Source organism: Lissotriton helveticus, chromosome 6 (assembly GCF_964261635.1).
Source record: "Lissotriton helveticus chromosome 6, aLisHel1.1, whole genome shotgun sequence".
Taxonomy (NCBI): Eukaryota; Metazoa; Chordata; class Amphibia; order Caudata; family Salamandridae; genus Lissotriton; species Lissotriton helveticus.
This window is the reverse complement of record NC_136067.1, coordinates 1,509,622,742-1,509,694,830: the sequence shown is the minus strand read 5'-3', so window position 1 is coordinate 1,509,694,830 and position 72,089 is coordinate 1,509,622,742.

Here is a 72,089-nt window from a genome sequence, read left to right as displayed (position 1 = left end):
GGGTGGTAATTCTGTGGATACTTTCTATAAACGGGTCTTACAGGACCTGGATGAATGGGATTTTAAAACTACAAATAAACATAAAGGACAACCTTTTGGCGATAATCTCACCAAAGGAGAAAGATTGGCTTTAAAGAACCTCAGTGAGGATCAAACCATTCTGATAAGAGAGGCAGATAAGGGAGGAAATGTTGTTATAATGAATAAAATTGATTATACAAATGAAATCCTTACACAACTTTCAGACATTAACTGTTATGAACTAATGAGCCTTAACCCTACTGGACAATTGGGATTAATGATCAATAAACATTTGGTTGAGTGGCACTCCCAAAGTTTATTGGATGACGACGAATTAGCTTACTTAAAGGTATTTAGACCCACCTTTCCGTATTTATACACTTTACCTAAAGTGCATAAAAACCAGGACTTTCCGCCAGGTAGACCGATTATATCGGGTATCGGAGGTCCTACTGAAAAATTGTCGGAATACGTGGACTTTTTCTTGGGCCCTCTTGTACGCAATCTACCCAGCTTTATACAGGACTCGAAACATATCTTAAGTATTCTTGCGGATGTGGATTGGCATACTGGTATGATTATGGCGACCATGGATGTGGTCGCACTTTATACGAATATTAGCACTAATTTGGGCTTGGAGGCAGTAACACGAATGTTGAATATTCGGCCAGCCACGGAGTGGTTACACAACCAAATGCTAATAAGAATGATGCAAATTATCCTCAATAACAACTTTTTTTTATTTGAGGGGAAATGGTATAAACAGACCAAGGGGGTTGCTATGGGGTCTAAATTTTCGCCTAGCTTCGCCTGTCTCTTTATGGGTTGCCTTGAACAAGATTGGATATGGGGGACAAGTGGCGCCAAATGGATTGATAAGATCATCTATTGGGGGAGATACATAGATGACTGTCTCCTTCTATGGGCAGGTACACAGGTTGAACTTTTGGAGTTTTTTACACACATGAATAGCAACTTATAGGGGATGCAATTCACTTTGGAATTTAGCAGTACATGTATCTCTTTCTTAGATATAGAACTGTACACTGAAGATAATAAACTAAAGACTCGTCTCTTCAGGAAAAATACTGCTTGCAATTCCATCTTACACGCAGACAGCTCTCACCCCATACACCAGATTAGTGCTATACCTTATGGTGAGTTTGTCAGGGCCAGACGCAATTGTAGTGATGAACCTGAATTTCATGAATGCCTTGAGGATATGAACCAACGCTTCGTAGAAAGAGGATATTCCCCTAGCATTATCCACAAGGCCAAAAAAAGAATTAAGCGAGTCAAGAGGGAAGAAACTCTTAAACCGAAATCTACTCCTAATGGGGACAAAAGAGACAACATTCGTATGGTTACTGACTTTAATGAATTGAGCCATGTCCTACGTAGGAGTCTTAAAAGACATTGGAGTATCCTTACTGCCGACAAGACACTGTCCAATTACGTGACCAGACAACCGCAGATCACATTCAGGAGGGGTAGGACTTTGCGCAATAGACTTAGTCCTACAGTTCCCAGAACAATAAAACCCAACTCATGGCTTAACTCTCCCAATAAAGGTTTTTTCAAATGTGGATTCTGTGGAATTTGTAGGTGGGCTAAACATAAAACCAAAAACTTCAAGGGTTGTGATAACAAAACCTATGAGATTCGTATGAATATTAATTGCTTAACCAAATTCGTGGTATACATTATTGAATGTAAATGTGGACTCCAGTATGTGGGTAGTACCATTAGGAGTTTGAAAGAGAGAATTGGGGAACATGTCCGAGCTCTTCTACAACAAGATGCTCGATACCCGGTGGCAATTCACGCAAGTATTTGCCAGGCACAAGGCCCCAAAAAAGAATTCGCCTTCTTTGGAATTGATCACATTCCTATGGACACGAGAGGGGGCAATAGAGAGCTCCGCCTAAGACGTGCGGAGGCTGTCTGGATTATGAGACTTCATACAGTAGGGCGGGGTCTTAATTGTGACCCGGAGATGCAATTCTTTCTGGGGGACTGATGGACCTTGATTATACTCCTGAATATAGACATTCTAGTGACACAATATACTTCAACAGTGTCATCCTCTCTTTTTTTGTGTCGCACATGTAATATCATTATTCTGTATTAAGAGTGTATGAAGAGTGGCTGTTGTAACACTCTGATATGATATATTTTTTAATTTTTTAATTTTTTTTATATTGTTTATATCATAGTTATCACTTTGTCACCTTTATATATATATTGCTTTAAGCTATGTAAATTACTCGTGGACGCATTCGAATTGATTATGTTCCTTTGGACTTGCCTGGGTAACATAATGGCATTTTCTATTATCCCTTATGTTTTGATTTTGACCCTCCTCCTGTTCATATTATCAGGAAACTCTTAAATATCTTCAAATATCTTTCCTTTTTTTCCTCTCTTATTTGCCTTTCTTAAATGTTGATTGGAACGTGCTGGTGATGTCTTATAGCATGTGCTGTCGATACATGAGCAAACTTGTAATTAATATCCTAATTTTGGAAGAACAGTGAGCTGGTATGACTTCAAATTATTATTTGGACTATCTGCAGTTGGGTTACATCATCGGAACTTGAGCTTTCCTCGCGATGACATAGTCTTTTCTCTAATTGTATGAACCATAATGGAGGTTCGCATTCTAGCCTTTTCATACTTACGGAAGCTATAAAGTTTACCTTCCGGGTCCCGCTTTTGGTTACTTCCGGGTCGAGGACGCCAATTGCGACGAGGGTGATTCTACCCAGGTAAATGCTGCTCCGGTCTAATTGCGGAATCGAATAATTGAATCCGCCAGATCCTTTTTGGATTATTATGGATTATCTTCTGTTACTGGGAACTATCGACTAATCGATTCCCTTGTACTTATTTGTTTTTACTTTTAGAACTTGGACACCACACGTACCCATGTGGTTTAGTCAGGACTTACTTACCTAATTCACTATTGGGATCATTGAACCCTGTGCTTTTGGATGGCACATATTTGCTGAATACTGGCGTCTTCCTTCTAAATGGTGTTTTTGAAACTTACGGGTAAGAGTACTGCCATCATGGGTGAGGATGTGAATGTATAGGACTTTTGGTTTGCACTTAATCATAGGCGATCTCAGCATTAATATTTTGTGCTTGGCTAGTCATTTTGTAATGGATTTACTTACATGCGGTCTGCCTACAGTTGAATTGTTGTGATTATCTCCTAGAAGATAGAGTTGAGATTTTCTTGCTGTGTGGGTGCATTTGTATGAATTCTAGGTTTCAGATAAATTGTTGCCTTTTCCATCAGGGTTTAGAAAGAAAATTCACAAATCTTGTTTAATCCCTAAAATAGAGCACTCAATTATCTTTACAGAATCGATATAGCGTCATCGTCCTACTAATAGGTTACCCTTCCGGGTTGGAATTATCACCGGATTAGGGGTAAGAGTCTTTTTTGATATGATATCCCACCTTGTTTTGGAGGGGGGAACTTTGCTTTCGAGATCTTGTTACCAACCTAATTTCTGCTCTTTCTGTTTTTCTCTTTCCCGTTCTCACTAATTTCTGTACAACCAGCCCTAACAGATAAATTTGCAGCCATTGAGTTAGCTTTGACATATAATTTATGACGCATTGCACTGATGGGGTTGCATGCGGTTGAGTCACCACGTCTTTGCTCACTGATAATTGTCCTGAGCACATTGCTGGCTATATACTCGGATTATGCTCATGTATGAATTAAAAAAAAAAAATTTAAAAAATTTTTTTGTTGTAAATATTGTTGTTTTTTGATGCGCCGTCATTTGGAATAATTGACCTTTGTTCATAGATTTCACGGGTGTCTTTCCACCTTTGTCTTAGATTACATCTATATTTATAATTATTTATGCTATTTTAATTACAATACATTTATCAATGAATTACTGATGAGAAGGTATTATAATTTTCTCTGTTTCAGTTTGCTTATTGAGTCACTTTTGGGTTCCTTATAACGTAATTTTGGAATGAGGAGAATGTCACAATTAATTTGGCACATTGATGACATACCACATGTGTAGCAGACTTATTATAGGTCATTCGTTTTTTGTATTTTTCCAGCCCTGAAGAGTTATAGTGTCTGTGATTGTACTGACCTATAACGAAACACGTGTCGGCTGGCTGTCAAATCTCCATTGGTGTGACCGTCTAATAAAAGGAGTTACACATCAAAATTCAAAGAATCTACGTTGGACTTTTGTTGCTGTGTATAACATATAGTAGCACTCTACTTGCTGATATTTATGCTGTGTGCGCGGGATTTGTTTCTATATCCTTAGATGTGAATTCTCACATTTTTGATTGAGGGGTTGTTGGGGTCTCCCCTCCCTGCTTGCACCAGCTACTGCTGTTTTTTCATTTCATATACACGCAAATTTTGTCTGAGCGCCAATACTTCCCATACACTTAATACCCTTTTTTTGCCACTATCTCTACTTTAGTCTTCTTCCTCTCTCTTCCCTTCTTTCGCTCCTTTAGTGATTTTACTTTTCTCACTTTCACCCTATTACACCTTTTCTATTTTAAATATGTAATAAACAATCTCTCTGTGTTTCTCCCTCTAGCTCTCTTTCTCTTAACATTACTCTCTTTGTGTTTGTTCCCTCAAGCTAACTCCTTCATTAATTTTTTTTTCTTTTTTTTGGTGCGCTCCCCGGTGCGCGCCCCGGTGCACGTACCGGTACGCGTACCCTGCAGAAAAAAGGTTGATACAGATTGTTTTAAAATATAGGTTTATTTTTTATAAAGTCAAGGTAGTTCTAAAAAGAACTGTTTTTTTTCTTCTTTTTGTTGTTTTCTATTTTTTTTGTTTTTATGAACATTATGTACTTTTTTTGGCTTTTCTGAACACTTTTATATTTTTTTTGTATTTTTTATGGGGAGAAACAAAAAACAGGGAATTGTAAATGGCTCAACTGGAGCATAAAAAAACAGGAAAAATTAGGTTTTTTTTGGACACTTATGGTTATCACCAGCAACCATTATAAGTTCGATGCTTTGCTCACCATAGCAAAGTGTCTTGTTACAAAATTTGCACAAGATTTTGTAATCGGCAAACATAGGTTGAATAGTAGCCAATGTGTCTCTTGCCCCCAAACCCGATAGAGTGGGTTGTTTTGATGTTGAGCGTCTAGACGTTGATGGGGGTAGTTTACTGCAGATGTCCCTTAACTCTGCATTAGAGTAGTTGTTTGGATGCGCACGCATCATGTGGCGAATCATCGTGTGATTCCCGAAGGAATACTTTTTGTTAGGGTTTCCCCTGGATAGCTGAGTACCACAAATTAAACAAGTCACCTTTGCTGCGTTGACTTTTTTAAAACCCCTTGGGAGTTTGTAGAACTGCCATATAAAGTGCTCTTTGTGTTTGTAGGGCTGTTTATCTTCAGGCAGGAACTCCCTTCTCTGTGCCTCCTCTTCCTCTTCACCACCAACGTAATCTTGTGGTGGTCTTTTAGATGGTGGTGGTGGTGGGCCAGATGCTCCAGCTGCTGATACTACTGTAGCCATTTTCTGAGATAGAACTCGAAACAGGTCTTCCTCAGTCAAAGGACAAAGTAAGAATAAGCAAAAAAAGGAGGGGGCTTTCATCATTTGGAAAACAAAAGTGTTCTGGACCAATGAAAAGTATTATTTTCAAGTCACATGATCCAGGCTTTCATCATTTGGAAACCAAAACTGATCTGCACCAATGAAACGTGTTATTTTCAGGTCACATGACCCGACGCGCTTACGCTACGCGCCCGGGGTGCGTCGCATAAGCGCGTCGAGACGTTGCGCGATCGTATGCGATCGCATGCTTCCGGGTGCGCTTACGCAGTGCGTCATATGACGCATCATGCGACTACGCGAAACGTCACGATGTTGTTTTCGTACGCGGCAGATGCGCTCACGGGACGCTCCCCGGTACGCGCCCCGGGGCGCTTCGTAACATTGCGTTTACCCGTACGTTCACCGGTACGCGCCCCGGGAGCGTCCCGGGGCAAACAATAAAAAAAAAAAAAAAATACATATTTACACAATATAAAATTCGTTATTAAAATAATTACTTTTCATACCTATAGAGATTTGCTATTAAAAAAACTATGAAATTCACTGAAAAAAACCATAGGTTTCACACCAGTTATAGTTAGGAATTAGCATTTAAAAAACCTATTAAATTCACCGAAAAAACCATAGGTTTCACACCAGTTATAGTTAGCTGGAATTTTTACTCGCATAAAACCATTGAAATTCCCACGTTATAGTTAGTTGGACTCACTATAACTTGCGCGTGCAATGCACTGCTGATGACGTCACATATTACATCACTCATGACATGGTCAGTGACATCACTCATGACATCACTGATGACACCATCCTTGTGACAGAGTGACAGACCTCCTTTCACTGTAATGTAACCTTTGAAACAGATATTCAAAAATAGAAACTAAAATTTTCAAAAAAATGGAGATACCCATACCAGTTACAACAACCAATTCAGTAATTCCACTATCTATATACACATCCACTCATTCACCAACAGTTCTGTGTAGTCACTCATACATATACTCAGTCATCATATATAGTGATTACCTATATATCCTGTTACACAACGACAGTCATCCAAAAGTTACTCACACACATACTCACACATGCAAATAAACTATTGAACATCCATTTATTTGCATATACAGCTATACACACACTTCCACCTTACTTCTAAGGAACCTTATACATACTTACTCTCTTAAACAATCACTTATAGAAACACATACTTATTTAAACAGGAACTCTTACAATCCCTTACTCTCACATATACTCACTTATATACATCAATATTCACATATACTACATTAAAACATATGTAGTTACTGATAAAGACACTAGTGAGACAGCCATTCAGTCAGTAACACACACATATACACACTCATCCACCCATACAGTCCTGCACATATGCTGTCTTCAAAACACATACAAACAGAGAGTCAGTCACTCATGCATCTATGTTCTAAGTAATAACCCCACCAAACATATAGACACTCATATTGATATTAAAAAAAACATCTAATAACCCATATACATACACATGTATCTACTCACCAACCCATGCAGCCACTTATACACAAAGTGAAACACTAATCCTTATATTTAAATATTTAAACATTACTCACTAATATATGTATTCACTAAGATACACTTAATAAGCCACGTAACCAATCATTTTTTTATAAAAAAAACATCCATTTAGACACTTATTTACCCATTTATTCTTCCATCAACTTTTACATATACATATATAAAACATAATTATTTTTCAGAAAGACACACATTCACTGGATGGTGTCATCAGTAATGTCATGAGTGATGTCACTGACCATGTCATGAGTGATGTAATATGTGACGTCATCAGCAGTGCATTGCACGCGCAAGTTATAGTGAGTCCAACTAACTATAACGTGGGAATTTCAATGGTTTTATGCGAGTAAAAATTCCAGCTAACTATAACTGGTGTGAAACCTATGGTTTTTTCAGTGTATATATATATATATATATATATATATATATATATATATATAATTTTTGACAAGGCCGCAAGGCTGAAACGTGTTGGTGTGCAGACTGGGCTCTGTTTAAATACATCATGAAAAAATTCTAAGTTCCTGAGTGCGCCGTTTTCTTGATGAAAAAAAAAAAATATATATATATATATGCTCCAACTCGTTAGGCACTCCCACTTCACCTCCAGGAAAAAACAAGCGAGGACCTGTATACTGTGCCAGTATTTTTACTTTATTGCCAGTCTGCCATGACGTGTTTCAGGCGATCATGCCCTTAATCACATGACACAGCTTAGACATTCACCTCGCTTTTTAAAGTGCAAGTGCAAGTGACATCACAATGGACATAAAGAACATATTCATTTTAGATAAAGTTATCCCACTTAATATGCACATAAATGTTACATCGTTGTCCCCATATATTTTGTTATAGAAATATAAAAAAAGGTTCTTTAGATGTAAAGTTGTCACAACAAATTATTATTGGATAACTGTCATCATAAATATATAAATATATTCATTATGATGGTTGTATGTCATTACAACGCGGGCTTTTACCCCGCATGCCATTAAACGCGGGGATTACAACGAAAGTCGTTACAACGACTTTCGCTGGAGGGCGCTGGATAGTGGAATAGTTTAATTTTCTATTCCAACTCCAGCCCACGTTGACAGTAGGGAAGGTGTTGGATAGAAAATTAAACTATTCCCTATCCAATAGCGCCCTCCAGCGAAAGTTGTTGTAACGACTTTCGTTGTAATCCCCGCGTTGTAATGGCAGTGTGGGGTAATCCCCGCGTTGTGATGGCTGTTCTCCATTATGATAATAATGGCGTAAATGCCTTTAAATTATCCTAAAAACATTCCAATCGAATTATGAAGCTAAAATTATAAAAGTGCCATACCAAAACCTATTAAATGTGTGAAAAACTAAAGATTAAATATATATCCAAATGTCTGGTTCCAGCATTAAGATACTGACTCTACCACTAGTAGTGGATACTGCTGTGGTCATATTGTCTTATATCATTATTCTATCTACCCTGGTTGAGACATTCCTGTAAAATACTCATAATCCCATCCAATGGCAGGTACTAATGTGCAAAGGTGAAACATGAGGAGCAGCAGTGCTTAGGACTTTATATTTTTGTCACAACTTCATATATATTATATAATTTATAGTTGATCCCCAATAGATACATAAATACTTAATAGCAAGTATAAAAGATACTATCCTTACAAATATGATATCTAAAATTCAACTATAACAAGCATTGGCATAGCCAACAGGTCCCGCTTTTGGGACCTTATAAGTGTTTAGTTATGCAGCACAATATCATTGGTGCAACAATATCAACTTGTGCTTGGCTAAACACTTATAACGGCCCAAAGGCGAGACCTATTGGCTATGCCAATGCTTGTATTTTTAACTATGCTTATGAACTTTATGCACATTTACAGAGAGGGAAACACTGTGAAAACGTGAATAACCTTTAAAGGAGTGAGTTTTCAGTTGTTCTGTGCATTTTAATTAATCCTAGATAAACACAGTACAGCATATAGTCCATTGGTAAGGCAGATTTTTCGCATTAGTAAGTTACATCTGCAGGTGTAAATGACTTTTTCGCTCTCCCAAGTGTTATGTTGCAATGTTAGCAGGGGCCATAAACTGCTATCAGATTCTCAGTATAGCTTTTGCACAAAATGACTACAGTTGGCTCCTAAGCTCTCAAGAGCCTGGGGGTTCCTGGGCCTCGGGGGCGGACAGTCAGTCAGGTTTGTCTGGGAACTGTAAGTGCGGGAGAAAGCGACGAGTGGGCATAGTGAAAGAGGTGGGGGATGAGACAACGAAAGAGAGAAGGGGGCAAGAGGAGGAGGAAGGGATATAAAGACGAGAGATGGAGAGAGGGGAAAAGATAGTGAGAGAAATAGAAGAAAGACGAGGGAGAAACAGAGGAAACAAAGCAGAAGCTCACAGATGGAAAAACAGAACGAGAGGATAGATAGAGAGAGAAATAAAAAAGACTGAGAAAACAAGGTAAAGGTGACAAAAGAAAGATAAATGCGATAAATTAGGGTAAAATGCAAGATAAAATACAGAGCGTAACAGAACAAGCTGGCAAGAGAAGGAGATGGAGAGAGCGGGAGACCGTGAGGCAAATGGAGGAGAGCTAAATAGAGTGGTGGTATGAAAGAGAGGGCAGAGGGAAGATACGAGTGGGGGAAGGAAGGTGGAAATAATGGAGATAGAACCAAGATAAAGTAAGACATAATTTAAAAACACACGGAATTTCCTGCTCGCCGGACATGAGGCAAATGGAGGAGAGTTAAATAGAGTGGTGGTATGAAAGAGAGGGCAGAGGGAAGATACGAGTGGGGAAAGGAAGGCGGAAATAATGGAGATAGAACCGAGATAAAGTAAGTGTTATGTATACGATGTACAATTGAGCGTTGCTTTCACGAGCACTCTCATTCTTGTGCTGGTGGAAGTCACGCTCCATGTCTGTTTTTGTTTGTTTGTGGAGATTCTGATGGGCGGTTACAGAACTGTGGTTGGGCATTATGTACTTGGCTACGGACTTATGAAGACTTCATTATACAATCTCCTACTTCCAACGCTTCTTTCTTTTTATTGAATGGATGATTTGACTTTCCTACATTTGCGACGATGGGAATAACCCTCGCATACTTACTTCAGAAAAAAAATATTTGAAGAAGTTAAGAATTTAATTGGAAATGGTATATATATTTTCTTTTTTTTCTCTTCAAAAAGACTTTGATACTTCTTCGTTTACACTTCCACTTGCTGTTTTTATGGACTCCAGCGCACTATTTTTAGGGAATACACAGTGAGTAAATCTCATTTTCCTGTACTTAAATTAAGCCCTAATTGATTTCTCGCTGACTTCAAAATATTTGCGTTTCTCCGAAATAACTCTACCTAGCGTTAAACATATATTTTTTTTTACTAACGCTGAAGGTTCAGTTACTGTTCAACGACGGATCAGTTGCACTTGTATGTGAAGTTCAAAGTGGTGCGTTGACTCAACGTGAATAAACAGTGGATTTGTATTTTCCGTGTGCTGCATAAACTTGGAAACAAATAATAATTATAAATCTTCTTCAAACCTTGGAACATCATCTTAATAATCTTTTAATAGTTTATTTTCTTTGCGGTATTACTTTGAGAGATTATTCTGCAATTCAACATTATTGGATTCATTTCAAAAGTGGAGGAACACTAAATATAGGGAAATTACTTCAAATGTAAGGTACAGTTTAATTGCATATAACCAAATTTGTGCCACTTTGTATTTACATATTGTTTTTTTTTGTTTTATTGCACCATTATCTTCACTCATTAAACATGTCAGGTATTGTTCCAGCTCCTTCCTTTCTCACATCTTCAGGTGAGCATCCCATGCCATGGGAAGTTTGGGAACCAGTTTTTCTCGCATATGTAGAAGTTTTGGAGGGCGATGATTGTGAACCTGAAAGAAAGTTATCACTACTAAAGCATTGTTTAGGAGGTTTTGGTTTAAAAGAGTTTAAAACTTTACCTGCATTAAGCAATCCTGGGAGAATTAATGTGTACCAATAGGCATCTTCACAACTAAATCTGCGTTTTGGAAAAAAGAAAAATGTTGTCATGGAAAGATTTATATTTTACTCAGGCAAGCAAAATCCGGATGAGTCTATGGAAGACTGTGTCTCAGCATTAAGGTCTTTGGCTGCTTCTTGTGCTCTTGAACACATTTCTTACGACCAAGTACTGAGAGATCACATTTTTATGCACACTAATAGTACAAAAGTCCAGGAAAAATTGTGGTCCACTTCTGATTTGTTATTAAGTGCCGCAATCGATATCGCCAAATCCATTGAACACTCAGAAAATTTGTGAAAAAGATCAGAGGAAATTAAAAGTCTGATGTTTTTTCGATAAACAAAGATTCCAACCTGTCGGATAAGCACAAGGAAAGCTTTAACCAAAAAAACAACATTACAGAAAAGACTGAGAACAAATACAAAACCTCAAACACAAAATTTAAAAGACGGAATCCAACTCTTCTTTGTTTTAGATGTGGTGGTAACAGCCATTTTGCACATTTTAAAGGGTGTCCTGCTTCAGATAAACATCTGTTCTAAGTGTAACAAGAAGGGTCATTTTAGCAAATTTTGTAAAACCTATCCTAGGAAAGCCAACTACACACAATGTATAAATGATGATGATATTCCATGTGACAATGATGAAAATAAAATTAATACTGTAATTAATGTTTGCAGTGATGATGCAATTTAAAAATTTCCTTTGTGTGCCATCAATGTTGATGGAATTTACCTAAATTTTTTTGTTGATTCTTGTGCATGGTATTCTATTATTTCATCAAATGTTTTTCATGAAAACTGGCCTAATAGATCTCTTACTCAACCTGATGTGTCTCCTGGGGGATATACTGGGCACAGAATTGACTTATTATGTTTTTTCTCTGCCAATCTTAAATTTTCTGACCGTCAAACTTTTAGCAAATTTTATGTTGCTAGATCAGGGAAATCTCTTCTTGGGTGGCCACACCAACATGCATTAGGTATCAAACTTGATCCCAGAGCCAATCCACCTGTTTTTGCTGTTGATACTTTTAATCAGATTGATTCTTTCTCTGTTTAAAAATTGGGAAAAAAAATCCAGAAGTTTTCAGTGGCAAACTCGGGAAATATCGAGGATCTGAGCATGTTATCAAATTGCAATATAATTCAACACCCATCTGGCACCAAGTAAGGAATGCCCCTTTTTCTTACAGAGAGAAATTCAAGGACATGCTCAAAAATCTTTGCAATGAAGGTATCATTGAACCTATAGAATCCTCACCATGGGTTTCTCCCATAGTTATTTCAGTAAAATCTTCTGGCGAACTCAGGTTATGTTTGGACTTGCGAAGTTTAAATCGTGCAATTTGGGTTGATTGACATCTCCTTCCAAACTTACATGAAATGATTTCCACCTTGCATGATGCAAAAGTTTTTTCCTGTATCGATTTGGCAAGTGCATACCACCAAGTAGTACTATCTGATGATTCAAAAAACTTTATAGCATTTATTACACCTGAAGGACTCTTTAGATATTGTCGTATGCCTTTTGGTTTGGCAAGTGCTGCTTCTGTTTTCCAGAGATTAATGAAAGAAACCTTGGAGGGGTTGTCAGGTGCTATCGCTTTACAGGATGACATTTTGGTATATGGTAATAATGATAATGATCATGACAACAATCTGTACAATGTCTTAGCTGCTTTATCTAAGAAGGGTCTTACTCTTCGTTTAGACAAGTGCAAAATTAAAGGCAAGGAAGTAGAACATTTGGGACACACGATTAGTGGGGAGGGCATCAAACCCAAACAAAAACACATTGAAAGCATCATCAATGCACCGTTACCCATTTCAAAAGAACAATTAATTGCTTTCCTTGGGTTGGTTGAATTTTCTGCAAAGTTTATTCCCAATTACTCTGCAAAAGTTGATCCTTTCAGGTGTTTGCTTAAAACAAATTGCCAAATGTATGTGCTCTAATGAGATGTCTGAAGCCATAAAAAAATGTAAGGAATTTATTGTTAATGCGCAATGTTTAAAATCTTTCATTCCAGGAAAAAAATGTATAATTATGGTAGATGCCAGCAATTTAGGACTTGGTGGTGTGTTACTACAAAAAGATCATTGCAATGAATGGATTGTAGCTTACGCTTCTAGGGCTTTAAGGGATGCAGAAAAAAATTACTCTGTTATTTTGAGAGAACTACTTGCTTGTGTGTCGGGTGCAGAACATTTTAGAAGTTTTGTTTGGGGCACTGAGTTCATTATCAAAACTGACCATAAGCCGCTGGTATTCTTAATGTCTCCTGGTGGTGGTAGATCCATGTCTGCCCGGTTAGCCAGATTATCTTCAAGGTTACAGTCTTTCCGTTTTAGTATTGAATATGTTCAAGGGAAGGCAAATATGCCTGCTGACTGCATGTCCAGATAACCTATTCCTAATGAAGGAATTCATCAAGATGATGATTACGAAGTAGCTTTTACGGCACATGATGTGAATTTAAAACATGACGGGAAGTCTACGCTAAGCAAAGACATTTGGATTTCAGAAATGGAAAAAGACCTTGAATTGAATATGGTTAAGAAATACATTGTGAATGGTTGGCAAGAATTGAGGAAAGTTTCAGGTGAAATTATGAGTTTTTTAAAGATCCAGGAGGAGTTAGCTATTGAGAATGGTTTGGTATTGAGAGAAGACGAAATAATTCCACCGTTTACTTTGAGGAATACCATTATGGAAATAGGCCATGAGGGACATCTTGGGCTTTCTTTTACTAGGAGACGTATCAAGGAAGCGTTTTGGTGGCCTGGAATAGATTCCTCAGTGGAACATTTTGTTAGTAAATGTACTAAGTGTTCCATTAGTGATAAATCAGCTGTGCCTTTACGCGTTGCATCTCACCCTGTCAATTTTCCAATTGGATCGTGGAGGAAACTGGGATTAGATATTATTGGTCCTTTCCATGTCGACCTAAAGAAAATTATTTTGGTATTGTTTTGATTTTTCGAAGTGGCCTGAGGTTAAAATGGTCAGAGAAGTAAATTCACAAAATGTGATTGAGTTCTTGGATAGTATATTTTGTAGGGAGGGGATCCCAGAAGAAATAGTTACGGATAATGGACCACAATTCATTAGTAGAGTGATTGAGTCATTCTTTAAAAATTTGGCATAATTCATAGAAGGATAGCTGTGTTCCATCCAGAGGCCAATGGTCAAGTAGAACGGTTTAACCGGGTTGTAAAGGAAGCCATTCAATTATCTATAAAAGGTGGTCTTAATTGGCACAATGCCCTGGAATCTACATTACTAGCAAATAGGACATCTCCTAATTCAGTTACTTTGGTGAGTCCTTTTGAACTTTTGAGAGGACGCAAACCAAGCACATGTTTAGTCTCATGGTGGCTAAAAAATTGTCTGAGTGATGATAAATTAGTTGCTATTGATTTTAATGCGGCAAAACAAAGAGTTAAAACATATAAGGAAAAAATGAAACAAACTATGGATAAAAAAGAGGTCCAAGAAGTAAACACAAAATTGCTATTGGTGATCTTGTTTGCATAAATAAAAAAGAAAATGTTCTCAAAGGTTCTCAGTGCTGGTCAGATCCTAAGAGAATTATTGAAGTGTTCAGAAATGCAGTGAGAATAGAAGGAGAAAGTGTTTGGAACCTGAACAGGATTTCCTTGTTCAAGGGGAATTTTCCCTCAGTTGAGAATACTAACAAGGAATCGTGTTCACATTCAAGACACATTAAGTTTTCCTCCTAACAATTTCCGGGTTGTTCACATTAGAATAGCAATTCATCTAGGAAGAAACGTGAACGTCGTCATCCTGAGAAATTCAAAGATTTGGTCATGGTTTAAAAAAAACAATAATAAACAAGGGGGAGGATGTGTTATGTATACGATGTACAATTGAGCGTTGCTTTCAAAAGCACTCTCATTCTTGTGCTCATGGAAGTCACGCTCCATGTTTGTTTTTGTTTTTTATGTTGAATGCATTCTCATGCTCCCTGTGTTTGTTTTTCAATTGTGGAGATTCTGATGGACGGTTACAGAACTGTGGTTGGGCAATATGTACTTGGTTACGGACTTATGAAGACTGGATTAAACAATCTCCTACTTCCAACGCTTCTTTCTTTTTATTGAATGGATGATTTGACTTTCCTACAGTAAGACATAATTTTAAAACACACAGAATTCCCTGCTCGCCGGATATGAAAGGGTGAACCGGAGAGAGACGCTTAATTACCCATGACAACAAAGGAAAGGTAGGAAAGGCAGATGGCCGCGTGGGCACGCGCTCATGCACTCAAGCTTGTAGCCAGCCAGCAAACGCCTGGGTAGTACTTTCGAGATCCCCTTTACTAAAAGTCGAGCAACAGTGCATGCGTTGTTCTAGGCTCGACCTAAAAATTGTATATACATATAAATATATAAAAACTGTGTACAAATATCATGAAAGTCCTAATAAAATCTTCCAATTAATGTATTCAAATCATTTCAAGAGGAAATATCAATTCATTTGGGCCAGGACTGAGTTCCATCTTGTATTTTATATAAATATTTATGTATGTCTCTTATTGTTTATATCTCATACAATCAATAATTAAGGGTATTCATAAAAATGTGTACAGGTCTTAACTCGTGTTCAGGCCTCCAGGTTGTTTGGAATTGTAAAATGAAGGTGGTTTCTAAACGTATTAGTTTTGATTCCCTTTCTCCACCTCTTTTCTGTGGTAGTACGGCCTCTATAACATAATACTTGAGATGCTTTGGATTGCTATTGTGGCAGATTTTAAAGTGTCTCGCCACTGGATAGCTGTCATCATTGTTATAAATGGCACGGATATGTTGAAGGATATGTTGAAGGATCCTTTTGTGTACAGCTAATTTTGTGCTGCCTATATTTATATATATTTGAGGTTACAGCTGCAAAACAGAACATATACAGCAAATTATGTCTTGTAGGTAGGATGTTGTCCTATATTTTGTAACTTGGCATTGCAGGCCTTGTATGTAACACATTTAAAGAATCCTTCTCGAGATACGAGCCTCATATTTTTGCCCTGATCCTCAAATGTACTCCTTACCAGCATACTACCCATGATGTTGGTTTTTCTGAATGTAACAGCTGGATTTAGTGGTAAGAGTTTACCAATCACTGGGTTGTCCCTCACAATGGGCTAATTGCGTCTAACAATCGCCCCAATTTGGTTTTCTTATCGTAAAAAGGACAAAATCTGTCTGGTGGATTGTTGAACCTCATCTTCACAGCTAGTTTGCTTTCTGTATCGCAATAAATAATCTCGTGCCTGTTCTTTAGATTTCGCTATGGCTGCTTCCACTATCTCTGTTCTATATCCCCTAGCTAGCAACCTAACCTGGCTTTCTGCTTGCTTGTTTCTGCTGTCTTTATCGTTGCTGCATATGTGTCTAATGCGCAACATTTCCCCATAGGGGATAGTTTTAATAAGATGAGGTGGATGTGCACTGGATGCATGCCACATATATTGCCTGCAGTAGGTTTCCTAAATAGTGTAATTGACAATTATTATTCAATACTTGGACTTGTACATCTAAAAATGTAACTGTATCTCTGCTGATATCAGATGTAAATTGTAGTTTGATTGCATTATCACCGAGTAGAGCAATACATTTCGGTAGCACTTTGTACAAAGCATCCCACAATATAAATAAATCATCAAAATAACGCAACCAGGTTACAACATTTGTTTTTTGTACGTCTGTTCATATAGTTGCATGAGGACCAGCTCTTCCCACCAACCCATACATAAACAGGCATAGCTGGCCCCCATGGCAACACCTTGAATTTGTTGGTACATCTTACCATTGAACAAAAATAAATTGTTTTCCAAACAAAATAATACAATTTTAAGCAGCATATTACTGTTGGACATATATAATGGATCTGTTCATCAGAAACTATTCTACAGCCCTCATACCATCCTTATTGTTGATGCATGTATGTAAGGAGGATAAAAAAAGTATATATATATATATTGGTTTTTAAACAACCAGTCTGTGATCGGTGCGCTTTGAATTCCGCGGGTGCAGGTGTCGAGGTCAGACCATACCTCGCAATAATTTCTTCAATCAAAAAAGGCCACCGCACTCCAGAAGTCGTGTTGAATAAGGAAAGCTTTTAATGAAGCATAAATCCCGCCACCATTACCACCACCCACCAACGTTTTGACCAAGATTTGGTCTTTGTCACGGTTACATGCGTCCTTTGCCAGTTTCACCCTTATATAGTGTTAATTTACATTGCCAGTTCTAATGCATTCTGGTCTTTGTATTTCCAAAGGAGTCACATTTAATGATTACCCATTATATACATGTTTTTCTATATTGGCTCTGTTGGAGTTCGTTTATACTTTGTTATGCAAGTTTTATTTAACAGACTTTATTTATATGTCTGTTTAATTGTAGGTTTAGTACCAGAGTTCGAGAATGGTTCGTGTGATTGTATCCTAAGTGGTGTTTTTTTACAATTAATTGTCAAGCTGTGTCTATTTCAGTTGTATTTGCCTATTCATTATACATTTGGTTCAGTACCAATTTGCGAATGTTTTTTGCGATTTTCTCAAACATTCGTATTTCCTTCAAATTTGAACAAACTTTATTTTTGTGTTCCTTGTTCATAGGCTAAGTGCCTCTTTTTGAAGATGTCTCGCATATTGTTGGAATTTTTTGACTCCTAAATTTTCGGGTTTAGGACCCAATTGTAAGAAAGTGCCAGTTTTGATGTTCAAGCAATTATAAATGTACATGTAATTCTTCATCTCCGTTTAATCCAAACTTGAATTTTATGATGAGGCGCGATTCCAATCTTCTTAGTTTAAGAGTGCGATTGTCACCTCTTTAATAGATTGGAACAGTAGCGATTGCAAAATATCGAATGTTCTCCCAGTTTGTCTTGTGTTGTGTGTAAAGATGTTTCAATATCGCATAGTTCATGTCTTTGTTGTGAATGGCTCTAAGATGTTCTAATATTTGCTTCTGGAGGGGACAAATGGTGCTACCAATGTAGCGTAGTCCACATGTACATTCAATCATACAAACAGAATATGATGTCTCACATGTGATTTTTCAGTTATGTTGAATGTTTTTACTTTGAAGTCCTTAATGCTGGTCATTGGTTTGCCAATTTTGCATGCTTTGCATTTATTGCAGCAAAAAACACAGTTGATGGACAGAATGCAGAACAATGTCATACATTCACCCCAGTACAAGGATCTGGGCCTAAATCCATCGTTTTTTTGCACTCCACACCACCCTGGGTTAGACACTGGCTATATGCAAATCAACTCTGACCCTGTGCCTCATGGGAACAGTCCAGTCCGAACTACCAAGCCATGTCTTTCCCAGACCGGAATCAAGCATCCAAAGACCGGTTTCTGGCTATCAGCCTTCATTCAGCCTGGATAGCTTGACTCCAGTGGTGTGGAGAGCCTGGGACTCACGTCTGAGCATCCCCAGCCCACTCGGGATGAAAATTGCAAAAAACACAGTTGATGGACAGAATGTAGAACAATGTCATACATTCACCCCAGTACAAGGATCTGGGCCTTAATCCATCGTTTTTTTGCACTCCACACCACCCTGGGTTAGACACTGGCTATATGCAAATCAGCTCTGACCCTGTGCCTCATGGGAACAGTCCAGTCCGAACTACCAAGCCATGTCTTTCCCAGACCGGAATCAAGCATCCAATGACCGGTTTCTGGCTATCAGCCTTCATTCAGCCTGGATAGCTTGACTCCAGTGGTGTGGAGAGCCTGGGACTCACGTCTTATTGCAGTGCACACACCCTTTTTGTTTACTGCCAGCCAAATTGTTGGTTTTTGTGGTGCGAAGTGGAAAATTTGTGGCATGGTAAGAGGAAAATGAAGGATACACAGCCAATATAGAATTATGGCTGAGATACATCGACAATCTCTTTCTGATCTGTAATGGCAGCCCAAATGAATTCAAAGAATACTTCGAAATTTTAAACACCAATGATGTTGGTTTGAAATTTACCTACAACATCAGTTCGTAATCAATCCAATATCTAGATGTCCAAATATCCATAGATAACAATCAAATACAAACAAAAGTCTATCGCAAACTTACTGAGAGAGAGAGTGAGACTGACAGAGAGAGAGAGACTGACTGACAGAGAAGAGAGAATGACAGAGAGAGAGAGTGAGAGAGTGAGAGAGAGAGAGAGACTGACTGAGAGAGAGAGAGCCTGACAGAGAGATTGACTGAGAGAGAGAGAGAGAGACTGACTGACTGACTGACTGAGAGAGAGTCTGACTGACTGCGAGAGAGACTGACCGAGAGAGAGAGTGACTGACTGATTGGCGACAGAGGGAGACTGACTTACTAAGAAAGACTGACTGACTGACAGAGAGAGAGTGAGAGAGACTGACTTAGATAGAGAGCGACTGACTTAGAGAGAGAGAGAGAGAGACTGACTGAGAGAGACTGGCTGACTGAGAGAGAGAGAGAGAGAGAGAGAGAGAGAGAGAGAGAAACTGGCAGAGAGAGAGACTGACTGAGAGAGAGACTGACTGACAGGCAGAGACTAACTGACAGAGAGAGATGACTGACTTAGAGAGAGACTGACTGACTGAGAGAGAGACTGACTAACTATGTGAGAGACTGACAGAGATATACTGACTGACTGACAGAGAGAGACTGGCTGACTGACTGACATAGAGAGACTGACTGACAGAGAGAGAGTGAGACTGACAGAGAGAGAGAGACTGACTGACAGAGAAGAGAGAATGACAGAGAGAGAGAGAGTGAGAGAGAGAGACTGACTGAGAGAGAGAGAGCCTGACAGAGAGATTGACTGAGAGAGAGAGAGAGACTGACTGACTGACTGACTGAGAGAGAGTCTGACTGACTGCGAGAGAGACTGACCGAGAGATAGTGACTGACTGATTGGCGACAGAGGGAGACTGACTTACTAAGAAAGACTGACTGACTGACAGAGAGAGAGTGAGAGAGACTGACTTAGATAGAGAGAGACTGACTTAGAGAGAGAGAGAGAGAGACTGACTGAGAGAGACTGGCTGACTGAGAGAGAGAGAGAGAGAGAGAGAGAGAGAGAGAGAGAGAGAGAGAGAGAGAGAGAAACTGGCAGAGAGAGAGACTGACTGACAGAGAGACTAACTGACAGGCAGAGACTAACTGACAGAGAGAGATGACTGACTTAGAGAGAGACTGACTGACTGAGAGAGAGACTGACTAACTATGTGAGAGACTGACAGAGAGAGATATACTGACTGACTGACAGAGAGAGACTGACTGACTGACAGAGAGAGACTGAGTGACTAAGAGAGAGAGAGAAACTGACTGACAGAGAGAGAGAGAAATTATGATGGAATTGGGGTCAAATTGTGTATGAAGCTATGCAATGCCTCTTAAGATTGCTATTGTCTGTTAATAAATATGTATTGTCAAAATGTGCTCTTTGTAGTTACATCTGCTTTTGAAATACAGCATTGTCGCATTGTCTAATATTTTGAAACAGGTTTGATTTTTTTAAATCTAACCCCACCCCCACTGACCCCACCCCCCACTGAGCCCACCCCTACCGGTGCGGCCCTCGGCCACAAACCACACTGTCATTTTGGCCCCAACAGAAAGTTTGTGAGTATCCATGCTATAGATGTATGAACATATTGGCTTGATAATGAAAATATAAATTTGCACTATTTTGTCACCTAAAAACTATTGCAGCAGTGTTGGCTTGTGACTCGTCATTAGGAACAATACCTTTCATTCCTCCAACAGCCCTTTGCCCTTTCACATTTTCATTCTGCTATTGTCTTCCCTTGCTTGCTACGGAACATACAACACTAGCTTTGTCTGCACCCTTAGGAAATGGTTCTTGCTGGTTCCTAAATCATAAACGTTTGGAGAATCCATTTTTTAATAATGAGAACATCTCCAAAGAGTCGTATTATGCAAATATTATGAAATAGTAACAATGTAGAGGGCCAAAGCTGGAAGGAAGCAGAAGGAACCAGCTACTAGTTATGTCTGCTACTGGTGGTTTTCAAGCTTTCAACTTCTGAACTAGGCTGACAGTGGTGCTTGTACTGCGCAAGTACTGGGGCAACTTCAGATAACAATAAAGAGTACAGCAAGACAGCAGGCATAAATATGTCCTGTTGAGGTGTTTCATTTTTTACATGATTACATTGTGGTCACAGAAAACCAAATATGAGCAGGTCAAGGGAATTATTTAAGTTTTTTTGTATTAACCTTTTGTGGTTGAAAAGCAAGGCCTTTCGTAAATTGCTGGTCCACGAGCTGATAAAAGGATGAAGGTTCACCAAATGTGTAATAATGCACGTTTCTTGTGTCATATTATTATCAAACCTCTTTCACTATGTATTTTCTGCTAAAACTAGTCCTCTGCAGTAAACATTGAACACAATTTCATGCTGGCATGATTTCTGGCCTTTTGCGTAGTATGTGTAACACACAATTCTGCAAATTATTATCATTTGCGAGTTTAGCTGAAAATTCTGCATAGATCTTATAGCAAGCTCACCGTAACTCTCTAGAAAATTGTTACTCTGATTTCAGAACAATCCAGTTGCAACGAAACTGTTCGGTATTTAAGTGATTGGATAATTTTACCCATCAATGTCACTCCAATTCAATTCTGCCTTATATTTCTTTATCCAATTGAAAAAGCACTAGTCAGTGGTTCTTGGTGATCCCCTATTTTATTTACCGTTACAGGAGAGGGCATTTTAACTGCTGAGGATACTATAAACCCAATGGCTGTGTTTGATCAAAATGCCTTGGTTAGAGGAAGTAATATCATCCTTTGAACAAACCCGCCCCACTGATCCTTCGCCCATACTTCAGTGCCTCATTAGCCTCCAATTGCTGCTTATGGTTCATCATGAGAAGGCATTGAGAAGTCTGAGTTGGCCATCCTATAATATCTTCTTCCAATAGCTGAGGTATACAGAAGGGGAAAGTAACAAAGCTAAACCAATACGCTGGATAAGCATCAGGCCTTTCAAATGTAGAAGAGAAAGGTCAACACATATATCATTCATTCTGGGATTGTCATTTGTTGAAAGTTTTGTGTCAGAGCTCAGCTCTGATTTGATATCTAGGCCATTCCAAAGTTTAGAACTCATAATTAATTAGTGTGTGTACTATGTTTCTGTTGCTTAAGGACATTTAAAGTACGATCAAAAGTGCCTAGAAGGGATGTAGTGAATGGCTAGCATTTGTAAAAACACTGGTACTTTGATCGAGTTTTTAGCATGGTCAAACTACTACAAATTCGGGCTAATTTTGGCAGCATGATTTGGTAGTTTTTAAAGATTGTCTATTAGGGTTTTTGTTGTGTGGCCTGAAAAAGCTAACTCTGTAATAATGCTGACACCCCATTACATAGCATCTTGGTATTTCACTCCAGTGGGAGTTTTCTAGATAAGGGGTTGTTTTTCAGAATGCAGTGAATTACGGGCCCGATTCACAAAGGTAAACTGAGACAAAAGTCTAACTTTAAGACTTTCAGTATTTACAAAGGGTATTTACGAGTAGTAAAGTTAAACATTTGTCTCCTTTAAACTTAAATTTAGGTCTTACGTTTAACGGAGACCAAAACTGAGAGAACAGTCTAACTTTACAAATCCTAAATGCCCTTTGTGAATACCGAAAGTCGTAAAGTTAGACCTTTGTCTCAGTTTGCCTTTGTGAATTGGGCCCTACATGTTAACACCCTACAGAGTTGATTTGAAAGGGAAATAAGAAATTTGAACGGTAGTTGGTTTCCAGTATTTTTGCTTTAGGAGTATCAGAAGGCCTGGATCATTGCTTTGAGACAGATAATTTCACTTACCCCCCTCCCCCGACTAGAGTCTCATGGCTTGTCCCATTTAAGATTTAAGCAGAAGATACTTTGTCTAAATCAGTGTTATATATTTTACAGGGAGTAGGTGATATTAGATTGACGTGCAGGGCTATTTTGTGATGACTGTAGATTTTGTAATCTCATTGTACTTTTAGAGGTGTCTCCAGTTGCTGAGAAATGGAAGGCATATATCATATTTAGTAATGAAGCATGTATGCTGTCATCTCGACCTCCCCCTATATTAAAATCACCAATTAGCATAATATTTTATGTTATCATTGGCAGAAGATAGAGCGCATCGAGAATTTCATTCAGGATTTTAAATTTATATACCTGAGGTCCATAAATTGTTGCAATGTTTAAGGAGACCATTACGTTAATTGTGTATCATGAATAACCCTGGGTGTAGTTCGCAAAGTAGCGCTACGTGTAGCTACGCGAAGTGCACTTCGCACTAAGCGAGCTACGCGTAGCACTACGCGAACTGCGTAGTACCCTGTTCGCGATGATTGCACAGTGCTGGATGCTTGTCCACACTGTGCAATCATTGAAAACGGCATCTTGCACAGTGCGAGCTGTCTTTTACTGCCACTTGAGTAGATTTTTACTCGAGCAGAAGCTTTCTCAACACGGACTGGTAGTTTCTCATCACCAGCATACGCGACCACTCACAATGAGAAACCTGACCTCCCCGCGTTGAGAATCTTGCCGGGAGGTTTATGTTCCACGATCGCGATCGGCAACTTGATGTTGCTGATCGCGAACGAGGAAAAAGTCTCGCCGAGATGTCATTTTACTTGCTCGCGGTCACCAACTTGTTGTTGAGGACCGCGAGCAAGCAAAAAATGACCGCTGCACTATGCTATGCTACGCTACGCGTGTTTGCACTATGCTATGTGCAGTTTGCTGCGTGCGAAGTAGCGCAAACTTCACAAACTTCGCAAAATACGTGAGCGTAGCGTAGTTCTTTGCCCAGGGTTAATCATGAAACTACACATTAAATTAAAGAGTGGGTGAGGGTGGATTTTTCTGTGGGAGCTAAAGCATTTAAGCAGATTAGAGAAATTCCACCTCCTTGTTTGCTTTTTTATATTTATGGATAGTTTTGAATCCAAAAGTGATGAAGTTGTTCAAACTTGTGGGTGATTCATCATCAAACCATGCTTATGTACGTACTAGAAGGTGAGAAATGAGGTTGTGGATGTCAATAGTAGGGAATGAAAGTAAATTGTGGTTTTTAGACTTAATTTTACTTTATCTTCCTGAAGTAGCCTTCATGAAGCATAAGGTATAACAAGGGCAGTGGCAGGGGCAACAATGGGGCACATTTACAATTCTCAGCGCCACAGGGAGGATCCCTTTTTCTAATGCTCCGGTGGTGCAGCGCCATTTTCCATATTTAGAAGGTAGTGCTAAGCCACTTTGCATGGCTTAGCGCCATCTTGTAAATATGTCCCTTTCCGCCACAGTCCTGTGCGGAAAAAGGGGCATGCAGTGGGTGTTGCTGTGGGCATTCCACAACAACTCCCATTGCTTTTATGCTGCCACAGATTTACAAGGCTGAGGTAGCCCCAAAATCTAATGCCATACCAGGCGTTAGAATGGTGCAACAATGAGAAATGTTGTATTTCTCCTTGCTGTTCGCTCTCTCCATGAGTGCTGTATTCAGCAGCATACATAGAAGGTGCAAATCACCATTAATAATTGTTGATGTCTGCACATAAACAATCGTCCCTGCAGTGCAGGCACCCTTGCACCATGGCGGCAGGGTGCCTGCCTTGGCGATAGGCAGCTATTTTTGTGCCAGCACTAGGGAAAACACAGGGTTGGGCCGTATTTTTGTATATACTGTGTATTCCTGCATTTTGAAAATGTTGGAGTGCTGCACTACCAAATTTAGTGCCGCACCGTGCTGTAACATTTTCTTGTGATAATGCCCCAAAGTGTATGGGAATTATTGCAGATGCCACCGACGACTGCCTTTAATAGACCTCCATGCTAAATACTGGAATTTGTTCTTAAAATCACACAATACAACCTCATCCAGTGCATTAGGAGCTTTTCTGGGCAACATATGTAGAGACTGTTGTGTGGTAGAGTGTGCTTTGTACATGTAGCTAGTGCATGCTGTTATTAAATGAACCTTTGCTCTTGACGAAGAAAACTTTCCAAACTCCAAATGGCTATCTGGATTAAAAATCTGGGTCCAGCTCTAATTTGGTTTGGTTTGCATGTCCCATGAGCTTTTGTCCCGTCAAACGCTCAAATTTGTTATATTTCAGATGTGTGTAATACAACTTCATGAATCAAATAATTTTGTGTGTGTGGAGTAACTGAAGTGATGATAGTTTGCACTTGGTTTGTTGTGATTTTATTTAATTAGGGGTCCTTCCTGCAAGAAAACTCGTTGGCTCTGGTCACTGAATCTGATCAACATATTGTATGAACAATATATAATGATATAAAAAAACACGCACAGACAATCCTTTGATCAACTTAGTCTGATTACAGTAGGCCGAAGAAAGCCAATGATAATCTGGTCCGAGTGACGAAAGCCTGAATAAGAAAGCGTTGTTTTCTGAAATGTGTATTGACCCCCGAGGCGAACCCCCTCTCTATCAGTGATTATTACTTAAATAATGCAGTACAAGACTTGGCAGCAAACCATGTGGCGTCAGGTTTGTCGAATTCCCTTTACCAGCTGCTCTTCAGATCGAAGTCATTTAAGAGATGCGAAAAAAAATAATTTTCCCCCTGTTGTATGGGAACATAAAATAGTCATTTGCATTTGTGGCACTTTGCACTTCCTTAGGCTTGTCTTGCCTGGCAGTTTTTAACTTGATTTACTGGTAGCATGCAGTTGGCAGAAAATAGAAATTCCCAACGCTGCATGTTTACAGCAGTCTCGATCACCATCAGTACAGTTGTTGGGCAGTCACGATTCCCGACAGACATCTAATTTCTAAAGTTAGTTAAAACCTGGTCTTGTTGAAAGTTATCACATTGAAAAAGTTTGATCCTAACTCATTTATTTCAGAAAAAAAATAATTTGGGGAATTAATCCGGCAAACAATATTTTAAATGCACGCGCAAGCAGTACATTATATCTTCACGTGTTTGTTATTGTGATTTGCTTTGATGAGGTTGACTCGTTAAACTTGGCCTGGCCGAGATCAAGGTCTAGATTTCTTTAGAGGCAGGCCAGGGAATGGAACTTAAAAATGTTCTATGTTACATTTTTACAATACTATAATCAGCCATTGGAATAATATGTGATTTTGCAGATGCAGCCGTTTTTCGCATAGTTATGCATTTGCCGCATGTGTCACACAATTCATCATCTGCTGCATAATCTGCAGATTTTAACAAGAAAAATATTTCTAACGCAAATGCTTCCAAAGTTTCTAAAAACGGGGTGACGCGTGTTGATGCACAGTGTAAAGCCATTTACAAAGGTTGATTGGTAATTTCCCCGTACTTTATTGCTATATTTAGGTGTTGTACCTTTGAGCTGCAACCTATCCCCAGACAGTGTGTTAAGTGCAAAATGACAAAATGTGTAAATAATACTGTCACAAAATGTGCCACAGTAAGCCTCACAATTAGCCTATTCATGCCGCATGAATTAGTCAACCCTGCCACATAATTGGGCACTTCCCTGTTGCATAATTTCACGTTTGAATTGCAGCATGCCTAATACATATTGCTCATCCATGCAGGCAAGCTCGCACAAACGGTTATAGCGCTTGCACAAAGACTGTTATATACAATATAAAAAAAAACACCAGCAGACAGCAACCAGTACTTGTGGAAGTGATCCTGCTCACAGGAGAACAGGAAAGTGACCAGTAGAAAACGCAATACACAGTCTGGAAGCCAGAAGAGTCAGAACCAGCCTGAAGGCCAAGAAACTCATTGCAGTGATGGGAGGAAAAGGAAACCGCAGTTCAGAAATGAGAAGGTGGAAATCCTCATAACTGAGGTGGAAAAACACAAGAACAAACTCGTTGTAGATTCTAAAATTGCATAAGGGAAAAAAGTTGCATTGCCGTATGAAATCCTACAAAAAAATCAGTGCTGTTGCACAGTCCAAGTGAACATCGACAAAATGAAGAGATAATGGAATGACATAAAGTATGGAAGGAAACATGGCACAGAGCAGGGAAGTATGACAGACAACACAAAAAGGACAAACACCCTAGAAATCATTTCTGCAAGCGAAGAACAGGTGGCAGCCACAAGTGTTTCACAAATAGCTATTGGAAAGGAAGTCACAGGCACAGCTGCACTAACACCAGGTAAGAAAATCTAACAAATATACATTAATCAATATTCATGAGTACAGATGTAGGTGGCTTTTCTAGTCCCACTTTAACTCCATATTTCGCCACATTTAGAGCTAATCTCCTGTAAGCATAACATTCACAAGACAGCCAGTAAAGAGAAGCCTCTGTATCCCATTCATCATATCTATGTCCGATCTTTTAACATCAATTATAGACTCCAATGATCTAATAACATTGTCTAGGAATTACTCAGCCTATCTCTAAATCAATGTCTTTATGTTGTGGCCCTGCATTTTTCTGCTCTATCTGCCTAAACCTCCTTGTTAGAAATGGGGGTCTCTAGTTGGCAGAGGTAGGTACCTTTGTCCAAATAGGGACCCTTGCTTCTAGTCAGGGTAAGGGTGATACACTTCTAAAATAACCCTTGCTTACCCCCTTGGTAGCTTGGTACGAGCACACAGGTTTATGTCAGAAGCAGTGTGTTAAGCATTTGTGTACACATAGAGTTATACAGTGAAAACACTACAAATGGACACCACTTCAGTTTAGAAAAATAGGTAATCTTTATCTAAACCAAAACACGACCAAATGATAAAAATCCACAATGCACTTATCAAAATATCCTTAAAAATAGGTTATTCACTGAAAGTTTGTAGCAACAAATAACTCCACCTGGAGTTATTACGACGTCATGTTAGAGGAAAACCCCAAAGTGCGGCACCGAGCGCGAGGTCAGGCACTGAGTCAACCAGACCCCCCCCAGAGAACAGTACCTTGGAAATTATTAAATTAAAGATGGTGCACGGCGTCGGGGAGGTGATGCTTCGTTGGTGCCGGGCAGCATCGGTTCCTTACGACCCCAGGGGAGGTGAAGCCTTGGTTCCAAACTGCAATGCAGGGAAGGTGAGACATCGGTTCCTTACTGTGTTGGGGAGTTGACCTCACGGTGGTGGCTAGGCATTGGTTCCTTACGACTGTGCTGTGTCGATGGATTTGGGAGTCACCCACATCGAGTATCAGCCCCACATTGATGAAGCACCGGTGTTAGTGAAGTCAGGACTGCGGTGCAAGTCGGGACGGTGCATCGTGGACGCACGAGTGGCGCCCTTGCCTCCGGTGCAGGCAACAACCTCGGTGACGGCTTCGGAGTCAATGCTGCACAGCATCAGCAGGCACCGGGCCTACGGTGCAAGTCGAGCGGTGCATTGTGTTCTTCTCAAGTGGTGCCCACGGTTTCAGTGCAGGTTATGGCATTGCTCGCTGGCATCTGTGTTGACATTTTCTTCTGTGGCAGCTGAAACAGCAGTTCCAGATGCAGAAAGACAGAAGAAATTAAAAGTCTTTGTGTCCCTTAGACTTCAGAATAGGAGTCAAGCTCTATTTCAAGCCCTGGAGATCTATCATGAGCAGGGGAACGAGCAAACAGGAAAGTCCTTTTCTTTTCCTTGGCAGCAAGTAGCCACTGCAGGCCAGCCCCACACAGCATACACCACAGGGGCAGTATTCCTCCTCAGCTTCTCTGGCTCTTCTTCTTGGAAAAGGTTCCTCTTGATTCCCAGAAGTGATCTAAAAGTCTGGGGCCTGGGCCTCAATGTTTATGCAACAAAATCCTTTGTTCTCTGGTGGCAGAGAAGCCCTGAGGTCAGTCAAAACCAGTTCTGACCTCTCTGGTGCAGCTTCCTGGTAGGAGGTGTAAACAGCATTGTCCTTAGCAGACCATGCCCATTTAGGTGAAAGGAAATCTCCTACCCCTACTCTAAAGGCAGCCCAGGTCGTTTGCACAGCCCTGGCTCATCCAGACTATCTGGAGCAACTGCACATCCCCAGCCCTTGCCACTCCGAAGCCAGACAGTCAATACACATCCCAGCAGAGGCACACTGGATGGCTAAGCAAGAAAATACCTACTTCTTAAAAGTGGTCTTTTCAAATGCAGAATGTAAAAATCACCCTCACCAAAAGTTGCAGTTTAACATTCTGAGCTCAGGCATATCAAACTGTATTTTGTTCCCATGGGTAGTTATGCTCAGAAGATGTTATAAGCAAGCCCCCTATTATATCCTATGTAGTAGTTCACTATCAGGACATGCCACACACATCAGGGCATGTCCTACCTTTCACATACACTCCACCCTGCCCACAGGGGTACCTTTGGCCTACCTTAGGGGTGGCTGGCATATAAGAAAAGGGAAGGTTAGGGCCTAGCAAGTTGGTGCACTCACCAAGTCGACATGGCAGTACTAGACTGCACAGAGGCACTGCAATGGCAGTCCTGAGTTACATTTACAGGCTGCTTATCTGGGTGGCACATTCAGTGCTGCAGGCCCACTAGCAGCATTCAATTTACAGGCCCTGGGCATACACAATGCACTGTACTATGAGCTGACTAGTGAATAAAAACAGCCAATTATGGAAACACCAATCCTTAACAACAATTTACATGGAGAGCACATGCACTGTAGCACTGATCATCAGTGGTAAAGGGTTCAGAGTCATAAAACCAACAAACACTGGTCAGAAACAGAAGACCAGAAAGCAAAAAAACTGTGGATAAACCCCACTGTAAAAGTCAGGTCTAACACCCCCTATTCCTACAGTTGTGCTAAAATACCTCTGTGTACCTTCTAGCTTTGTATCTCAATCAATCCATTTATAAAGCATGCTACACACCCGCGAGGGTCTCAAGGTGCTGGGGGGGAGGAGGGGGCCGCTACTGATCGAAGAGCCAGGTCTGAGGAGTCTCCTGAAGGCCGGCAGGTCCTGAGTCTGTCGTAGGCTGGTTGGGAGAGCGTTCCAGGTCTTGGTGGCAAGGTAGGAGAAGGATCTGTCGCCGGCGGTGGTTTTCCGGATACGAGGAACTGTGGCAAGGGCGAGGTTGGCTGAGCGGAGGTTTCGGGTGGGGGTGTGGAAGCTGAGTCAGTTGTTGAGGTATGTAGGTCCGGTGTTGTGTAGGGCTTTGTGTGCCTGGATGAGGAGTTTGAAGGTGATCCTCTTGTTGACAGGGAGCCAGTGCAGGCCTCTTAGGTGGGGTGTGATGTGGCTGCGTCGGGGGACATTGAGGATCAGTCGCGCCGAGGTGTTCTGGATTCGTTGTAGTCGTCTCAGGAGCTTAGTTGTTGTTCCTGAGTAGAGGGCGTTCCCGTAGTCGAGTCTGCTGGTGATGAGGGCCTGGGTGACGGCCCTTCTCGTGTCAGGAGGGATCCATTTGAAGATCCTGCGAAGCATGTGGAGGGTGTTGAAGCAGGACGCGGAGACGGCGTTGACTTGCCTGGTGATGGAGAGGGTGGAGTCGAGGATGACCCCCAGTTTGCGGGTGTGATCTGTGGGTTCCGGGGCTGTGCCTAGCGATGTAGGCCACCAGGAGTCGTCCCAGGCTGATATGGTGGGTCCGAGAATGAGGACCTCCGTCTTGTCTGAGTTCAGCTTCAGTCAGCTGTCCTTCATCCAATCTGCTATAGCCTTCATTCCTCTGTGGAGGTTGGCTTTGGTGGTGTGGGGGTCTTCGGTGAGGGATATGATCAGCTGGGTGTCGTCGGCGTAGGAGATGATGTTGAGTTATGTTGTCGTGCGACGTGGGATAGCGGTGCCATGTAGATATTGAACAGCGTCGGATTGAGGGAGGATCCCTGTGGGACGCCGTAGATGATCTCGGTGGATTTCAAGCGGAAGGGTGGGAGGCGGACGCTCTGGGTTCTGCCGGAGAGGAAGGATGTGGTCCAGGCCAGGGCCTTCTCTTGAATTCCAGCATCGTGGAGGCGTGCTGATAGGGTGCGGTGGCAGACTGTGTCAAAGGCTGCTGATAGATCCCGGAGGATGAGAGCGGCTGTTTCTCCTTTGTCCATCAGGATCCTGATGTCATCAGTGGCGGCGATGAGGGCGGTCTCGGTGCTGTGGTTGCTGTGAAAACCGGATTGGGAGGAGTCCAGGATGTTGTTGTCTTCGAGGTAGCGGGTTAGCTGTTTGTTGACAATCTTCTCTGTCACTTTTGCCGGGAACGGGAGCAGGGAGATGGGCCGGAAGTTTTTGAGGTCCTTGGGGTTTGCCTTAGGCTTCTTCAGAAGGGCGTTGATCTCGGCGTGCTTCCAGCTTTCCGGGAAGGTTGCTGTCTCGAAGGAACTGTTGATTGTTTTTCGGAGGTAGGGCGCGATGGTTGTGCTGGCTTTGTTGAAGATGTGGTGAGGGCAGGGGTCGGATGGGGATCCGGAGTGGATGGAGTTCATGATATTGATGGTGTCTTTGTCACTGACGTTGGACCAGGTGGTCAGGTGGCTGGTGCGGGTGGTGGTAGCAGGGGTGGTGGACTTGGTGGTGGGTGCAGGGCTGTCGGAGTTGAAGCTGTCGGTGATCTTGCGGTGAAAGAAGGTGGTCAGGGAGTCGCACAGGTCTTGTGATGGTGGGATGTCGTTGGTGTTGGAGCTGGGGTTGGAGAGTTCTTTCACGATGCTGTAGAGCTCTTTTGTGTTGTGTGCGTTGTCTAAGCGGTCCTTGAAGGCGGTCCTCTTGGCGTCCCTGATGAGTTGGTGGTCTTTGCGGGTGGCGCTCTTGTGGGCTGTATGGCTTTCAGGTGTTCGGTCGTGGAGCCATTTCTTCTCCAGCTACCGACAGGTGCGTTTGGAGATCCGGAGGTCTTCGGTGAACCAGGCGGCTTTCTTGTTGGTGTGGTTGGATGTGGAGGTTTTGAGCGGGGCGAGGGTGTCGGCTCAGTCATTGATCCACTGTTTGAGGTTGGTCGCGGCGGTGTCTCGGTCGGTGGGGTCAGTGGGTGGTCTCAGGGCAAGGGTGGTAGTCAGTTGGTCCTTGGTGACCTTGCCTCAGCAGCGGCGTGTTAGCTGTTGGGTGCGGTGGTGTGTGGTGGGTTTCCTGAAGGTGAAGTGGACGCATTTGTGGTCGGTTCAGTGGGGTTCGGTGGTGTGGTTGAAGGAGATGTGGGGGCTTGTGGAGAAGATGGGGTCCAGCGTGTGTCCAGCGGCATGGGTGGGTGTCGTCACGAGCTGTTTGAGTCCGAGGTTGGCGAGGTTGGCGATCAGGGCGGTGGAGTTGGCGTCGTTGTTGTTCTCGAGGTGGAAGTTCAGGTCCCCGAGGAGGATGTAGTCCATGGAGGCGAGGGCGTGGGTGCTGACGAGGTCGGCGATGGTGCCGCAGAACTGAGATCGTGGTCCGGGAGGTCTGTAGACGAGTGTCCCTCTGAGGGTGGAGTTGGGGTCGGTGTGGATCTGGAAGTGCATGTGCTCGGCGGAGGTGAGGGTGTCGTCGGTGTTGGTCGTGATTCTGATGGTGTCTTTGTGGATGATGGCGATTCCCCTTCCCATTGCATTGGTGCGGTCTCTGCGGGAGATCTTGTAGCCCTGAGGGATGGCTATGGCAATGTCTGGTGCTGAGGTGGCGTTCAGCCAGGTCTCCGTCAGGAAGGCGACGTCGGGGGCGGTAGAGTCTAGGAGGTCCCAGAGTTCGATGGCGTCTTTGCGAGCGGAGCGAATGTTGAGGAGGATGCAGCGAAGGTGGTTGGGTTCACTGGTTGGAGGTTTGGTGGACTAGATGCTGGTGAATCTGCAGTTCCGCCAGGCGAAGGGCCCTTGTGTGCGCTTCGGGGTGGCCTGGTAGCAGGGGTGGTCTCGTTCGGTGTTGAGTGCATGGAGGGTGCTGGAGTCGTAGTGCAGTCTGGTGTTATGGGGGACGCGGTGTTCAGGGGTCCTGGCACTGGGCACGGTCCAGGTGCGGACGGGCGCAGACGGGCTTGCCTTTGGCGTGCCTTTGGCACGCCAGCTGCGCACCCGCTGCGTTCGGCCGCTGTGCGGTCTCCATAAGAGGCGAAGTGGGAGGGAGGGGCAGCTGGGAGGCGGAAGCAGGGTGGCCAATGGGCGAGGGCGGGTATACAGAAAGGAAAAAGGGGGCGGGCCGTGAGGGAGCAGCGGTGGGAAGCAGGGTTGGGGGGGCACATAGGGCAGGGGCGCGAAAGGAGCACCTGGAAAATACAGTAAAAGCAGTACACAATAGCAAAAATACAGTAACTAATAGCAGTTTACAGGGAAGAAAACACAGCAAAAGGATAGGGGGCAGTACCGGGGGCACACCAGCGGCGAACCCTCGGCAGCACTCGGGCACCAAGGGAGACGTGCGGTGTGGGGAGTGACCTGGGGTCAGGTCACACTCACCTTCGCCGCGCGGCATCCATAAGAGGCCAAGTGGGAGCGAGGGGCAGCTGGGAGGCGGAAGCGGGATGGCCAATGGGCGAGGGTGGGGATACAGAAAGGAAAAAGGGGACGGGGCCACGAGGGAGCAGCGGCGGGAAGCGGGGGGTGGGGGGGCACAGAGGGCAGGGGCGCGAATGGAGCACCTGGAAAATACAGTAAAAGCAGTACACAATAGCAATAATACTGCGATCTCTTCTGTATGTCCTCGGTCTGTGTCTGCACTAAAACTCTCTTTCTGTGCTCACCCTGTGTTCTGCCCTGTTGCCTCCTCTAAATTCCTTTTATTATCACTATGCTTCTATGTCAGTCTATGTGTGTTTATATGTAACCTGTACAGAGCCTCTTACCCCAGCTGCAAAGCAGAAGACCTTATTTTGTGAGGTGGACAATGGTGGTTACCACTTCTCATTTTAAACAGATGCTTACTCTGATGCTCTATAGCATGGGTACTCACAAACTTTCTCTCGGGGGCCAAATATACAGTGTGGTTTGTGCCTGAGGGCCGCACCGGTGGGGGCGGGGTCAGGGGGGAGGGGGCGGGGCTAAAGCAAACAAAAATTGTGACCATGAGGTTAAACACAGGTCCCTGCAGCAGACACCTTCGTCCACTGAACAACCAGACCCAGCATACACACATCTTTCTCTCTCTCCCTCCTTCTCTCTCTCTCCCCATCCCTCCCTCTCCCTCTGAGTCTCCCTCCCTGTCTCTCCCTCCCTCTGTGTCTCCCTCCCTCCCTCTGTGTCTCCCTCCCAGTCTCCCACTCTCCCTCTCTCCCTCTGTGTCTCCCTCCCAGTCTCCCACTCTCCCTCTGTGTTTCCCTCTCAGTCTCCCACTCTCCCACTCTCCCTCTGTGTCTCCCTCCCAGTCTCCCACTCTCCCTCTGTGTCTCCCTCCCAGGCTCCCACTCTCCCTGTGTCTCCCTTCCAGTCTCCCACTCTCCCTCTGTGTCTCCCACTCTCCCTCTGTGTCTCCCTCCCAGTCTCCCACTCTCCCTCTGTGTCTCCCACTCTCCCTCTGTGTCTCCCTCCCAGTCTCCCACTCTCCCTCTGTGTCTCCCACTCTCCCTCTGTGTCTCCCTCCCAGTCTCCCACTCTCCCTCTGTGTCTCCCTCCCAGTCTCCCACTCTCCCTCTGTGTCTCCCTCCCAGTCTCCCACTCTCCCTCTGTGTCTCCCTTCCAGTCTCTCTCTCCCTCTGTCTCCCTCCTTGTCTCCCTCCCGCCCTCTGTGTCTCCCTCCCTCCCTTTGTGTCTCCCTCCCTCCCACTGTCTCACTCCCTGTCTCACACTCTTTGTTTCCCTCCCTCCCTCTGTGTCTCCCACTCTCCCTCTGTGTCTCCCTCCCTGTCTCCCACTCTCTGTTTACCCCCCTCCCTCTGTGTCTCCCTCCCGCCCTCTCTCTGTGTCTCCCTTCTCCCTCCCTCTGTGTCTCCCTCCCACTGTGTCTCCCTCCCTCCCTCCCTCTCTGTCTTCTCACCTGTGTGTGTGTGTCAGCCCTCAGCCCGAGCTGAGACAGCTTCCCCGGCCGCGCGCACACTGCCCCACCAAGTACTTCATGGGTCTTTAAAAGACAATTTACATGTTAATGAGGCTTTATTGAATTTCACCTCTTAGGCCCCTGCCGCTCCCCTCCTGCTCCTTGTTGAGCGCAGTCTCACGGCGCTCAGACCAATCATAATACTGCACTACAACGTTTTGATTGGCTGCAGGGAGCCTAAGAGCCCTGGTGCTTCCTGTCTCCCCCAAGAAGCCAGGAAGAAAACGCAGGAGAGGTGGCGGCCGGCTGGGAGATAAGTGATTTTTTTAAACCCTCTCTCATCCCGCCCCCCGCCCCACTGCTGCTTCCAGGTAGCAGCCGAAACTGCAGACACACACACACGTGTGTTTTTACTCTGACTTTGGGCTGTCTCTCACTGTTCAGTACTTGATTGACTCCCAGCTAGGTTTGTGCTACCCAAGGTCTCTCTCAATCCCAGAGAATCGTCATCAGAGGATGAGTTTCCTGATCAATTTGCAATTAAACCCATTTCCCTCATAAACAGACACAACAAAAGTGAATGATCAAATATGCAAGGCAAGAGGCTTCCAATCTGTCACAAAAACCAAGCTAGAATGTAAACGGTTTCAGCTGCACTGCCACCAAAGACCTGACCTGGGGCCAATTCGATCAATTCATGTCCTGCATGTAAATTGATCTCTGCCATAAAAGAATGTGCAGGAATATCCAACTGGAACTGTATATTCCTCCAACTTTTAGTTAGTAGGTAGATAGTTTAATCTTTGTGTTTCGTTGTGTGGGAAATGAATTTGATTTGGCATATTTTTAGATCTATTTATTTGAATTTATTTCCAGAAAACCAGGTTCATCTCCTTGCTGCCACTTCAGAAATGTTTGCTACACATACATCGTCCAAACCTATCCTGATATTATTTACGTCGCGCGCAGTATTGTGGAATAGTAATCAAAATGGACTTCAGCAACTTCAGGCTTAAAAGCGCTTTACCTTGAAAGCTATATTTGTTATGATAGTTTTGCGTGAAACAGAGGGATAAACAAATCTGGATATTGGGTTTATGCATGTGAGGAGGGGTGTACGAAGCTGAAATATCAATGTTGTGCATTCTTAAAAAAAAACTTTCCAAAAGCCACGGATTTGGCATTTTTATAAGAAAAAAACCCGAAAAATAGTATAGGTAAAAATCCCACAAGATGGTTATGAAGGGAAATATCCCACAAGACTTTTTTTCTAAGCCAAAGCTCCCGTAAAAAATAAATGGTGGTACAAAATGGACCCAACTGATATTTTGCAAGATATTTCACACTAACGTGAGAAACTGTACAGCTCTGTGGTGTTTGCTGCCTTCGGAGGCAGAATAGTTAATTTGCACAATCCTAATGATGAGCAGCTAGGGTCGTACCATCCAGTTTCATTTTAATTTTCGCCACTTTAAAGCTCCCTTTCGGGCATAAGGTGATTTGGAAAGTTTGGTAATGAGCCTCTCATTGCTTGGAGAGCGTGGGCTGATCACTCGTCACTGACAAAATGCAGTCTTTGGGAGAGCAGGAATTCGACTTCCAAAAGGAAGATTTAAACGTCCATCATTCTGAAGCCAGTAAACTGAGTACCAACAGCAGATCGAATTAGCATCTGTGCGGTATTTACCGCGGAACAGAACGTATTACTGCTACTACTATGGGAATCAATTCAAAAGCGGGTTCGGGACCAAAAAAGCGTTTCTCTGGTAACTCGGTTGGAAATACTGTTTATTTAACCTGCTCGAGTTAATACTCCGTGTCTCCATCCCTCCCTCTGTGTCTCCCTCCCTGTCTCCCACTCTCTGTTTCCCTCCCTCCCTCTGTGTCTCCCTCCCTCCCTCTCTGTCTCCCTCCTGCCCTCTCTCTGTGTCTCCCTCCCTCTGTGTCCCCCTCCCTCCCGCTCTGTCCTCTCACCTGTGTGATCGTGTCAGCCCTCCGCCCGGGCTGAGACAGCTTCCCCGGCCGTGCGCACACAGCCCCATCAAGTACTTCAAGGGTCTTTAAAAGACCATTTACATGTTAATGAGGCTTTGTTAAAATTCACCTCTTAGGCCTCTGCCGCTCCCCTCTGACAATCACTGGAATCCCCGGCCCCCTCGCTCTGCTGCGACTGTATTAGCAACACTATTTAATGTATTTATTTTTAAACACATGTGTCTGCGGGCCGCCCAGGAAGGCTTGCCGGGCCGCCACCGGCCCGCGGGCCGTACTATGAGTACCCCTGCTCTATAGGAAAGGCCAACTCACAGCAGTGATATTAATAATAGAGGTTCAAAAGCAAAAAAAGGAAAACTAAAGATTTTCATAGGTCAGAACCAGCTTCCTTACAATCCCCAATCTCTGACTCTTTCCCTTTGTCTGTCTCCCAGTGTCCCCTTGCATGTGTTGATCTGCTCCCACAATTGTTCTTCCCTACTCATTATTGTACCATTGTGCCTCCAGTCCCCGTGTTTATCCCCTTCAGTCTCATACCTGTGTGTATGTGTCCTTCATGTATTTGTGCCCATGTTTCGAGATCAGTTTCCTGTTGCCTTCTGTGTCTGTCCCTTTGTTCTCAGTGTCTTTGCCCCCCTTTGGATCCACTTGCATATGCCTGTGAACCCTGTTTCAGTTTTCAGCTAACTCCCTGTGCTAGTTTCTGTAAACATCACTCCCCCTGACCTCATATACTAGTGTGTCATCCTGTCAACTAGTCTGTTCCTCCTGTGGCCCCAGTCTTGGTGTGTATGCTCCTGTGGCCGTGTCTCTAAATTTATGACCCCTTGTCAGAAAGATTGTAATGCCTGGTTTTCATTTGTATTTTAAGGAAACAAGAGCGACCCATACGTCCTTGTTAGCTGGGTAAGTACAAAAGCCCAAAACAATGTTCACAAGGAACTCATTTATCTTGAACAGTACATGATATGCAATTAAGGTAGTTGCTCTGATTCAATCTTAATCAAAGATATATTCATTCATTCCTGACCCTCCATTGAGTCACAGTAAAACTTATTTCAGAGTATCTATACACACTCATATATTGGCATTCCTTAAAAAAAGCCCAACAAAACCTTTTAATTAAAGATATACCTTACTTCAGCCGAAGCAAATAATTTTATTCTGCAGTTACAGCCTGTGCCACAGACATATTTCCTAAAACATAAGTAATTAGACTATTTGCATTTGTTGCAAATTTGGAGTGGTATTGTGAACCCCAGTGAAGTGTCCATAACCTATTTTAGTGAGTATTGTGTGACATAGTGAAAAAGCTGGAAAACAGGTTATTGGTAAAAATCCAAAAGAACGAGCTTAGTACAATGGATGATAAATGAATTCTGACTCTCTCTTTTGCATGGTGTCAACGGCGTTTCGACCCTCTCTAGATACGTCTCTTCAGGGCTGTGTTTCTGGGGACAGTACAGCACAGACATGTAATTTGTATAGAATTCAGAATGTGAGATGTCGGTTGAAATGTGAAGAACAGAATTATTAAATGGTTCCACTCAGGCGATATCAACAATACTTCCGGGTGTAGGTAGAACCCGAAGCATTCACTTCACGTGTATGTATTCACGCAAAATGGTTGCGAGACAAATTAATCATCACCTCACCTATCTCTCGAGCCCGATGAACACAATATGGCTGCCTTAAACTTCCTGCATATAATTTCCTTTATGTCACTTTCTGTGTATTTTCATTGGTTTCTGGCCAGATGTCAGAGTCTCCACCCCTAGTGTAGAGCCACTGCCTACGGCAGCAGAATCACCCCACACAGGTTGGAGACTCTAAAATCGGACTAAAAATCAAAGACAATAACAGAATAATTGACATACAGGGAATTACAGGGAATTACATACAGGCTGTACAATTTCACCATTTACATCCCAAACAGTGCCATTCACTCAGAGTCAATTTTTTAACTTGCTTGTTGGAAGTATCCATGAGACAGTTACATATATTAATAGATGCACTTTGGATTAGTATGTGTGATGCTTTCAGCATCACAGACACAGATCCTATCAACCTTCTACATTTTTGTTGGTATTATGAAGGAGTCTCTTTCTGAGATTAGACAATCTGGGTCATTACACAGGTACACTTGCACCGTGGCATATGTATGAGAGACATATCTACACTGCCACATGAGTAGAAGCACACACAGATACAATATATATATGTTCTACCTGTTTATACATGTGTTGAATGTTAGGATTCCTAAACACAACTCCACACAGATACGTACCATAATGCATTCCATTTTGCCTGAGTACATCACACATGCAACTCAGAGATTTAATGTCATATGTCACTATAGCATCATGCTATCCATCATGATACAATGTCCATAAACAATCGCATCCACTACATTTCTAAACATTCCTAGTCTCACTAGGTCTGCATCATGCTGGCAATTAGTTCAAAAAGTATCATGCAATTTGTTACATTTTGATCGGTACTTGTCCCTAAAATGTACAATGAGTGGAACAATAAGTTAACATCACTGTATGTCAACCCCATGTAACATATGTTAATAATGAGCCATTGTAAAAGGTCAAGTGTGCCGCACAGCATGGCACATATAAATCATGGGGACGGCAATATTGTTTGTAGTATGTGTAATCCAAACTTCTAAAGATGACACCTCTTATCCAAATTTGTAATCACATCTATTTCACATATACCTGTGGCTTTCAATCTTGTACACAATGTCAATCTTCACTTACTCTAGACATGACATATTGTGACACTTGGTGGGGACACATTTTCAGATGTCCACTGTCCAAGCAGACCTCACACATGCAGTAACATTTACTTCCCTAAGGCTCTCAGTTTTTGCCCATACTAAATACGATCATATGCAAGAAATGTGTTGCATGACCTATCTTTTGACTCTTGACAACAGCTGCTGTTTACATGCATTATGTATGGCTTACAGAGTAGTTTTAAAATGGAATTTATGGGCAGGTTGTTGAATGTCAACAAATAATCATTAAAAACAGATTGGGAAACCATTTAAAGACTGTTACACAACTGATGGCTCAAGAGAGAAAAGTGTAAACCAGCTGGTTATGCACCTGCATAACCTGCCTTCTGTTTGGTACAACACCCCAGTTCCCTAGATTCAGACCGTGGTGAGGGTTCAGAGGTATGTGTAAGCCTTAACATACTGCAATGCTGAGCAAGATGCAACAGGCTACTGATATTTTGCACACAACCTAAGGGGAGTACAGCAGCATCCCCCTGTAAGGCGAAAATATCTGAATTGTGGCTTTAGGAGACCAAAAATGCGCTTCTCTATAAAGGGCCTGGGTATGAATGTGTGCCTTATTGTACCTACGCTGAGGTACAGTGATGGGTCATCTTTATGGTGTAAGGAGATGAGCAAGATATTGCGTATGCAGCATCCCCTGAGGAGGAAAATGAGGAAATATTTGTACATGTACATCTGTAGATGTCAGAATTTATGAAATAGTACTTGCAGTGTCTGTTGGGGTCATGTATGTGTCATGAGAATTAGTCATTTGTAGTGGTTGTGTATATTCAAACCACATTTAAACATATCACACTTGCATGGTGCTTGAGTACTTATCCAGAAGGCACACGTTGACAAATTCTCACACTGCCAAGTGCCATGGAAGACATGACCTGTGGAATGGATAGATATATGACGTTACAACGCGGACTTTTACCACGCAGACCATTACCACGCATTTTTTACAACGCAGGTCCCTTTACCACGCATACCATTACAACGCTGGTATTTACAACGCAGGTACTATTACAACGCATACCATTACAACGTAAGTATAGGTAAGTAAATAATATGGTAAAATAATTATTAATAATATTTTTTTTAATTAATAAATTATTATTTTAATATTTAATATTTTAATTATTTATGTTAATATTTAATTATTAATTTTTAAATATATATGTTAAAAATACCCCTGTACCCCAAAACCCAAACCCAGCCCTAAAACCTAAAAATACCCCTGAACCCCAAAACCCAAACCCAGCCCTGAACCCTAAAAATACCCCTGTACCCCAAAAACTGAAAACTGACCCTGAACCCTAAAAATACCCCTGCACCCCAAAAACAAAAAACTGACCCTGAACCCTAAAAATACACCTGCACCCCAAAAACTGAAAACTGACCCTGAACCCTAAAAATACCCCTGTACCCCAAAAACTGAAAACTGACCCTGAACCCTAAAAATACCCCTGTACCCCAAAAACTGAAAACTGACCCTGAACCCTAAAAATACCCCTTTACCCAAAAACTGAAAACTGACCCTGAACCCTAAAAATACCCCTTTACCCAAAAACTGAAAACTGACCCTGAACCCTAAAAATACCCCTTTACCCAAAAACTGAAAACTGACCCTGAACCCTAAAAATACCCCTGTACCCAAAAACTGAAAACTGACCCTGAACCCTAAAAATACCCCTTTACCCAAAAACTGAAAACTGACCCTGAACCCTAAAAATACCCCTTTACCCAAAAACTGAAAACTGACCCTGAACCCTAAAAATACCCCTTTACCCAAAAACTGAAAACTGACCCTGAACCCTAAAAATACCCATTTACCCAAAACCCAAACCTAAAATATTTTAAATAAAATTATATACTTACCAATACTTACGTTGTAATGGTATGCGTTGTAAAAGTACCTGCGTTGTAAATACCAGCGTTGTAATGGTATGCGTGGTAAAGGGTCCTGCGTTGTAAAAGTTGCGTGGTAATGGTAGGTCGTGGTAAAAGTTGCGTTGTAAAGGTTGTATACCCTGTGGAATATATAGCTGTCATATTTACTTCCTGGGAACACTACATACACATCAGTAAAGCAGCCACTGGCATCATACACACCCTGCACATTGATGGAGTGCCAGTGACATCTGTTGCGGAAGATGTGTGCTTTGTGGTGATGTGGCTGAAGTGCCAAATGAATGCTATCAATTTCAGCTACCACACATGGGAAGCAAGAAAATAAGTAGAAATCCCAGCAACCATTTGCCATCCTGCCAGTGCATATGACATACCAATCTCCTATTTATGCAGCTCAGAACCTGATGTAAGCATCGGGACAGGCTTCCCTAAGAAAGACCCACAATGTCACTGGATACCTGCTGGAATGACTCAGTAGCAAATAAATGTAGAGCCGTTAGGATCTTGACTTAGGCTGAGATGGGAGCAGCATGTAACAGAATCAAAATTCTGCACCCTATCAGAAACAATGTCCAAGGTTACATCAGGTGTAAAATGGAGGTAACACACCCCTCTTCAAATCATTCTCTTTTATCACAAGGGACAAACCCACAAACACATTCAGCAACATGGTGTAAGATCTGAAAGGGTCTGTTCATTCCTGCTCATATTTTATGCATGAAGCCAGGCTGTGTTTGGCTGTTGGGCTAACAACATTCTGGTGACGCTGGGTGGGGAAAAGGTAAGTACAGACACATGTGTTGGTGTAGTGTTTGGGGGAAACTTCGAAATCTGAGGTTTGATTAGGAGTTTTTACTTGTGTGTAACATTCACATTTGAACTGATTAGGAAGACGTTTTATGGGAGTAAGTAATTGTTAAATGTGTACCTGAAGAAGAGATGTAACAAATATACGTGTGATATTCTTGCCACTTGAAGGGTCATGTGGATATGTTTATGGTATTGTACCTTACTTGATATATCTACACTGATGTATAGGTGTGTTTTGGGCATCAATTATTGTGTAATATATTGTTGAGTAACATATTGTCATACTCTACTGTTGCCTACATACACATGTCCTACAATACCCATATGTAAAAGCCAGTGCCTACGTATAGCTGTTTTCAATTTTAAGTGAGGCATTTTGCACTATGTTGGTTGTACAACTAGATGTCATATATCTCATGATGCTTGAATCTAGGCATATGTGTTGCGGCATACACAAGTATTTGCCCTATTATTTCACTGTGTTGTAGTCCACCCTGAGTGCAGATTCTAGCCAGAGTGCAGAAACATCACCCCAAGTGTGTAACCTCTGCAGGCGTAAAGATACTACTAGTAAGTCCCTTTATGAATACCCAAAAGTAGTAAAGCTATACTTTTTACCCAAGTTAGACTTCTGGTTTAACTTTATCTTTGTAAAACAGGACAGTGAGTCTCCATTCAATGGGGTTTGTACCTCTTCGTCTACATATTATGTTATAGCAAATTTATAAAGCACGCATACATCAAAAAGGTATCATGGCACTGAGGCAAGAAGGACCCAGACCTTAGCGAGAAGCACATTTTCAGAGAAGCCCTGAAACTAGCATATGAAGTTATGTCTCTAATGTATCGGGGGAGAGAATTCCATACATTTGGGGCTATCACGGTAAACCTGGTGCTGCCCAATCTCTTCCTATTGAATGTGGGAACTTCCAGTAGGTTTTGGTGGACAGATCTAAGGTTTCATTTAGGAGTGTATTTCTGAATTCTAGAGGACACAAATATTGGACTTTTTCCGAGTTGAGATTTAAAAATAATACACCCAGTTTGAAAGAGGGTCCTCTGAACAAGTGGAAGCCAGTGTATTTTTGCCACCAAAGGTTTAGTGTCACAGTGTCTGAGTTGATGCCTTACCAGCCTGGCTACCTGATTTTGGACCAATTGAAACCTCTGACTCAGTTCCTTTGGAAGTCCCACATAGAGGGAGGAAGATTAATCAATCGGGGACATAACAAGGACAATGAGAATCTGAATGAGGTGAAGTATTTCTGATTTATTTTTATTTTTCATAGCTGATAGAAACAGGATGAAGTTACAGATCCTATTTGCGGTTTCATAGATAGGTCCTTATCAACTAGAACCCCAAGGCGTTTGACTGATTTTATCAGAATAGGAGGAATGCCCATTTCTACAGCACAGAGGGAGGGGTTCCAGCTAGGCAGTTTGCTGTTGATCATCAAAATTTCATTTTTTTTTTTTAGAGTTAAGCTTCAGCTGAATAGAGGTTCTTACAATTTCGGATGTATAACATAGTTCTCTAAAAGAACACTGTGGATTTTGTTGTATCATTAATATTAAAAAGCAACAGCATATCATCAGTGTAGATGTAGTTTCTCAAACCTTTTCTCTGTAGGGTGTGAACCAGTGCGCCGATATTGATGTTAAATAGATGGGGGGACAAGAAAGAACCCTGTGGTAATCCACAATCCAGCCTCACCTTGTATGAACTGAAAGGTGCAAGGCGTACCGATTGAGAGCGATTTGAGGGGAAGGATTACATCCAATCAAGTGGTGATCCCTCCAGGTCTGCGGCCTTGAAAAACTCAATTTAGATCTCATGATCTATCATGCCAAAGGCCACGGTTAAGTTCAAAGGTACTAATGGCTGGGCCAATCCTTTGTCAGCAGCTTCTCTCATTTAATCAGCCACTGAGAGTATGATGGTTTGTGTGGAATGGACGGGACAGAAACTCGCCTGATGGGAGTGTAGGAAGGAGGACTCCTTCAAAAATGATTAAGGAAACAGGGCAATAGGAGCCTCTACTATATTGGCTAAGTACGTAAGTAAAGAAGTCGGACAGTGGTTCTTCAAACTGTAGGAACTTCACCAACTTCTTTTTGACGTAGGATGATTACGCCTCCTTAAATGTCTGGGGAAAAATACCGTGGCTTAAAGATGGATTGAGCAGGGTAATCACTGGGTCAGAAAAATGTGAAAAGGCAATATTTTCAATTCAAGGGGGGCAGATGTCTTCAGGGGATCCAGATTTGACTTTAGCCATCAACTTCAGAAGTCCTTCTTTGGCATTGGCTGGGAAGTTGCCAGTATTGTAGAATTTGCATCATCTAAGGAGGAGGTGCAGGTTAAGTTGCTAAGAGGAATGCTCTCCTTTACCATCTGTATTTTGTCAATGAAAAAGTCTTTCAAGTCGTCACATAGGTTTCAAGTGAGGGCCATTGTCTGGGTTGGAAAGTTCGGTAACAATGTGAAATACTTCTTTAGTTTTGTTTTCGAAGTTAAGGATTTTGTTTTATGACTTGGGGTATGTAAGATGCTAACTTCTCTGACCCAGTCAGTTGTCACCTCTTCCATGTCATCTATGTTCCCACTATGAGTGGGTGAGGACAGTCCCAGTCAGTCTATATACAGTCTATGCATTTGAGTATTCTGGCAGCCTCTATAATATAGCTGACCAACAGGCACAATTATTGAAGAACTGTGAGGTATTTTTAACTACTTATCATCGAGTAGACCAAACGAAACATTCAGACATTATGTACATTAGATTCTAAATGGGCACTTAAAATTGTATTTCTAGTTATAAATATATGTTGCTTAAAGTATGGTCTGGATTGGTTCCAATATCTGAGCAAACCATAAGAAAATATTTAACTGAAAATACAAAACTTAATCTGTGTGAATCAATTGATGTAAAGCAATGCCCTTTCTCTATTCTGATAATCAAACTGACTGTTTTCTTTGATGCTATACATCTATTGAAAGGGCAATATATACATCATGAACCATCATGCAAGAGGTAATTACATTTGGGGCGTGTCTGGTGCGCTCCCACCCCCCTAAGAGTACAAAGATTGGCTTTCACGAGCCGCCGAGCTGACGAGCTCGGGAGCGTGCGCCTTCATCCTGTGAGTGGAACTGGTCCTGAGAGATGAGGCAGCACGCCCTGCAACCTATGAACTTTGCTTTTTTCCCTACTGACGATTGAGGAATCATGAAACACGTGTCTAGGGATACAAATTGAAACTAATAATACAGCACTGGCTATGAACACTTTGAATTGAACTGAGCGAGAAATTATGAACTACATGAACCATCATGCAAGAGGTAATTACGTTGGGGCGAGTCTGGTGCGCTCCCACCGCCCTAAGAGTACAAAGATTGGCTCTCACGAGCCGCCGAGCTGGCGAGCTCGGGAGCCTGCGCCTTCATGCTGTGAGTGGAACTGGTCCTGAGAGATGAGGCAGCACACCCTGCAACCTATGAACTTTGCTTTTTTCCCTACTGACGATTGAGGAATCATGAAACACGTGTCTAGGGATACGAATTGAAACTAATAATACAGCACTGGCTATGAACACTTTGAATTGAACTGAGTGAGAAATTATGAACTACATGAACCATCATGCAAGAGGTAATTACGTTGGGGCGTGTCTGGTGCGCTCCCACCCCCCTAAGAGTACATCTATTGAAAGGCCTTTAATATGTTGCATACTATTAGCCAATGCTTATTTCTAATACAGTGTGTCTAGCAAATGAAATAACTCCATGCCACTATTTTCTGTAGATTCATTTCGGTTTTGTCTATTTACAGCAGCCTGTGTGCTTTGTAAACTGAACATACATTTTTTGGGCTGTTTCTATCTTTTTTTCCTGTTTCTTTTATTGAGCCGAGGAAGGGAGATACAGCATGGAAAACATCTCAAAAATAACTATAAGAGAGAAGAGAATGTAATAATATAAATGCATAGCAAGAAATGTAAAACAAATAGGATGACATTAAAAAATGCCTTAAAAAATGTATAATTCTATGATCATGTCATAAAAATGCAGATGTGGCAGCATGTTTGTGCCAACGCCCACCTGTTACTCAGTCTATGTTTAAATATACTTATGTACACGTGTTGCTGCGTATATAGAAAATTGTCAAAGAATACATGGAATAAGTCCAGATTTCCCATCTAACAACAATTGCGTTGAACATTTGACTAGGAGCAATTCTGCTGCAATTTATTATTAGTATTATTATCATTATTATTCTTAATTGTTTAGGACATGGCTATTTAAAAAAGGCTTCCAGCGCTAGGCTCAATTACAGAAAAATTTCATTAAAGAAAAACAGAGTTAGGAAGATTCCGAAAGTAGAAACAGCCAGGTTTTTAAAGATTTGATAAGTTTAAATGACATGCACCATGTATTCCACAACCCAACGTTCCTAGATGACTTAACAACAGAGACATTTTATCCCCTCCTCTCACTAATCCCTAACATCTGTGGACCCTATTTACAGCATTATACTGTGGCTTACTCTTGCAGTATCTGTGAGTCAGGTTTGTTAGTGCTTGCCAAGAATCAGGAAATGCAGAAATTCTAAACAGAGCAATTGATTGGTACCTCAACTCGATACTTCATTTGTGTTATACTTGGCAATCTTGGTGTGGTTCTCCCTGACTTTTTGCCTCTGCCTCCTGCATTTTTGACTGTGTGATGGATTTAGTTTTTGCGGGCTTTGATGCTTCGACACTTTGCCACAGCTGATCAGTGTCAAAGTGCAAGTGCTCCCTGTGTAAATTTTTATTATGATTGATTATCCCTGATTGGCATGTTTGAGTTACTGGTAAATCCCTTGTACAGTACACTGAGTGTGCCAGGGCACTGATTGTGCCACCCTCATGATTAGCCCAGTAAATGTATCTCGGATCCACCACTGAAGTGTCTACACGCGCAGTTTTAAACTGCCATGTCAACCTGGCAAGTGCACCCACACGTCAGGCTCTAACCTTCTCTTTTCTTACATGTAAGGCACCACTCAGGTAGGCTGGGTGCAGTGTATGAAGAAGGTTGGACAAGTGCTGGTGGGTTTTACATGTCCTGATAGTAAAATACTGCCAATTTCATTTTTCACTATTGAAAGACTATCTGCCCAATAGAGCGTTGTCACTCCCCTTAATCATCATCATCAACAAAGCTTTATTTCGATATAAAATATCTTAAAAAGCACATCACGTTTACAAAAATACATGTCCTTCAAATAGTAAAAGAGTTTAAAACTAACAATCAATTATGCAATACAATGGTTAAAAGGGATATTAAACCATGAGTCAGCTTTGGATGGTGTTTCTGTGCAACAAACATCATTATGATACAATGGCTAATGAATGTAAAAAAAGTCTAAAGCCACTGACAGCTTTACCGAGGAATAACAATACAGAATCATCGTAAGTAGTGTTTGCCTCCGCTTGAAGGATTCTAAGAGCAGTTGAGTGGTTCCTTGTATCTAGTAATCGACAAACAGGTCTTAACCATTTTTCCCTTGGTTTGGAATAAGATTTACATACAAAGAACAAGTGTGGAATGGTTTCAACTATCCCAGTACAAAATGGGCAATAGGCAGGGTTTTGATTGGGAGTTTTCCACTTGTGGGTACACTCGTGGACTGGAAGAGTTCCCATTCTAAACTGAATGAAAAGGGCCCTATCCCTGGGTTTCTGGATAAAATCCAGGTAAAGCTCAAAGCGAGGCACTGTCTTATGCTGACGAAGCTCATCAGTCAGCCTGCCCTGATTGGGATCCCTCTGAGCTTGATTTTCAACCCATGCCCAATATAGGGCCATATGTAGGTGGCCAAATACCGGTCGGTAATGGCCGATTTAGGCCGTTACCGACCGGTATTTTGAGTTTCAGATGTAGGTGGCCAAAATATTACCGAATCTGTAAATTTACCGATTGGGTAAATTTACCGATTCTGTAAATTACAGAATCGGTAAAGTTACAGATTGGGTAATATGGGATGTAGGTGGCACTGAAAACAGTGCCACAGGCCCTTAATAATTCGTTATTTACCATCAAATTCTATTTGATGGTAAATAACGATTTCCTGTGTACATGCACATCTGTGCATGTACACCTGTGCCTTTTGACACACATACATGCCCTAAGGGCATGTATGTGTGTCACATGGCACACAAGCCTGAATCCGGGGTGCAACAGGGTGTCAAAGTGACACCCTGTCCCCCTTGTAAAATCGGTAATTTTACCGAATCGGTATTTACCGATTCGTAATTGCCATTGGTTCCTATGGGCCTCAAGGCCCATAGGAATCAATGGCAATTACCAAATCGGTAAATACCGATTCGGTAATTACCGAATATTACCGATTCGGTAAGTATTTCAGTATAAATACCTACATGGCATTTACCGATTTGTAAATACCGAATCGGTAAAATTCGGTATTTACAAATCGGTAAATGCCATTTACCTACATATGGCCCATAGTCTCTTAATTGTCAATTTGGACACCGGGGCCCCTAGCTCCCATGCAGGAGCAAGATCGATGGCCAAAAGAAGTCTTTTGATGTTAACTAGCCAGGCGATATTATGAGATCCCTGGAGATTCGTTATTTCCTTTAGGCCAGCGGCGTAACTGGCTAACTTTGGGGTACGCCAAAGGCGACCCCAGTATAAAAGGGGGCGTAGGCTGATCAAGTCCTTAATTGAGCGTCGGCCCAAATCACTCAAGAGAGGTTTACTAGGTGATCCCCTAGGAAGTGAAACAAGCTCTCTGAAAAACGTGTTTTCTGCTGTCACGAGGGCATCTACATTATTGAAGCCCCAGAGCTCGGCTCCATATAATGCACTGCCTATTGCCTTTGCAGCATAGATCTCCAGGGCAGGAGCAATGGGTCTAGAGATTGAAGCTCGGTGTTCTCTTCCAATGATACCCGTAACCCGCTTATGGTTTAGGGCCATTTTTTCAATGTGCGGCTGCCATTTAAGATTATCCGCGATTCTGATCCCCAAATAATCAAAAACTTTTACACGTTCCAGGGGCTCACCGTCAAGCGTAAGGGTGGATTTGGCAGCCCTGCTTGGATTAAAGTAGAGGAGCTTCGTTTTGGTGGTATTAATAACTAGGCCCCTCAACTTACAGAACAAACAGAACCGATCAAGCAGCCTCTGTAAGCCTGATGGAGTTTTCGAAACCAGCAGCGTATCGTCTGTGAAGAGTAGTGTGGGGACCTTAACACCAGCCAGGACAGGGGCATCAGCGTTAATTTCAGACAAGAAAGAAACTACCCCATTTACAAACAACGTGAATGGGGTAGGGGCCAGGACGCATACCTGGCGGACACCTCTATTTACAGGGATCTTGTCTGTTTTTTGAGGCTGAGAACCCCACCTGATTCGGGCTAAGAGGTTCAGGATAGGGAGTGGGAGCCCCATATCCCGCAGGACCGACCAAGATGCTCACGGGGAACCAGGTCGAAGGCGGTCTTCAAGTCTATAAATGCAAGGTAGAGACCGCCCTTACCAATACTTACAACCTTCCAGTGCAGTAGCACCAGCCTAAAAGCCTGGTCGATTGTGCTCGTACATGGCCTGAACCCCGCCTGGTACTGTGATATAATTTTGTTCTCTTCCGCCCACAAAAGGATTCTCTCCAGTAGAACCCTGCCAACCACCTTCTGACCAGCGTCAATAAGGCTTATAGGGCAGTAGTTGGCAGGGCTCTCCCTGGCCCCTTTCTTGTAAATAGGGATCACCTCTGCCCCTTTCCAGGAACTAGGTACCGGTGAGCCCCCCGAGAAGTGCATTGATCAAAAGTGCAAAGTAGGTAGCCCATTGTTCAGGTTTGGCCCGGAACAGATCGCCTGGTATGCCATCCTGACCCAGAGCCTAAGCGGGCACTATTTTGTTTATGGCCACCACCACCTCGTTTTTCCCTACAGGGTCAAAAGGGTCAGATGGACCCAACATAGATACCAATGGAAGGCCACAGTGCCCATTACCCTCTACAACCACATCCCCTGCATACAGTGTACTAAAATGGTCGAACCATTCTCTGTCAGTAATATAATTGGGAAGTTGGTCTGAACCACAACTGTTTGATTGTCTTACTAAAGCCCAAAAGTGTTCACTGTTTTTAGACTGACTGGCTATTTTCAAGTTGGCCCAATGATTATCCTCCCATTCCCTCTTCGCTACAGATATGGCTTGCTTGTACTGATGTCTTGCGAGGCATACCTCTGAAGGGTTGCGAGATTTAATTGCAAGCATCAGGATAGACTTTTTCCTCTTACAATTCTTATTATACCAGTGCTCAACGAGTTTCCTGCCCATGGTGTATTTTTTAGGGGCCATAGTCTCCGTGAAGAGAGATCCTATCAAATCGGTGGTTTCGGTATAGATTGTCTCTGCCTTAGAGGGACCCACCTCATTCGTGCAAGCTACTAGAAGTTTGGAGGTCTGTTTACTTATAATTTCATCCAAGGCACTGATTTTCTGATCATTCAGAGAGAATGTTTTCCATTTAATAAATCTTTTACCATTGGAGGGAATTATTGCCTTAGTTAGCATAGGGGGCCTGGTGCTACTCCGATGGTCCGTATGGTGCAACAGTTCCCGCATGCAAAGAGACAAGGGATTATGATCGCTATGGATAGATGGAATGACTGACATGTCGATGAAATATTTCCATATCCTTTTGTCCACCAAAATGTAGTCAATTCTGCTTGGGCAGGAGACCCTGTTATATGTATTAGCTCCTGAAAAGTCCGAAGGGGTACGCCCATTAACAGCTTTTAAACCATGCCCAAGCGTTAGTGCATTTAATTGTAAAACAATCGGTGACCATTTTTTCACAGGCGGGATCTGCAAGAGTGGTATACCCCATCTAACATCATCTTCCTCTATTCCTGCAACATCATTTACTGCCAAGGGTTCAAAAGTACAATTAAAATCAACAGCAATCAAAAGAAAGGAGTCAGAGGGGCAGGATGCAAGAATTTCTGAAAGAGTGGAAATGGTTGGGGATTTTGCCCCCCCCCCTTGCAAGCCTCTGACATAAATATTAAAAAGTTCCAATGTAACGTTGTTCTTTAGGTCTTTAATAGTCAATCTCAATAGGTCCGGTGAAACATTTGGATGATGGACAATCTTGCAGTTAAGTGCAGCTTTGATCCAGATTATCAGCCCACCAGACGGACGACCACGCCCAGAGGAAATAGCTGGAACGTGAAAACAACAAAAACCTGGCTTATGCAAGGGCTCTAGACTCCATGTTTCCTGGAATATGCACAAATCATAGTCATCGATAAAAATATTCCAGTCCGGTAGGGATAGGTTTTTGTGCAGGCCTGCTATATTCCACCAAACAATTTTAAGGTTCCTAGGGGAGTCACTGGAAGGGTACAGTCCATAACTAGTGGGGATGGGGCCTAAATCATTATCAAACAGTGCCCCCTGTCTAAGTGGGACTATAGTTGGTAATACCAGGGTTGGGGATTGACAAGGCCTGGGGGAACTGATGCAACTTAATAGGGCAATTGGAGTAGAGGGTGTCAGTGATTTAGCTTGGAGTCAATCCACAGACTCTAGACCGCTAAACGGGTTATGACATAAGGTTAAATTAGGGGATGGTAATGGCTCTCACCGGCCCCCATTAGTCAGACTCCTCCCATTCCACTGGATTAGTAACCAGCCGTCACCCGTGGGTGGGGTGTAGCCCGGGGGATAGAAATAGGCCAATGGTAGGGATACTATGGAAGCACCAGAGGTAAATTGCCTCCAATTACAAATGTGCCCTAGTGTCCTAGGATCTTTAAAATTAACTAGGATATAATCCCCCCTAATATGCTTGACCGAGTGGCCCACCCAGGAGACCCTTCGCACCATAAGTATTTTACTAGAGGTGGATCGTGGTAAAGGTCTGTATTTATTTAGCCAGTCGATCACCTTGTTTCTAAGGGACGAGAAAGATTCTTGCTCGTCCTTTCTTAGAACCGGGACCCCAGCCAAAACTACCAGGTATAGGCTTGCTTCTGATGGTAGGTCGATGTTGATCACCTCCACATCAGCAGACCCCTTGGGAGCCCCAACCCCATCTTTCGAATGTGCTAGAGTACTTCGGTTAGGTGATACAATTGGGCCCAGTGCAGGAGCCTTCACTGGGGGGGCTGTTGCAACCTGCTTCACTAGATTCGAATCTGAAGGAGTTGTTGTGGCAACTGCATTCCCCCCTGATCGCATCGCCTTCGGGGGAGAAGCAGCCCTGGGAATGGCCACCTTATCCAGGCTATCGACGAGTCCCAATGACATAGACTCGATCTTACTAAGTTTTCGATCTATCCTGGATAACCTGTCATCTACTGGGCGAAGAGGGAGGTTAAGTAAATCGCCTATCTTGGCCAGTAGGGAGTCCTCCAATACCATCCCTCTCTCTGGGCCACTAGCTCCGCCCACAATCTGTGATACCACCCCCAGAGGAGCCTCATTGAATGAGTGTACAATTGCCTGAGTGGACTCGGACGTCTGCCCCTTTTCAGCCATTTGGGTTCCCTTACGTTTAGGTTGTTTCTCTTTTTTCCCTTTCGATGCAATGGCCAGCCCCTGCTTAATCTTAGGGACAGCCCCTTCCCGTCTTTCCCGGAGTTGCCTGGTACATGGCTCCCTATGTGGGCTGGATTCACCTGAGGCCTTGGGGGAAGGTAACAGAAGTAGATCAGATGCCGTGGACTGATTCCGTATGGAGGAGTTGTCCAGGTCACACTCTACCATTCCATTTGGCAAAGATTCTGGAATTACAGATGCGCCAATATTAGACACAAGGGCATGATGGTCTGGTGAGCGTACATTAGCAATGAGCCCCATGGATGATCTCCTGGCGAGTTCCAAATCCAGAGAAACCCGCCTCTCCATCAGGGAAATACTCTGGTCAAATGCGGTATTGACCTTGATTAAAAATGTGTCCATGGATCCAATTAAGGTTGTGTTTAGCGCTTTGGGCTTGCCATCCTTCTAAGCCATTACGGTAATAACCAGGAAAAAATACAGGTTTGTGACTTACAGTTGAGCCTGCGGGATTCGCGATAAAAGTGGGGTGGCACGTCCCGTCCTTCAACGTTCTTGAACGGGCTTAAACGGGCCCGCCCTTGGCCCAGGCTTCGCCCGGCGCGCGACCCGCGAAAAGCGGGTGGGGGCATGATTAAATAGGAGAGCAATGGAAGGAGGGGGAGGGAAGAGGAGCCAGGTGCAGGCGATGTCCTGGCGCAGAGACTCCTGGTCCTCGCAGTCCCGCTCCCGCAGCAAATCAGCTGGTCCTCCGGTGATGACAGCCCAAGTCGGCAGGAATACGGGCAGAGTGAATAAAAGAGAATAATGTCCCAACTAAGCGCAAGGGAGGCACAGGGTCAAGGTTCAATCTCCTCCACAGCTACGAGCGGCACCCGCGAGGCGGGGGCCGCGAGCTATTTAGTACTGCTGTAAGGAGGGGGCGGGAAGAGGAGCCAGGTGCAGGCGATGTCCTGGCGCAGAGACTCCTGGTCCTCGCAGTCCCGCTCCCGCAGCAAATCAGCTGGTCCTCCGGTGATGACAGCCCAAGTCGGCAGGAATCCGGGCAGAGTGAATAAAAGAGAATAATGTCCCAACTAAGCGCAAGGGAAGCACAGGGTCAAGGTTCAATCTCCTCCACAGCTACGAGCGACACTACAATCAACACTGAGGGGAGCGCAGATTTTGGACTACATGTACCTTGATGCAAAGGAGAAAACCTTTCTGGAACATGATGTAGTGTGGAGCACCAATAATGGATTAATTGAATCAAGAATAAGGAGAACCAGCTGTGCGCCTGCCTCAGTACTATAGTAGTGTCCGGCCACACATTTTTCCCTGCCCAAACTGAATTTCATGACCTCCTCTACCATTTTCAAATGTTCCTAATGTTCCTTTTTGTAAAAATTGCATTCTGGTCCATTGATTACACTTCATCCAGCCCTAGCTGGAGAATACGTCTGAGCTGGAGAGTCGGGCCCGGGTGTGGAGACTACGGCTATAGCCAGAGTTTCCTGCCCGACTGCGCCTGCGGACATAAATATACGACTCGTAAATTACCTCTGTGAATACCAACAGTCATAAAGTTAGACTTATGACTCAGATGGCCTTTGTGAATTGGGCCCATTGTGTCTTTCCTAGGTTCTGATGCAATGCACCAGTTTCTTGGTTGTTGTCCAGAATGTCAAGTAGGGAACATCAGCTTACCTCTACATCTGCATACTTTGAAGATATTTGTGTATCATCAAAGTTCATAGATGTGGAATAAAGTATAGTAAACTTAGAATAAATATCCATATATTGCTAGCTGACAATATTTTGACCCTCAATATTTCGGATATGATGTTGTGATAAGTCGATACTCCCTATTCAATATGTCGTACCTATACAAGTTGCTTTTCTATCCTCCACCCTCAGAAGCCTTATTCAGCTTCATAATACATCAGTATGCACCTTGTACATTCACCCTTCGAAAAGTTAATCATAAGCGTTATTGACACCTGTGCTCACCATTGAGTGGTGACCTAATGCATGACCTAGTGGTCTGCTGTATCATTTTGTTTTCCACTGCTGCATAGTCCTACTGGCTGTCAGGAATCATGGATGGAGTTACTGCTCACTGCTTAATGTGAATTGAAGTACAGGAAAGTGGTACTACAAATCCCTTCACTCTAAATTATTTTCTGCAAAGGAAAGACTGGCAGTCATCAGGGTGCTCATGGAGCTGTCTAGACTGAGACTGCACAAGTGTGTATAATTGCACTGCATGCAATCACTCACAATTCCCAGCAGGCCCTACACTCTTGCATATTCTGGAGAGATGGGGCTGATCATGGATTAATGAGTACAGCTTTCCTTCTGATTCATGGCTTTCTTTGCTAGGTAGTCATGAAACAATATTGCTGCAGACAGGACCTTGTTACAAGGACCTCGGATTTTTCTTGCTTATAAATATTCTTTCTGAAGGATTGTTTTGCTGGTCCCTGGGAATGAAGAGAAATATTCTGAAATTCATGTTTTACTGAAAGTGAACTTTGAACTATTTTGAACTATTGAACTATTTTCCTTGAACTCTTTCAGACGTGGGTTGCTAAATTTACTAAGGATCACCTTGTGACTAAACAGGAAGGATTCTTAGATTGGTCTACCTAAACTATGTATAAGTAACTATCATGTACGAGGTATGATTTCTATTATGCAACTACAAAGCACCAGGAGTAAGAAACAACAGGATGTTGAAGAACTGGATATTTTGAAGTTCTACAGAAACTATAACTCATCTTTCTCAAGAGAAGGTATAGTGGCAAAGATTGAGGTAGCTATTTAAAAAATAGGAAGTCATAGTATACATAAATACTTGAGATACTCATTCTTTGTATGTTTAGCTTTTAGAAAATACCTATTTCAAAACAAAGTATTACAGCAAGAAGTTAAATGTATAAGGTCTGACAATAAGGCCTTACAATCATAATTAATCACAAACAAGAAATAGGTGCCGTGGAGTAATAATTCACTTCACTTTCATGTCTATTAGCTGGCAATAACCACCATGTCTCAAGCTTCAGTGTCAATTGCATTTTTTCATGTAGACTATTGTATTTCAGTATGTTAAAACCACATTTGATCTGACATTTTTGGAATGGGCCTACTAGTATACTCTGTTTGGAACAATAAATTATCCTTTACTTTATAATTTCTCTAACTGATATGATCAGATGTGATAATTATTTGCTGCAAAGTCACATACACTTTCTTAGAAAAATGTGATGCTGAAAATGAAACAAGGCTGTCAATATATGTTGAGTCATAATTTACTAAATTCAGTGTGTTTGGTATTGAGACTGGTTGGCCAGAAGGAAAGGTCCTAAATCCAAAAAGGAAAGAGAGCACATTTGCACACTAAAATGATTTATGTTTTGTGAAAGGTAAGGTCATTTTATGAAAGACTGTTGGATCAAACCCATAACATTTATTAAACAACCACGAGAAATATTAAAACAGAATTTGATAAGAATAGTTGATTGCATGGCCATGGAAGAAGATGTTTTATCAAGTGATCACAATAACTTTTCCAACATGTGTAATGAATACTAGACAGTCAGTTGTAGGCCAAGCATCAGTTCCTATTAAGGGGCAGGGGAAGGCAATTTCGGGGCTTTCACATTTTGGTGCCTCTGAAAATTTTATGAATTTTAAGTTTGCCTATTATTTTCTAGTTCCATTTATCAAGAAAAAGAAAAAGGTTCCTGAACATGTTAAGGAAGTGGATTGTTCCAATGTATCTTCAGGTTTAGTGAGGACTCACATATATTATTTGTGGTTTTATTTTTACTCATCATGATAAAGTTTGTTTTGATTTGAAGCATGCTTTTCAGTTTAAGGTTATGTTGGGAATTCCTTGAGTGATCTTACATAAACTGTCTATTAATAGGCTGTCAGGATAGTTCAAGTGACTTCCAATTTCAGTCAGAATAGTTGTACTATTTTATGTCTACTTAGAAAGAATTGTTCTTTTTTAAATGTATTGAGAAAGTCGGATCGAAAAGAAGTAGTATATTACAAGACACAACACAAAATATGACTCTGATAATATAGTATGATTTTCTCTTCATCAGGATGTAATATTTATCACAGGTTGTAATATTTGCACAGGGCCCACAAATTATTTAAATATATGTTGCTCTGTGCCTTTAAATCAGTATATTGCCACTCAAGGTTCAAAAACACTCCAAATGAATTCCTACACTGGTAAAGCCTTAGGATGTCATAGCTATTCCATTGCTTGGACAATGTAATTGAGCAGTAGCAATGGCAATCATATACAATCTCATTTTTGCATATGCAATATATTCATTAGTTCCAAACATAACAATATGAGCTGGAAGACGAATATCACATTTTATTATACAACCTACACTATGGTCACTAAACCCCAGAACTCTTCTAAAGTATCATATTTGTATATCACTTTCATCCTCTAGTCCTTATCTTAGATACTTGTAGTCATTTCTGTATTTTCAGTTATCACATTTTCAAGGAGCATAATACAATGTATGTATCACTTTAAAGTGCTGTAGCTTTAAATACGCTTGTGAGAAATTGAGTTGCTGGATGAGTAGGGGACTCTCTAAATAATCTGTGCTTAACAGTCAATCTTAACTTAGATGCAATGTGTAAACTTTTTATGAAGTACATAAGCAGTCTAAACTGAAAACACAACACAAGAAAAATCATACACCAATTTAGGATAATAGTAGAATTTGATAGCTAAAATGATAAAGGTGGAAAGATAGGGGGTCATATCCCACATGCAACCCAAACAGTATTCCGACTGTGGAAACAGATACTAACATGGTTGAAGAGGTGGGCCCTACTGACTCAAATAACAACACAGTGGGGTGGGAGCTTCCAGGACGAGGTAAAATCTTTGTCTGAGTTTCGGCAGTGGGAATCTCAACATTAGGAGATGTCATGCATGGCTTAGCTCTTAAATCCTTTTAAGAACTACAGACAGATTTTCAACTGACTAGACACCAATTCTATAGATATCTCCAGTTATACGATGCTCTTACCCCCTGTCTACGTGACCTCCATGAATTACCAGAATTCAACCCCTCGGTGGGCAAATTACTGACTGACTGGGGATTTGGGTACCCATAAAATCAGGCAGATTTACCAGACCCTAGTGACACATACTACATCCACACTCCCAAATCTGCGACAGACCTGGCAGGGAGACATACCGACACTCAAGAATGATGACTTGACAGAAGCTCTGATGGCAGAAAAAACAGCTAATAGGGTTTGGAGAAGTTGCAGATGATGGCGCTCTACCTATAGTATACGTTACAACCTGTATGGAGATAAGTTCTGATGCGTGGTGCGTTAAGAGCGAACGGAATGACCCTAAAACCGTTCCGAGACAATCAAAAGATTACCAAAACTGTAAAACAGCAAAGCTCTCGCAACCACAAAACAGTGTGAAACATAAAACAAAAGTGACAATAAAGTAGCAGAAAGCAGCAGATCTCTTTGTTCGTGTTCTTTTTCAAAAGGATGTTTAATTGGATCCACAATCAGCCGACACGTGTTTCATCGTGTTGAAGTGGAGTCAACACGACTCTTCAGGGCTGATAAAATAAAGTAAACATATGTATAGTACATTTCACTGTAACACATCTGGTACACTTGTCAGTGATAAAGACGTGCACGGAAGTGTAAGTGACGGATCTTAACGTGCCTAGTGGCCGTTTAGTGATTTGCGTACCATGCACATCCATAAAAAACCCAAATCACATGGTTTATCGTCTCACGCTCACGAGGAAAACCGCGTTAGTGAGGGATCAGGGTATAAAGGTGTAAATTATTCCATTTTATTAAGCACAAAGTGAGTGTGTCATGCTCTATACCAAAGTAGGTCTATGTACAAAAATCAAAATCATGCAGCTCTAAAAACCCCACTAGTATCAATTGTAGCCTACCTGGTATAAAAACCTAGGCATCTATGGGTGGATGCAAAATGTGTACAAGTTGATCGATATATCTATACATTGACAAAAAAGTAAAAAAGGGGAGACAAATTAATAAAGGGCAGGTGGTGTTGATCACAGGGTGCAGTAAAGCAGTGTTAGCTGTAGCTTACCCTGTAAAGATATTGACGGATATGTCAATATGTTATAAACGCAGAGAACCCTGGTATAGGGTTGACAGTTATGTGTTCACACAGCTGTATTGGTGTGTTAAAATGTTGCTCGGTTGTTCCAAACTGAGACTGCACGAAAAGAAAAATCACAATAAAGCCCGATGAGAACATTAAAAGGAAAACGAGTAATGAACAAGTATCAGATAACTGCAGATGCAGTTCAATGCATCGATGGGCCAAAGTGTACATACCTAAACACGTGTGGGTGTTTAGCCGTACCGGGAGGGGATCCGACTGGTCAAAGTATTTTCAGGCGGATTCCAGGTTAAGAATCTCCGTGGGTAAGCGAACTGAGTATAGAGAGACACAAAAAGAGGGAGGCGGTAGTGATTATGTCTCCAAAATTCGAACATGTATCGGAAGAAACGCAAGTACACAGGGTGTTGTGTTCTTACCTCCAGAACGGTATCCCTCCTCTGTGTGTTCCCGGTCGCCGTGTTCCAGAGACGGACACGTGACCGGAAACCGGATAGAATGATATAGTCTAAGTTGATCATTAGCTAGAACGTGCCGGTCTGATTACCACGTAAAAGCGTGACCGCCATCTTAGATGTGAAAAATATTCGCTGTAAGTCACCCAAATAGCGAACAGAAATGAAGATTACAATTTAAACGAAAGCACCATTATATATGAGGACATTGTCGGTAGGAAGCGAATTCTTGAATATTAGTAATTATAGGCGCTCTTGCCAAACCTCTCCTTTAGTATACTCCTGTGTTCAACTTGAGTTTATTTATATAAGGAACAGAAAGGATAATTCACGAGTTGAGTCGAGACGTCTGTTTAAGAATGTGAAAGTTCACAAACGGTTCAGATCGCGTAAAAAACTAAGCCTAATGGTAGATCTAATTATTATTGGCATAATTGTCCATAAGTAAATTAGAGCCGTGAATTAAGTGAACACGTGAGAAAATGTGTGAGGTGATTCCAAATAGGCGTCAATACTGTTGCGTTAGATTGGAGAACCTCGACTTAAGCACCCATAAGTGAAAAGTAAAGTCGCATGGTGACTGGTGACATGACAATCTGTATGTATACATTCCTACATTCTTAATATGAATTTGTGAGATTAAAAGTCTTGATGGCAAATCCTAAGCCACAGTTTGGCACTTTCTATTACATACATCATATTTGAGTGAAAATTAACATTGTGGTATTCAGCACATTAAAACCATATGTTAAAAAGAAATTCACTGGAGGGCTGTAACGGAGTTATGACTCCCCAACTGAACTAATTTTACAACCATATCTCCAAATGAATTCGTTCATGCAGTTCTCGTTTCAGTCTAAACAATTTCATGTCCATTTGCAAATGTATTGACAAATTACGGATCTATGAATCATGTGCAACATTTCATTAGGACAATGGGGCATCAGTTCCCTAAAAAGAATTGAAGCTCTGGGTCATAGTTCAGCCCGTGTTCCACGCATTGCAAACGCATGATCCACGTGGCTTCCCTACGTCTCAGAGTGAGTTCTCTGTTGCCCCCCCTAATGTTTGGGGGGATTACATCAATACCAAAGAAACGTACCTTCACCTCATCCTCAAGTGGTTGACATGCCGCAATATGCAGCGCAACCGGGTATTTGGGATCTCTTTTTTGAATAGCCCGCATATGTTCAGCTAATCTCTCTTTAAGGGGTCTGATAGTGCTGCCCACATAAATCTTGCCGCATTGGCATTCAATAATGTACACAACGTATCTGGTTAGACATGTGATATTATGTCTAATTGTGTATCTGACACCATCATGACCTTTAAATGTTTTAGTACCATGCTTACCCCAAACACACAAAGAACAGAAACCACATTTAAAGAAACCTAAGCCATGTGTAGTAAGCCAATCTGAAGCTGAAGTGTTGTGTGGGACCGTAGGACTAAGTTTGTTTTTCAGTGTGCATCCCTTCCTGTATGTGATGGCTGGTCTCTCTGGTAGCCACTCTCTTAGGGTTGAGTCTTCAGTTAGCAGTTTCCAAGGGTCTGTTGAAGCTCTTGGAGACTGCGTGGTGTAGCGCATTGAACTCAGTAATGAGTCTAATTTTTAGGGTAGAGGATTCACTGACGGCACGTTTCTTTAGACAATCTGGTCTTGAGGCGCGACGAACCCTTTTCTCTGCTGATTTCAGAGTTTGGAGGGGATAACCTCTATTTAGAAATCTGTTTCTCATGTTAGTTAGACAGTTGTCAAATTCTCTAGGCTCACTGCAGTTCCGTTTCGATCTCAGGTATTCACCATAAGGTATAGCCTGTATTTGGTGTGTAGGGTGAGAGCTGCAAGCGTGGAGAACAGAGTTACAGGAAGTAGGTTTCCTGTAAAGTTTACTGTGGAGTTCATTATCTTTTATGTAAAATTCCAAGTCTAGGAATTCCATCTTTTCTTTGCTGAATTGCATGGTAAATTCTATACCCCATGTGTTATCGTTCAGATGTTTGAAGAAAGTAGTCAAAGAGTCTATTGTACCAGACCAAAGAAGAAAGCAATCATCAATGTAACGTCCCCAAAATAAAATGGAGTCGATATAGGTTGAACCTTTAGGGCCCCAAATGAGATCTGATTCGAGGGCCCCCATAAACAAATTGGCAAAGGAAGGGGAAAATTTCGAACCCATAGCTACCCCCTTTGTCTGCCTAAACCATTTCCGGTCAAAGATAAAGTAGTTATTATCAAGAATGATTTCCATCATACGTAGTAACATCTTCGTGTGAGCCCACAGCGAAGCTGGTCGGTTGGAAAGTGTTTTCTCCATTGCTTGCATCCCTAATTCAGGATTAATGCTGGTGTATAAAGACACCACATCCATTGTGACTATTATGGTTTCAGGTTGCCAATCAATGTCTGACATCATTCCTAAAATATGTTTGGAATCTTGAATGTAAGATGGTAAGTTTTTTACTAAAGGGCCTATGAATAGGTCCACATACTCTGCTAATCTCTCTGTAGGACCCCCAATACCCGAGACAATGGGTCTGCCAGGCGGGAATGGTAGGTTTTTGTGTATTTTAGGAAGAGTATACAACCAAGGAAAAGTAGGTCTGAAAACCTTCAGATATAGGTATTCGTCATTGTCCAGAAGACCAGATTGTTTCCATTCCAGTAATAGTTTGTTAATTAGGATGGTTAGAGGACCCATAGGGTTTTGAAAAAGTGGTTCATAACAAGAAGTGTCACTCAGTTGTGTAAAAATCTCGTTATTGTAATCCACGAGATCCATCACAACCACATTGCCCCCCTTGTCAGCCTCCCTAATGACGATGTTAGAATTCTCACTAAGGATAGAGAGTGCAAGACGTTCGCCTTTTGTCAGGTTGTCCTTATATTTGAATTTATCATTTACATAACTAACATGAGAAACAGATTTCTAAATAGAGGTTATCCCCTCCAAACTCTGAAATCAGCAGAGAAAAGGGTTCGTCGCGCCTCAAGACCAGATTGTCTAAAGAAACGTGCCGTCAGTGAATCCTCTACCCTAAAAATTAGACTCATTACTGAGTTCAATGCGCTACACCACGCAGTCTCCAAGAGCTTCAACAGACCCTTGGAAACTGCTAACTGAAGACTCAACCCTAAGAGAGTGGCTACCAGAGAGACCAGCCATCACATACAGGAAGGGATGCACACTGAAAAACAAACTTAGTCCTACGGTCCCACACAACACTTCAGCTTCAGATTGGCTTACTACACATGGCTTAGGTTTCTTTAAATGTGGTTTCTGTTCTTTGTGTGTTTGGGGTAAGCATGGTACTAAAACATTTAAAGGTCATGATGGTGTCAGATACACAATTAGACATAATATCACATGTCTAACCAGATACGTTGTGTACATTATTGAATGCCAATGCGGCAAGATTTATGTGGGCAGCACTATCAGACCCCTTAAAGAGAGATTAGCTGAACATATGCGGGCTATTCAAAAAAGAGATCCCAAATACCCGGTTGCGCTGCATATTGCGGCATGTCAACCACTTGAGGATGAGGTGAAGGTACGTTTCTTTGGTATTGATGTAATCCCCCCAAACATTAGGGGGGGCAACAGAGAACTCACTCTGAGACGTAGGGAAGCCACGTGGATCATGCGTTTGCAATGCGTGGAACACGGGCTGAACTATGACCCAGAGCTTCAATTCTTTTTAGGGAACTGATGCCCCATTGTCCTAATGAAATGTTGCACATGATTCATAGATCTGTAATTTGTCAATACATTTGCAAATGGACATGAAATCGTTTAGACTGAAACGAGAACTGCATGAACGAATTCATTTGGAGATATGGTCGTAAAATTAGTTCAGTTGGGGAGTCATAACTCCGTTACAGCCCTCCAGTGAATTTCTTTTTAACATATGGTTTTAATGTGCTGAATACCACAATGTTAATTTTCACTCAAATATGATGTATGTAATAGAAAGTGCCAAACTGTGGCTTAGGATTTGCCATCAAGACTTTTAATCTCACAAATTCATATTAAGAATGTAGGAATGTATACATACAGATTGTCATGTCACCAGTCACCATGCGACTTTACTTTTCACTTATGGGTGCTTAAGTCGAGGTTCTCCAATCTAACGCAACAGTATTGACGCCTATTTGGAATCACCTCACACATTTTCTCACGTGTTCACTTAATTCACGGCTCTAATTTACTTATGGACAATTATGCCAATAATAATTAGATCTACCATTAGGCTTAGTTTTTTACGCGATCTGAACCGTTTGTGAACTTTCACATTCTTAAACAGACGTCTCGACTCAACTCGTGAATTATCCTTTCTGTTCCTTATATAAATAAACTCAAGTTGAACACAGGAGTATACTAAAGGAGAGGTTTGGCAAGAGCGCCTATAATTACTAATATTCAAGAATTCGCTTCCTACCGACAATGTCCTCATATATAATGGTGCTTTCGTTTAAATTGTAATCTTCATTTCTGTTCGCTATTTGGGTGACTTACAGCGAATATTTTTCACATCTAAGATGGCGGTCACGCTTTTACGTGGTAATCAGACCGGCACGTTCTAGCTAATGATCAACTTAGACTATATCATTCTATCCGGTTTCCGGTCACGTGTCCGTCTCTGGAACACGGCGACCGGGAACACACAGAGGAGGGATACCGTTCTGGAGGTAAGAACACAACACCCTGTGTACTTGCGTTTCTTCCGATACATGTTCGAATTTTGGAGACATAATCACTACCGCCTCCCTCTTTTTGTGTCTCTCTATACTCAGTTCGCTTACCCACGGAGATTCTTAACCTGGAATCAGCCTGAAAATACTTTGACCAGTCGGATCCCCTCCCGGTATGGCTAAACACCCACACGTGTTTAGGTATGTACACTTTGGCCCATCGATGCATTGAACTGCATCTGCAGTTATCTGATACTTGATCATTACTCGTTTTCCTTTTAATGTTCTCATCGGGCTTTATTGTGATTTTTCTTTTCGTGCAGTCTCAGTTTGGAACAAACGAGCAACATTTTAACACACCAATACAGCTGTGTGAACACATAACTGCCAACCCTATACCAGGGTTCTCTGCGTTTATAACATATTGACATATCCGTCAATATCTTTACAGGGTAAGCTACAGCTAACACTGCTTTACTGCACCCTGTGATCAACACCACCTGCCCTTTATTAATTTGTCTCCCCTTTTTTACTTTTTTGTCAACGTATAGATATATCGATCAACTTGTACACATTTTGCATCCACCCATAGATGCCTAGGTTTTTATACCAGGTAGGCTACAATTGATACTAGTGGGGTTTATAGAGCTGCATGATTTTGATTTTTGTACATAGACCTACTTTGGTATAGAGCATGACACACTCACTTTGTGCTTAATAAAATGGAATAATTTACACCTTTATACCCTGATCCCTCACTAACGCGGTTTTCCTCGTGAGCGTGAGACGATAAACCATGTGATTTGGGTTTTTTATGGATGTGCATGGTACGCAAATCACTAAACGGCCACTAGGCACGTTAAGATCCGTCACTTACACTTCCGTGCACGTCTTTATCACTGACAAGTGTACCAGATGTGTTACAGTGAAATGTACTATACATATGTTTACTTTATTTTATCAGCCCTGAAGAGTCGTGTTGACTCCACTTCAACACGATGAAACAGGTGTCGGCTGATTGTGGATCCAATTAAACATCCTTTTGAAAAAGAACACGAACAAAGAGATCTGCTGCTTTCTGCTACTTTATTGTCACTTTTGTTTTATGTTTCACACTGTTTTGTGGTTGCGAGAGCTTTGCTGTTTTACAGTTTTGGTAATCTTTTGATTGTCTCGGAACGGTTTTAGGGTCATTCCGTTCGCTCTTAACGCACCACGCATCAGAACTTATCTCCATACAGGTTGTAACGTATACTATAGGTAGAGCGCCATCATCTGCAACTTCTCCAAACCCTATTAGCTGTTTTTTCTGTTATTTATTCAGATTGGACGCCTCCACGTTACTTTTACTTGATCATTGTCACTTTATAGTTTTCCCTATTATGGATAGGGATAAGGTAGCAGCAGACCTCTTCGACAATCTAGCGAAAGGAATGCCTACACACCAGGCCTCTGCCACTACAGGTCCTGCACCTGTGGAGGGACTCAGGGATAAGTTTTTCAAACTTGAAAGGCTAAAAAAACAAGAAAATTCTCGGTGGTGGGATGGAACCACCCTGAAGTATTACAGAAGAATGAAACAAATTCCTAGAGGTTTACGTTCCCAGACCTTTCCCACATATGACAATCTTGACATTGACTTAATGGTCAAGTGGGAGGAGTCTTTAAACCAGAACTCTATGACTCTAATGGATATATTAATAGAGAGTGCGGAACGAAAGTCTGCTAAACTTTTATTAGAAATATCCACCCTAGAACAAGAGATCAAGGATCTTAACAAACCTGAATCCACTGTTAAGAATTATACCATTTTGGATGAAATTCTCCTTAAACATCAGGCAGATATCAAGACCAGGAAAGCCCGACAAATCAGAAGGGATGAGGCTGACTACAAAAATGGGAGGGTATATACTTATGAACAGAAATACGATTCCTTGATTCCCAAATCTAGACAAGGCTCCCAGACGGGTAGATCTACTGTAGCCAGCTCAGTGACTTCGAGTACCTCTTCACTTAACTCTGCTGGACTCGTAGAATCTGAGGATGAAAGAACAGAAAATACTGATCTTATCAACATGCCATTTTTTTTAGAAATGGAACGCATCAGAAAGGGCAACAGAACAACTCTAACCAGGGGCGCCACAGACCCAAAACCCACAGGGGTAGGCGCAGCCTCAAACGAGGAGTATCGAAGGAAACTCAGGTCAGGCACACAGAGGAACTGACCAACTCAGATGATACGGTCCAAGTAATTAATCTTTCTTCCTTTCCTTTAACCACTGACATGGTTTCCTTACTTGGCAAAGGTCTGAACTTTAACCCTTACAACACTGGTGATATCTGTCAGAGTAAAATTGACATTTTCAAATTTATACGGAATTTAAAGCTGAAAAAACATTTTGCTTGTAAATCTAATGTTACTAGTGATTCTAGACCCTCTCCCACTGTCTGTGACAAAGAAGTTTTGACTATTAAAGATGTTCAAGCAACCCATCTGCTTCTTTCTTTAACGGATAGAGAAGAAAGTCCTTATGACATGGAGAGGCTTTTAGAGGAACTAGATATTGAGACAGATTATGGACAGACCAGTGGTCTGAAAAACAAATCTAGGTGGACCCCAACTCTATCGGGGGGCAATGCTATAGATAATTTTCATAGGCATGTCCTGGACGACATAAACAAAGTAAACATGAAGAACTTAAATGATAAATTCAAATATAAGGACAACCTGACAAAAGGCGAACGTCTTGCACTCTCTATCCTTAGTGAGAATTCTAACATCGTCATTAGGGAGGCTGACAAGGGGGGCAATGTGGTTGTGATGGATCTCGTGGATTACAATAACGAGATTTTTACACAACTGAGTGACACTTCTTGTTATGAACCACTTTTTCAAAACCCTATGGGTCCTCTAACCATCCTAATTAACAAACTATTACTGGAATGGAAACAATCTGGTCTTCTGGACAATGACGAATACCTATATCTGAAGGTTTTCAGACCTACTTTTCCTTGGTTGTATACTCTTCCTAAAATACACAAAAACCTACCATTCCCGCCTGGCAGACCCATTGTCTCGGGTATTGGGGGTCCTACAGAGAGATTAGCAGAGTATGTGGACCTATTCATAGGCCCTTTAGTAAAAAACTTACCATCTTACATTCAAGATTCCAAACATATTTTAGGAATGATGTCAGACATTGATTGGCAACCTGAAACCATAATAGTCACAATGGATGTGGTGTCTTTATACACCAGCATTAATCCTGAATTAGGGATGCAAGCAATGGAGAAAACATTTTCCAACCGACCAGCTTCGCTGTGGGCTCACACGAAGATGTTACTACGTATGATGGAAATCATTCTTGATAATAACTACTTTATCTTTGACCGGAAATGGTTTAGGCAGACAAAGGGGGTAACTATGGGTTCGAAATTTTCCCCTTCCTTTGCCAATTTGTTTATGGGGGCCCTCGAATCAGATCTCATTTGGGGCCCTAAAGGTTCAACCTATATCGACTCCATTTTATTTTGGGGACGTTACATTGATGATTGCTTTCTTCTTTGGTCTGGTACAATAGACTCTTTGACTACTTTCTTCAAACATCTGAACGATAACACATGGGGTATAGAATTTACCATGCAATTCAGCAAAGAAAAGATGGAATTCCTAGACTTGGAATTTTACATAAAAGATAATGAACTCCACAGTAAACTTTACAGGAAACCTACTTCCTGTAACTCTGTTCTCCACGCTTGCAGCTCTCACCCTACACACCAAATACAGGCTATACCTTATGGTGAATACCTGAGAGCGAAACGGAACTGCAGTGAGCCTAGAGAATTTGACAACTGTCTAACTAACATGAGAAACAGATTTCTAAATAGAGGTTATCCCCTCCAAACTCTGAAATCAGCAGAGAAAAGGGTTCGTCGCGCCTCAAGACCAGATTGTCTAAAGAAACGTGCCGTCAGTGAATCCTCTACCCTAAAAATTAGACTCATTACTGAGTTCAATGCGCTACACCACGCAGTCTCCAAGAGCTTCAACAGACATTGGAAACTGCTAACTGAAGACTCAACCCTAAGAGAGTGGCTACCAGAGAGACCAGCCATCACATACAGGAAGGGATGCACACTGAAAAACAAACTTAGTCCTACGGTCCCACACAACACTTCAGCTTCAGATTGGCTTACTACACATGGCTTAGGTTTCTTTAAATGTGGTTTCTGTTCTTTGTGTGTTTGGGGTAAGCATGGTACTAAAACATTTAAAGGTCATGATGGTGTCAGATACACAATTAGACATAATATCACATGTCTAACCAGATACGTTGTGTACATTATTGAATGCCAATGCGGCAAGATTTATGTGGGCAGCACTATCAGACCCCTTAAAGAGAGATTAGCTGAACATATGCGGGCTATTCAAAAAAGAGATCCCAAATACCCGGTTGCGCTGCATATTGCGGCATGTCAACCACTTGAGGATGAGGTGAAGGTACGTTTCTTTGGTATTGATGTAATCCCCCCAAACATTAGGGGGGCAACAGAGAACTCACTCTGAGATGTAGGGAAGACACGTGGATCATGCGTTTGCAATGCGTGGAACACGAGCTGAACTATGACCCAGAGCTTCAATTCTTTTTAGGGAACTGATGCCCCATTGTCCTAATGAAATGTTGCACATGATTCATAGATCCGTAATTTGTCAATACATTTGCAAATGGACATGAAATCGTTTAGACTGAAACGAGAACTGCATGAACGAATTCATTTGGAGATATGGTCGTAAAATTTGTTCAGTTGGGGAGTCATAACTCCGTTACAGCCCTCCAGTGAATTTCTTTTTAACATATGGTTTTAATGTGCTGAATACCACAATGTTAATTTTCACTCAAATATGATGTATGTAATAGAAAGTGCCAAACTGTGGCTTAGGATTTGCCATCAAGACTTTTAATCTCACAAATTCATATTAAGAATGTAGGAATGTATACATACAGATTGTCATGTCACCAGTCACCATGCGACTTTACTTTTCACTTATGGGTGCTTAAGTCGAGGTTCTCCAATCTAATGCAACAGTATTGACGCCTATTTGGAATCACCTCACACATTTTCTCACGTGTTCACTTAATTCACGGCTCTAATTTACTTATGGACAATTATGCCAATAATAATTAGATCTACCATTAGGCTTAGTTTTTTACGCGATCTGAACCGTTTGTGAACTTTCACATTCTTAAACAGACGTCTCGACTCAACTCGTGAATTATCCTTTCTGTTCCTTATATAAATAAACTCAAGTTGAACACAGGAGTATACTAAAGGAGAGGTTTGGCAAGAGCGCCTATAATTACTAATATTCAAGAATTCGCTTCCTACCGACAATGTCCTCATATATAATGGTGCTTTCGTTTAAATTGTAATCTTCATTTCTGTTCGCTATTTGGGTGACTTACAGCGAATATTTTTCACATCTAAGATGGCGGTCACGCTTTTACGTGGTAATCAGACCGGCACGTTCTAGCTAATGATCAACTTAGACTATATCATTCTATCCGGTTTCCGGTCACGTGTCCGTCTCTGGAACACGGCGACCGGGAACACACAGAGAAGGGATACCGTTCTGGAGGTAAGAACACAACACCCTGTGTACTTGTGTTTCTTCCGATACATGTTCGAATTTTGGAGACATAATCACTACCGCCTCCCTCTTTTTGTGTCTCTCTATACTCAGTTCGCTTACCCACGGAGATTCTTAACCTGGAATCAGCCTGAAAATACTTTGACCAGTCGGATCCCCTCCCGGTACGGCTAAACACCCACACGTGTTTAGGTATGTACACTTTGGCCCATCGATGCATTGAACTGCATCTGCAGTTATCTGATACTTGATCATTACTCGTTTTCCTTTTAATGTTCTCATCGGGCTTTATTGTGATTTTTCTTTTCGTGCAGTCTCAGTTTGGAACAAACGAGCAACATTTTAACACACCAATACAGCTGTGTGAACACATAACTGCCAACCCTATACCAGGGTTCTCTGCGTTTATAACATATTGACATATCCGTCAATATCTTTACAGGGTAAGCTACAGCTAACACTGCTTTACTGCACCCTGTGATCAACACCACCTGCCCTTTATTAATTTGTCTCCCCTTTTTTACTTTTTTGTCAATGTATAGATATATCGATCAACTTGTACACATTTTGCATCCACCCATAGATGCCTAGGTTTTTATACCAGGTAGGCTACAATTGATACTAGTGGGGTTTTTAGAGCTGCATGATTTTGATTTTTGTACATAGACCCACTTTGGTATAGAGCATGACACACTCACTTTGTGCTTAATAAAATGGAATAATTTACACCTTTATACCCTGATCCCTCACTAACGCGGTTTTCCTCGTGAGCGTGAGACGATAAACCATGTGATTTGGGTTTTTTATGGATGTGCATGGTACGCAAATCACTAAACGGCCACTAGGCACGTTAAGATCCGTCACTTACACTTCCGTGCACGTCTTAATCACTGACAAGTGTACCAGATGTGTTACAGTGAAATGTACTATACATATGTTTACTTTATTTTATCAGCCCTGAAGAGTCGTGTTGACTCCACTTCAACACGATGAAACACGTGTCGGCTGATTGTGGATCCAATTAAACATCCTTTTGAAAAAGAACACGAACAAAGAGATCTGCTGCTTTCTGCTACTTTATTGTCACTTTTGTTTTATGTTTCACACTGTTTTGTGGTTGCGAGAGCTTTGCTGTTTTATAGAAGCTCTGATGGCACCACGTGAAGCAGCAATGCCATCCAGACAACGCCTTATCCATTTGAATTTCCAAAATAGAGCTTACTTCACTAGGTACCGTCTGTGGTGCAAGGGCGCGATAACCTTGCCAGTTTGCCTTAGATGTGGGATGGACAATGGGCACCTTCCTACATACGGTGTGGGAATGCACAGCACTCAGGGGTTTCTCATGAGGGGTGGTGACATGCCTGGAGAGAGTCCTGTCCTGGGAGATCACATTCCACCCAAAGCAGATATTACCCAATAGCACTGAAGGAGTTGGTGGCAATAGGTATGAAAGACATTTACTTTTCCTGGGATTATCTCTAGCCAAACATGACATTGCACAGCTATGGAAGGATGTGTTGCAGCCCACAGTGGGCACATGGAAGCAAGGGTTGGGTCATTGTATGGGCATGGAAATAGCAGTGCATCATGCTAGGGGGTGTCCGCAGAAACAGGCAAAGCTATGGCAGTGATGGATGCACAACAGAGGCATAATTTTGGAACCAGTCCCTACAGTGGGCTCCCTTCGTGACACAGAGATACAGAAATATGATGGTGGTCCATGAGGCTCCTGGTCCCCTACTACATTCATGTATCCCCCATATAGAGACCTTTAGAATGTTGTTCATGAGAAGGATGATGGATCTGATCTTGGTAATACATGGATGTGCCATTGGGGGTGGGCGACGGGTTTTTATTGCACTGCAAATTTGGATAGGCCATATTGGCCATCATATAACGTCAAAACAAAAAACAATAAAATGTGTTGTGGAAAAATATGATACCCCAGTCATGATTATCTGGTCATATGAGACCAAGTGAAAGTCACAAGTCAGTCTGA